This window comes from Palaemon carinicauda, chromosome 12 (genome assembly GCF_036898095.1).
Source record: "Palaemon carinicauda isolate YSFRI2023 chromosome 12, ASM3689809v2, whole genome shotgun sequence".
Lineage (NCBI taxonomy): Eukaryota > Metazoa > Arthropoda > Malacostraca > Decapoda > Palaemonidae > Palaemon > Palaemon carinicauda.
The window spans coordinates 15,490,468-15,562,556 of NC_090736.1; the positions used below are offsets into that span (position 1 = coordinate 15,490,468).

Sequence of the window (72,089 nt, forward strand, 5' to 3'; positions counted from 1 at the left end):
CATAACAGAACCGACGACCTAACTACGCCATGACTCCTCACTGCTGGGAGGAATGGCGATGGTGGCTGATACAAAACAAACATACACTACCGGGGTCTAGCGATGGTAGGTAGGGCAGCCGGTCGGAACCACGGACCACCCCAAAGCTAAAGCAAAGTCCTTCAAAAAGGAGGCAACCGTGTTACCCCACACGAATGGGAAAAAGGCACGCTAATAGAGTTCAATGTGGACGACGATTCATTGTATAGTGTTCGACGTCCATAAGGTTATAAAAGTCAAAATAATGATATGAAAATTACAACAAAATCCGCACGCACTCTTGAATGTTCTAAGCTAGACAGTGATCTAAAATGAAAAAAAAAAAATAATTTAAGGGGGAATGTGACCATATATTAACACACCTTTGACTCGCGTGTTATAGATCTCAATGGCTGAGTGTGCTTCAAATTGGGTACTTGCTGAGGTCAGTTGTGGCATTTTGGGCTCGCCCTCAAGATTTACCTTATAACCACCGTCATTGAGATAAAGTGAGACCTGTCACTGCAACAGGTGAGGATCTTCCTCTTTGGGATGCAGGAGACAAGTAGACGGGAAGCTGTTCACAGAGAACGGGCCATGTGGGTCTCCGAGAGCGTAACTTAGTTTAACGTTCCCCACAGTACTAAATTTGTAGAGTGGTGTTTGCAAGGATAGATAGATGGAGGGATATAGATTAGCTTTCCTTGTAAGGGGACCATGGGCTCTTGTCCTTTCGGCAGCCCATAAGTGGGGTATGGTTGTGAAAGTGAAAAAATATATCGGATGATGATGGGATGAGAGTTACATGACGACCGAGGCTGGAGTCCAAAGCTCAGCAAACAAGGCCTTCCTAAACCCAATTCCTCTTCGTTCCTGGATAAATTGATCTTTTCCTATGGCAACCCGAAAAGGGAATGCGCAAGGGAGAGGTTATTCACCTGTTTCCCCAAACAGCAGATAAAATGTGATGCATTCTTCTACGCTTACCCAGTCTTGAGGTGCCATGTTAGGATAAAGATAGTGATTAATCTAAATGTAGAAGTAGAGGTCTTGTAGCGTCTATACAGAATACAAGGATTAATCTTGCATCTCCAGGGGAATATACCCGAGAATAAAACCAAACTGTCTGGCATATACAATTATTGATTTAATGGAAAAAATGGCAAAGGCAGTGCATGGCGGGCAATAAATTTCTTATGCAAATAAACTTGAAGGCTGTACAGAGAGATGTAAATAAAATACACATAAATTCTAATGTATAATTTGCAACCAAGATCAGTAAAATAAATTATCCTAGAATACGCTGCTCAAGGTAATGAGACCAATTTCATGCAGACAGCTAATTACTACCGAAGAAGTCTAAGCCTACCTGCGAACAGAGATCTTGATAGATAGGATAAAAAACAGAGAGGGTAGCTGAATTAACCAAAATAAGAACAAAGAAAAGGGTAGCTGGACTGCATCATGCGTGAGCTAAATTAAAAAAAGAAAATGTATATAGAATAAAAAGTGAAGGTAATTTTTCACATAGAAGTAGGTTTGATGTTTTATAAGTTTTGGCCTCAATGCTTTCCAGCTTGCATTCGAGTCTAAACTGCTAAAGACTTCCCCAACTGCATATGAAACTAGAGGGGGCACTAGGTAGAGATCCCTCTTGCGACGCCACGCCAGGCAGTCTTATTTTGCTCTTTACTCCACTGCGTACTTGTATTTCGATATATTTTCGTCTCTGAGTCATATCCAACATGTCTGACGTAGGGAGACTTTCCTGGACTAACTAAGTTCCCACTCAAATATTTAAATAAAATTATCCTCCACAACCCTTGTGTGTGTGTGTGTGTGTGTGTGTGTGTGTGTGTGTGTGTGTGTGTGTTTTAGGGGGGTTGGCAAACACAAGAATAACAGCCACATTAGATTCTACGTTATAGGAAGAATAAGCTATTCTGTGATTTGCCATGACTTTGCAGGTTGGGACGAGTAAGTGTTTAGGATGGGAACGCTTTGGAAAAGGTTTAGCGGCATTTTAAAAATTATTGTCAATATATTAAATGAAATAATCAACAGATGATTGAAAGAATGGCCTAAAATAATTATTTATATATATATATATATATATATATATATATATATATATATATATATATATATATATATATATGTATATATATATATAGCCTGAGCAAGAACGTTAATTTTTGCACGTTATTTCGTAAATTTATCAGCATATACAACAGTACTATATTTTTCCCCTCAAATATTCAAATATGGATATCCAAGTACTTAATGCCATTTTTTCGAAATGATAAAAGTATTAGCAAAAGTAGGAGGGACTAAATTAAACTTTCATGTAAATGAATAGTATCAGCTATGGAAATTTTTTATAGTTTAGTGTACCTTAAAATTTCGTTTTCTGTATCATTCAAGTTTTCTGTTACTTGTTAATGTAGACTACACCTTTTAGACAACCATGAATAAATTAATCATAAAGCCAAGTTGTCCAACGAAATTTAATGTTTATTAGCCAAACAAATTATTATAGTTTTACAACTTATTAGTTCAAAGTTTAACTGTCCGTTGGTTTTTCTGTATCTGTTCGGTAAGGTTAAAGAGTCATCTTTAAATAAATTTGTTTGTTGTAATTCAAGAAGGAAATATAATTTCCATTTGTATTTCTTGAAATTAGCATACTTGAATTGGCCAGCCATCCCCGTCTGTATTTTTACTACAAAAACAAAATCGTGAATATTTCAAGGTGATTATCAACAATATTTGTATTGCCATTTGTTATTCAGGAGCCTAATTGATGTGGCCAAATAAATAACGATACAGAAAATGATTTATAGAGAAATCACGACTATTTTAACGATAAGGAGTCCCCCAAAATGAACTTTGCGCATTAAGTGCTTCTGTTTATAGCCAGTATTACCAGACACCTCGAAATATCCCTAGATTCGAAAAATATGGATATATCCTGCCAACTGGAGGACTTTCGGCGAATACAACGATCCATAATTATATATATATATATATATATATATATATATATATATATATATATATATATATATATATATATATATATATATATATATATATATATATATATATATATATATACTTTCTTATTTTTACGGGTTTATTGTTCGCGTGCATAAATAAATAGATGACACGTGGATATGCATAGATAGATATATGAACTGTATTCAGAACAGATTATATGTTAAGTATATAAATGGAATTTATCTTAAAATCAGAGCCATTCGTGAAAATTTCTTCAATAATGTATCACCTCGTTATGGAAATAAAATAAATTCATTTAATTATCTTGACAATATTTGTCCAACTAGGATACTGTCTTAAAATGAGACTTTTAGAAATTCCGAAAGACATATTTTGTTATTCAGGGTTGAATAATAGAAACTAAATACCGTATTCCTTAATAAAAAGGAAGTTATTACGCCTGTTTTTCAACCTTCCTGTGTGCACTGCACATGTAAAGAAAACATTACTGGTTATTATATAGTGTTAGTGTCACTAGACTTGCTACTTTACATCAAATCAATTACAGTATCTGGGGGAAATTTTGAATGAATAGGGGAAGTACACAACTATTTTGTAGGGAATTATGGACAGACTTGCCTGGCAACACTACAACGGCTGTTGCCTGCGAGTTATCATTCCTCATTTCGTTTTCCTTGTGAACCAGTGTTTACTGTTTACCCATTTATTTTAAATTTGAAAAAAAAGAAAACATTAACATCTGTGTAGCTTCCGTGATTTTGGCATCAACTGTAAGTATTTTTCATTTATACAATGTCATTTGGGTGTGGAAATCAAAATGTAGGCTATTCCAAAGCTTCTTTGTCCATAGGAAATAACAGTGCTGGTTTAGTATGTGGCCTACTTTTTTTTTATTCTGGCTTAGTATGTGGCCTACCTTATTTATTCTGGTTTAGTATGTGGCCTACCTTATTTATTCTGGTTTAGTATGTGGCCTACCTTATTTATTCTGGTTTAGTATGTGGCCTACCTTATTTATTCTGGTTTAGTATGTGGCCTACCTGGCTTGTTAGGTTAGGTTAGGCCACATACTAAAATAGATAGAATTTTGTAGGCCATATTCGAAAGGTAGGTCACATACTAAACCGGCACCAAAATAACTCTAATTAGGCTAATGGGGGCTTTTAGTTGACCTACAGTAGGTAGATATGCTCATATATTTACGAAGTCTACATTTTGGTACATGAATTGTGGGTAAATCTGAACTCTAGTACAGGACTAGATTTCAGCCAACGAAGTTAATTTTTTTTACAAATTAACACTACACTGCCTGACTGCATATACAGTGTTAGGCCTACGTGAAATCATATCCTCTCGGTACCCTTTTTCCCGTCTTTCCAAATCACTATAGGAGTGTATTTAGTTGGTTGGGTCAGGTGTAAACTTATTACTTGTCAAATCGATGTTGTTTATCCTGGTCTGAAATACAATATTATGAAGCTAGTTTTGCAATTTAAGGAATATAATGATTGTGTTACTTGCAATAAATGAAGCCATTTGAGAAGTAAATACAAGGAAGAGACTTAGTCTCAGGTTAAGCCAAGGATACAGCAGTTTACGGGGATGTAGCAGGTGGGTGTAACCTCCCCTGGTAGGTAAGGATACGGCTCCTAGTTTAGGTTAGGTGGGGAACCTGAGGTTAGGTGGTGTGTATTTTTGTTTGTTTCCCTTTTAACCTGTGCTTTTAAACATTAAACTTACCCGCTGGTTATATAACAATGGCTTTAGTCCCTGACGTCCGGTAGAAATTAAAATAACTCACGGCCCCCGCAGATAGAGTTACCAGGTGTACACTAGCACCACCAGGTGTACACTAGCACCACCACGGGAGCTAGGCCGAACTATTCCATCCACCACCAGATTTTCTCCTGCCGCCATTTTGGCAACATCGTTAGGAATTCTCTCGCTAACTACCTTGAATTTGACAGTGATCTTGGTGATGTACTTTGATTTTTAGTTATTGGCTTTCGCATTATTGGACTCGCTTTCGGATTCTCTTGAATACTTGTTGGATTTGGATTATTTGGATTATTTTTTTACCCTTGCTTGTTTTTTATCTCTCTCTGTAATTTTCAATATGGCCAACCCATCTCCTTCATATAGGAAGTGTGTGAAAGAGTGTAAGACTCGGCTTCCAAAAGCCTCTGTTGATCCCCATTCTATTTGTGCTAAATGTAGGGGTAAAATTTGTGTATATAAAGACCGACGTCAAGAATGTATTTCATTGTCCGAGAGTGAGTGGTTAGCTTTTGAACGCTACTCTCGCAAATTAGAGAGGAATAGAGTTAGGCATAGTTCTTCTCGATCTAGAGATTTATCTACTTCTAATATCATTGAACCTAATTCTTCCTCAGTAGTGGTAGATCCAGACCCTAATACTGTTTCATCTGAACCTACGATGAAAGATATGATGACAGCGATTCAAGTTCTTGTCGTAAGAGGAGAATCGCTCGCGGCTGACAGAAACCAACTCATGTCCGACGTTAACCAACTTAAAAGTGTTAGTGTTAAAAGTGCTAATAATGTGTTCTGTGATGTGGAGGGTGCGTCTGCGTGAACCTGTCGTTCACCTAGCCTTAGACCTCTTTCAAGCTCCCGAACCCATGGGAGAAGTAATGTCGATCGGCGAAAGGGAACGAGAGGCATCATCGCTCACGCAGACGTCCCCTTGAGCGTTCCTGTTGTTGCATCGCAGATCGCTCACCCTCACCATGGGAAAGGTGAGGCTAGTTTTTTGTCTTCATCTTCGAATGACGCTACGCATGGCAAGGTCTGGCGTCATGCTTCCAGACCTCTTAAGAGAAAAGCGTATGTAGTGGCGCAGCGGCGCGATCCGTCACCGCATGCGCCTGGCTGCAGCCATTGGGATTCGCCAGAGCGTTTTCATTCGTCTGTTGAAGGTTCTCCTCCGAAACGTCCTGACAGGATGTCGGAGGTTGACAAGAGTTTACTTCAGACTGAGTCGGAGCTTGTTCCTGAGCCTAGTGTTATGGTACATGCACCGCCACTTCCACCAGACTGGGTTCCATCTCCTGATAATGTGGAACGTTATGCAAGCGATGAGGAAGGCGAGTTTGCAATAGAAGTTTCTACACCTGTGTCGCCTAAGGTTGATCCTAATTGGGCTATGCTGCTAGACAAGAAGCAGCAGCTCTCATCTTTTATGCAGTCATATCAGCAAAGCGGTGGTTCGTCATGATTCCGATCATGACGCGTTGTCGCACAGGCGGCCTACCAACGTACGCGATGTTGAACAGCGTGATAAGGCTGCTATTTTTCATAGAGTTTCTGCTTCTCTTGATAACAAATGTCAAGCGGCCAAGCGTGACACCGAGCGTCATCCTTCCAGGCGCGGCGACAAGTACCAGGCAGCTGAGCGTGACGTCGCGCGCCAAGCTAAACATACCATGACGCCCAACGTCAGTCAGATACGGGTCGACATGCGCAAGGACGTGACGTCGAGCGCAATATTAGCTATTGTCAGGTGGACAAACATACCGAACGACTTGATCACGCGCACCGCGCTGCTGGCGCTTATGCTCACAAGCGACACCTTTTGGAACAAAACGCTGTTACAGCGGCTGGAATTCGTACGGAAGAAGAACCGGATGATCAGTCCTCTCTGGATGAGCCTTTGGATGTTGTCTCGGAAGATGAAGAGAATTAAACACCTCAACACACTGTAGATCTCAAAAAGATTGTTGGTTTTTACAAAATTATTTCCTGATCACTTTGCTCCTGTAGCTCCACGTTCACCTCCACTGGAGTTTACCTTGGGAATAACAGCAAGAGCATAGATTTTTCACTAAGATGATTCTCTCTCGCTCTTTAGAGAGAGCATTAAAGTTAATGGGTGTGTGGATGCAATCTAAAAAAGTTCTAGGCAAAACAGGCTTCGCTTTCCCCCCTGCCAGATTAGCTTCCAATTCTAGCATATGGTACGAGACAGGAGAGGTCCTAGGCTTGGGAGTTCCTGCTTCTGCCCAAGGCGACTTCTCGAGTTTAGTGGACTCTTCTCGTCACTTGGCTATGAGAAGGACAAAGATCCTATGGTCTATGTCTGAGTTTGATCATCTCCTCAAAGGCATCTATAGGACATTTGAAGTGTTCAACTTGTTTGATTGGTCTCTGGGCACCTTGGGGAAGAAAGTTTCTGCAATGAAGGATTCTGAAACTGCTAACTTTATACATGTAATGTCTTGCATGGATAAAGCTGTTAGAGATGGCTCGCATGAGTTAGCAGCCCTTTTTACAGCCGGGGTCGTTAAGAAGAGAGCAACTATGTGCTCTTTTTCTCTCCATGGGAGTCACTCCTTTCCAGAGGTCAGAATTGCTTTATGCACCTCTTTCTCCTTCTCTATTCCCTCAGGAGCTAGTAAAGGAGGTTGCTGCTGCCCTAACACAAAAAGCTACTCACGACTTAGTCTCCAAAACAGCTAGGAAGGTTCTTCCAACTTCATTCTCCGCCCATAGACCGAAAGAGGATTCTTCTTTCCCTCAAGCATCACAGCTTTTTCATGCAAGGTCGGTCGGTAGGGGTAGCTTCAGACCTAACGGTAGAAGGGCTAGAAGTAGAGGTTCTAGGTCGGGCCGAAGCAGTCTGACTGCCTTCGCCTTCAGACAGCAGTGGGGGCCAGGCTAAACAACTTTGGTAAGCCTGGGAGAGAAGGGGAGCGGACCCTTGGTCCGCTCTAGTTTTAAAGGAGGGTCACAAGATCCTGTTTATCTCGAAACCTCCGTTAGTTATAGACCCTGTGGATCTCTCTCCCAAATACAAGGAGGAATCGAAGAAGCAGGCCATGCAGCTTCAAATGTTTCTCTTGCTAGAGAAGAAGGAATAGAGAGGGTACGGAACTTAAAATCACCAGGTTTTTACAACAGATTGTTCCTGGTTCCCAAGAACTCGGGAGAATGGAGACCGGTCCTGGACGTAAGTGCCCTCAACAGCTATGTCCAGAAGACAAAGTTTTCTATGGAATCTCAGAGGACTGTGCTTGCAGCTGTAAGGAAGGGCGACTGGATGGTCTCATTAGACCTCCAGGATGCTTATTTTCATATCCCGATCCACCCAAGTTGCAAACGTTACCTGAGGTTCGTGTACAGGAAGGAGCTCTTCCAGTTTCGGGCCTTGTGTTTCGGCCTCAGCACCGCCCCTCTAGTCTTCACAAAGATAATGTTGAATGTGGTGAGCATGCTCCATTCGAGAGGCATCAGAGCCTCCTTGTACTTGGACGATTGGCTAATAAGAGCTCCCTCCCTCAATCGCTGTCTGAAGGATCTGCGTCTGACAATGAGTCTGTCAGAAGAACTAGGACTTCTGATGAATTCAGAGAAGTCCCAATTGATTCCATCCCAGAAGATTCTATATTTAGGGATGGAGATTCAGAGTCTGGCTTTTCAGGTTTTTCCATCACCTGCAAGGATACAGCTAGCTCTCCTAAAACTTTGTGCCTTTCTAAAGAAGGAGTTTTGTTCAGTAAGAGAGTGGATGAGCCTCCTGGGAACCCTCTCTTCACTGGAGCAGTTTGTGTCTCTAGGGAAACTGAACCTACGACCTCTTCAGTTCCATCTCAATTACCATTGGAACAAAGAGAACAGCCTCGACAAGGAAAAAATTCCCCTTACAGAACCAATAAAAGAGTGCCTTCAGTGGTGGAACTACATAAACAGACTTCAGGAAGGTCTTTCGTTGGAGCAAAAGAACCCAGACCTTGTGTTGTTTTCCGACGCCTCGGACTCGGGTTGGGGAGCAACACTGGGAAAGTCGGAGATCTCAGGTCTGTGGACAAGGGAACAAGGAAGCCTCCACATCAATCAAAAGGAGCTGTTGGCAATCCTGTTGGCTCTCAAAGGTTTCAAGAAGTTAGTACTAAACAAAGAAGTAAAAGTCAATGCCGATAACACCACAGCATTGGCTTACATAGCAAAGCAAGGCAGGACGCACTCGAGGCCACTTTACGAAATAACAAGAACTCTTCTCGTATAGGCACAGCAAAGGAAGATATCCCTGTTGACAAGATTCATACAGGGAGAGTAGAACGTGATGGTAGACGTCCTCAGCAGGAGGAATCAGGTTCTTCCCACAGAGTGGACATTGCATCTGGATGTATCCAAGAAACTTTGGCGGATTTGGGGTCGCCCCCTTATAGATCTATTCGCGACCTCAAAAATTAAAAGGCTAGAGACTTATTGCTCTCCAGTTCCGGACCTTGAAGCGACACACATAGACACATTCCTGATGGATTGGTCTCACCTGGATGTGTTTGCGTTTCCTCCATTCAAAGTGCTGTACAAGGTATTACAGAAGTTCGTGTCTCACGAGGGGACCAGGTTGACTCTAGTAGCTCCCTTCTGGCTGTCAAGAGGTTGGTTTACAGAGGTACTGGAATGGATGGTGGACGTTCCAAGAAGCCTGCCATTGAGAATAGATCTTCTCAAACAACCCCACTTGGCAAGAAACCATCTAAACCTCCAAGCTCTACATCTGACTGCCTTCAGACTATCGAAAAACTCGCAAGATCTAGAGGATTTTCGAAGGAGGCAGCCAAGGCTATTGCTAGAGCAAGGAGAACTTATACCATCAAGGTTTATCAGTCCAAGTGGGAGGTTTTTAGAGGATGGTGTAGAGCTATCTCAGTTTCTTCATCCAGTACCTCTGTAACTCAAATTGCCGATTTCTTTTTAGAGCTTAGAAGAAAGCACAATTTTTCCTCCTCAACCATCAAGGGGTACAGGAGTATGCTGGTGGCTGTCTTCAGGCACAGGGATTTAGATCTCTCTAATAACAAGGACCTTCAGGATCTTCTCAGATCTTTTGAAACCTCTAAGAAGCATCAACAGGAATCACCAGCCTGGAATTTAGATGTGGTTTTAAAATTCCTCATGAGTGACAGATTCGAACCTTTGCTCTCGGATTCCTTTAAAGATCTGACTTTAAAGACACTATTTTTAGTAAGCCTAGCAACAGCTAAGAGTGTCAGTGAAGTTCACTCTTTTAGCAAGAACATTGGCTTCGGAAACGGGAAAGCCATATGCTCCTTGCAACTTGAATTTCTGGGCAAAAACGAACGTCCTTCTCAACCATGGCCAAAGTCTTTCGAGATTGCTAATCTCTCTGATATAGTGAGTGAAGAATTGGAGAAGGTTCTGTGTCCGGTAGAGCACTAAAGTTCTATCTGGACAGAACTAAAGAGTTAAGAGGCAATTCTGAAGCCCTTTGGTGTGCAGTCAAAAAGCCTACATTACCTATGTCTAAAAACGCTTTATCATATTTCATAAGACTTTTAATTAGAGAAGCTCACACACACTGTGGTGAGGCAGACCTTAAGCTGCTTAAAGTTAAGACTTATGAAGTTAGAGCTGTAGCAACTTACTGTAGCTTTTAAACAAAATCGTTCTCTGCTAAGCATCATGGATACAACCTTTTTTAGGAGTAAATGTGTATTCGCATCACAGTACTTAAAACGTGTCCAGAATCTTTATGAAGACTGCTACACTTTGGGACCATTCGTAGCAGCGAATGCAGTAGTAGGTGAAGGATCTACCACTACACTCCCCTAATCCCTAGTACCCTTTTCTCCTCTTGGAACTTGTATATAATTTTATGGTTGTATGTGGAGATTGTTCGACATTTTTCCGCAATCTTTGATTTAGTCAGGTGGTCATTTTGTTCCTTGAGAGTGCTCGGAACAAGGGTATTAGTTAAGGTCCTGTCAGCATATAGGTTTTTCACTGTTTGATAGCTCCTAGAGATCTTCAGTCCCCTGGGTGGACGGCTGGATCTCAATAGGATAGCAGACATAATGAGGCAGAGAATCATTGAAGTCAGCTTCCTTAATAGGTACGAACCCTTAAGCTTGTTTTATTTTAACTCTTAAGTGATATTCCAACACTGTTGCTGTCTCTGACCCTCCACCAAGGGTGTCAGTCAGCCATTGTTATATAACCAGCAGGTAAGTTTAATGTTTAAAAATTATTTGTTCCGTAACCGAAATACAAACCACGCTATTTACATGGGGTTTTACTTTCGGCGTAGCTGAAATGACGAGCCATTAGAATTTTAACGAGGGTTAATTACTCCCGCCCTAGTTAGCAAGGGGGTAGGGGAGTGGTAGCTAGCTACCCTCCCCCCCTCACACACCGGTGAACTACTTCACTTCACTTTTGGCTCGGGCGATGAGCAGACGTCTCTGCTTCGCCCTCGCATTGTTGACAGCCTTAATTTTGTTTTGCTTTTTCTTTCAGTTTGTGTGCTTGAAGTTGGCCTCTTCCTTCCTTCCATCATGCGGAAGTGCTCTGGACTCCCCGACCGCCCTTGTGGAACGTTCATGTCGGCGGTCGAGACGGACCCTCACTCCTTATGCCCGCTGTGTCGAGGTCAACGGTGTGAAAGGGATAATACCTGTAGTGAGTGCAGGGAGTGGCCTACCTCCCAGTGGGAGAGGTTTGCCCGGCGGCGTAAGAAGAAGCCTAAGCGTGACCGTTCTCCTTCAAGGGTTGCCTTGAAGAAGGAAGGTTCCGGGGACTCTTCTTCCGCCGCCCGAACCTCCTCCGAAGCTCCCACTCGATCGGTCTCTCGCGAGAGGCCGGCGAGTGGTAGCGCAGGCCCTTCTTTTGTTTCCCAATCTCGGGGTTCGGGAGAGGGCGTTGCCTCCCATAGCGAGGCAGCTCCCCCTCCTACTCCGGGGGAGGGCATTGATTCTGTTGATGACCATGTGACTAACGATAATCTTTTACAGCTTTGGGCTTCCTTGGGGCTTAAGGGCTCGCCCTCCAAGGAAGCCCTGTTTGACCTGATCCAGTTGGGTGCAGCTGTCAAACAGTCGCCGGTAATAGCAGAGGTAGATCCTCTGTCTATTGTCGACGTTGTTGTGGCAGAGGCTTCCGACGTGTCGGGTCAGACCCCTGCTGCGGTTGCGGTTGTTGCTGAAGGCTCAGTTCCCCCCTCCGAACATCCTTCGAGGGAGGAGCTGGGTCCAACGGTCTCTCCTGCGGGTGACTCTCCCCCTCGGGGGAGTGCACTGACAGAGACTCCTCTTCGGAGGACAGACGATGGTGTTGCTGTGCCTCGAGGTCGTCTTCATCGTAAGGCTCGCCCTCCTCTTCGCCGGAGAGGCCTTCCTTCTCCTTACAAGGGAGTTAGGAGGCGCCTCTTCAGGTCTTCGCTTTCGACTTCCCCCGCAGAGGATCCTCCACGTCGAGAGCAGACTGTTGCAGCTGCTTCCTTGGACCTCTCCGCAGATCGTTCGTGATCTCCGACGCCTGCCAGACTTTCCAGTCTTCCATCTCCGTTCCTGGACGCAGATGCGCAGTGGGCGCCCACGCATCCCGTTATCCAATGGGCACCGGTCCCTTCGGGGCAAGAGGGCTCTTCTCACAATGTGGGTGAGTCTCTCGAGCGCCAGGTCTTACTGCGCACGCGCGCAGTCCTAGAGGTTCCTTAGATAGCGCACAGGCGCTCACAGGTTCCTCTGGCCTTGCTGCGCCCAGACGATCTCCTGAGACTCGCCGTAGATCTCCTGCTCGCCAGCGCCCTCCTGCACGCCAACGCTCACCTACGCGCTAGCAATCTCCTGTGCCACAGAGACCTCCTGTGCACCAGCGGTCTCCAGCTCGCCTGCGCACTTCTGTTCCTGATGCGCGCCATGCGCGCCAACGTTCGCCCGCTCACCCACGATCTCCGGATCTGGGTGCAGGCAGGAACACTGTCCCTCCACCTCCTCGCCGACGTTTGCCTACACGCCAGCCATCGTCTACTCGCTATCGCGCGCACTCTCCTGTGCGCACTTCTAGGACAGCCTGAGTTCCTGCGCGGCGCGCCCACGAGATGTCTCTTAAGCCCGCCCACGAGCGTTCGCCTTTGCGCACTTCCTCGCCCTCTGGTCCTGTGCCCCAGTTGGTTCCTTCTGACCGCGCAACTGCGCGCCAACTGTCTCCTGCGCGCCAGCGACCTCCTACGTGCCCGCGCGATCCTTCGCCTGCGCGCAAGCGCTCTCCTACGCGCAAGCGCTCTCCTACGCGCAAGCGCTCTCCTACGCGCCCCCGCGCCAGACCGCCACAGGTCTCCGACACGCCCACGCGCTAACTCGCCTGTGCGTAGTCGTTCGCCTGTTCACGCTACGCGCCATCACTCGCCAACGCGCCATCATTCGCCAATGCGCCGTCACTCACCAACGCGCCATAGCTCACCATCGCTCGCCAACGCTCCACCGATCGCCTACACGCCATCGTTCTCCCGATCGCCTACACGCCATCGTTCTCCCGATCGCCAGCGCTCGCCCTTGCAGCCACGCGCACCCTCACCTGCGCGCCCACGCGCACCTTCGCCAGCGCGCCCACGTGCCCCCTCGCCAGCGCGCCCACTCGCCCAGGCGCCCTCACGCTCGTGCGCGCCAACGTTCGCCCGCGCGCGAACCAGCGGTTCTACCATCGCGTGAGTGCCAGCGCGACCTCGCCAGCGATTCCCACCGGGTTTCGCAGCGCGCTCAACCGTGCGAGTTTTCGGGGACGCGTACTTCCAGATCCTCGTCCTCGCGATCACCACCCTGCAAGCGCAGAGCTGCGCACGTCCAGGAGCAGGAATAATCTTCGGAGAGGTCTATGCAACATTCTTCTTTTCAGGCAGGCCCCGTAGTATCCACTCCTAAGGATCGGCCAATCCCCTTCCCTTCAGCGGGTGTTGCTGACACTGCGTCGGTCAGCCGCCAGCCCTGGTTTGGGTCCCTGATCAAAGCGGTCGTGCTGGTGATGAAGCCAGCCCTCGCTGATCTGGGTCTGAAACTAACGGTACCCGCGTCCCCGCTGAAGAGAAGGAGAGGAGTGGACTTCATGGTAACTTCTCCTAGGGTTAAGTTGGCTCCCAAGAAGTCCGTTGGGAAGGCCCCTTCCCCTTCGCAGGCGTTTTCTCCTTCCCCTGTGGACGAAGCCTTTCTGTCCTCAGGAGAATCCAGCGAGGTGAGGCGATCTCCCACGGCACCAATGGGAGGAACCCCACCTCGGGGAAGAGAACCATATCGTGTGGAGAGGAGCCCCCAGACTTCTTTGCTTGAGTCCTGTATCCCTCCCAGAAGGGAGCCTAAGGACTCGAAGACTCTTCCTAAGTCTTCTACCCGGATTCGACCAGAGCTACCGAGACCCCAGGAGAACGTCCACGTATCTCCCCAAGTAGAGCTACTGGGGACAGGAGACCTTGCTGCCAGTCCATAAGGAGGAGAGCAGCACGAGTCGGAGCATGCCTTCTGGCAGGTCCTTAGTCTGATGAGGCAACTCAATGGATTCAAGGACCCCGAGACCGGCCCCCACGAAGGCAAGGATACGGTCCTGGACCAAGTCTACGGTACCCAGAAGCTCCCAAAGGCCAGTGCGGCTCTGCCCTGGTCCCAGGGAGTGAAGAGTGCCAGAGACAAGGTTGAGGGCCAGCTCACTGAACTCGCCGCCTCTAGCCGTTCCTCTGCCGGGAACAAACTCCTCCCACCTCCTCGCGTACAGCAGAGGAGGTACTTCGAGATCATGGGGGAGTCTTGTTTAGCTCTTCCCCTCCACCACTCTATGGAAGAGCTCTCTAGGGGGATTTCTCTCGAGAAACTCTCCGCCCGGCAGGTGACATTCTCGGCTACGGAGATCCTAAGCCAGGAGAAAGTCGCGATGTGTGCCATGCAGACCACTTCGTGGCTGGACATCTGGCTGGGGTCTCTGGATATCCTGTTGCGATCCGAGGACTTGTCCAAGGAGAGCACCAGGAAGGCCCTCGAGACTTTCCTCCTCTCGGGCACGCGCTCCATCGAGTTTTTAGCTCACCAAGTTTCGAACTTGTGGGCAAACTCGATCCTAAAATGTCGGGATGCCGTGACCGAGAGATTCCACTCGAAAGTCCCAGCCGTAGATGTCAGAAAACTCAGACACTCCTCCATCCTTGGAGAGAATTTGTTCGAGCCCAAGGACGTGGAACAAACAGCTGAGAGATGGAGGAAGTCGAATCAAGATTCACTCCTCCAAAGGGCCCTTACATCTCGGCCCTACAAGCCTCCAGCTCTTCAACAACAACAACATCAGCAGCCTCGTCAGCCTAGGACATCGAGACAGGCTCCGGCAGCAAAGGCTAAAGTGTCTAAGCAGCAGCCCTTTCCTGTCAAGGACAAGAAAGGTGGAAAGCCCTCCAGGGGAGGTAAGAATCCTAGGGGGAGCGGCCAAGGCCGTAAACGCTAGGATTGGCAATCCCCCTGCATGTCCACCAGTGGGGGGATGCCTACAAAGTTGCGCGGACAGGTGGCAGCAACTCGGGGCTTATTCCTGGATGATCTCTGTGATCAGCCAAGGATATTGCATCCCATTCATAACATCTCTTCCTCCCCTGACAGCGAATCCAGTGTCGTTGAGTTCCTATGCCATGGGATCGGTAAAGGGGCTAGCCCTTCGGGCAGAAGTCGAGACCATGCTCAAGAAGGATGCTCTCCAGGAGGTCGTCGACGGCTCCCCAGGCTGCTTCAGTCGACTCTTTTTTGTAAAGAAGGCGTCTGGAGGCTGGAGACCTGTCATCGACCTCTCAGCTCTGAACAAGTTTGTCAAGCAAATTCCGTTCAGCATGGAGACAGCGGACACGGTCAGACTTGCAGTGAGACTGCAAGACTTCATGTGCACTCTGGATTTGAAGGATGCGTACTTCCAGATCCCAGTCCATCCGTCTTCCAGGAAGTACTTGAGATTCAGCCTAGACAACAAGACCTACCAGTTCAAGGTGCTGTGTTTTGGTCTCTCCACAGCACCTCAGGTGTTCACCAAGGTGTTCACCCAGATTTCTTCGTGGGCACACAGGATCGGCATCCGTCTCCTCCGCTATCTGGACGATTGGCTGATCCTGGCAGACTTGGAGTCGACCCTTCTTCGACACCGAGACAAGCTTCTGGGACTTTGCCAAGATCTAGGGATCATGGTAAATCTCGAGAAGTCTTCTCTGCTCCCAACTCAACGACTGGTTTATCTAGGCGTGATATTAGACACCAATCTCCACAAAGCCTTTCCATCAGACGACAGGATAGCAAGGCTGAGGGGGGTCGCAAGACCTTTCCTCGGACGGGAAGTCCTTCCAGCCCAATCTTGGTTATGTCTCCTAGGTCACCTGGCCTCCCTGGCCCGTCTAGTTCCGAACGGCTGCCTCAGGATGAGATCCCTACAATGGCGGCTCAAGTCCCGGTGGAATCAAGGCAACGATTCCCCAGACACTCTGGTCCCTATGGGACCCGCGGAACGGGCGGACCTGCAGTGGTGGCTGACCGACGAAAACCTTCGAAAGGGAGTGGATCTTCTCGTCCTCCCCCGGATTTGATGCTGTTGTCGGACGCATCAAAAGAAGGGTGGGGGGCCCACGTTCTGAACCAGAGGATCTCAAGCCTATGGTCAGAATCAGAAAGGTGCCTCCACATCAACCTGCTAGAAATGAAGGCATCTATCTGGCCCTTCAACAGGTCCTGGCGGGCCACTCCGTGGTGGTGATGAGCGACAACACCACAGTAGTGGCTTATATCAACAAGCAGGGAGGTACCTTTTCACAACAGCTATCCCATCTTGCAGTAGAGATACTGAGGTGGACCGAAGTCCACTCGATTCCACTATCAGCTCGCTTCATTCCAGGCAAAAGGAATGTGCTCGCCGACAGTCTGAGCAGAGCATCGCAGATAGTGAGTACCGAGTGGTCTTTGGATCCTCAAGTAGCCAACAAAGTCCTGACTTTGTGGGGTTCCCTGACAGTGGACCTGTTCGCGACAGCTTTGAACTTCAAGCTGCCGCTGTACTGCTCCCCAGTCCCGGACCCCAACGCACTCTGGCAAGATGCCTTCCAACAACGGTGGGACAACATCGATGCCTGCGCCTTTCCACCGTTCTGTCTGATGAGAAGGGTGCTCAACAAGACCAGACTATCGGTCAATCTGTCAATGACCTTAATAGCTCTGCTATGGCATCACGCAGAGTGGTTCCCGGACCTTCTGCGGCTCCTGACGGAACTCCTGAGAGAGCTTCCCCCACGACACGAGCTACTCAAGCAACCACATTGCAATATCTCCCACAAGGCCGTAGCTTCGCTTCGGCTTCACGCCTGGAGACTATCCAGCGTCTCCTCACTGAGAGAGGCTATTCGCAACAAGTTGCGGAGAGGATGTCTCGACACCTGCGAAAGTCATCCGCAGGGGTCTACCAGGCGAAGTGGAGAGTCTTCTGTGGTTGGTGTCGTGGGAGGGGTATCTCTCCCCTCGATGCCACTATTCCAGCAATAGCGGAGTTTCTCGTGTATTTGCGGGAGGAAATGCGCCTTTCAGTCTCGGCGGTGAAAGGCTATCGCTCAGCCTTAAGCTTAGCCTTCAGGCTGAAAGGAATAGACATTTCTTCCTCGCTGGAACTTTCTTTACTCAACGAAGCTACGAACTTACCTGCCCTCAGTCGGAAGTGAGACCTACATGGAACGTGGTTCGCGTCCTCAGGGCTCTTAAGAGACCTCCGTTCGAACCATTACGCCAGGCCTCTGATCGACACCTGACTTGGAAGACGGCATTCCTGCTCGCTTTGGCCTCAGCCAAGCGGGTCAGTGAACTTCATGGTCTCTCGTACGACGTCGCCCATTCAAGGGGATGGCGGGAGGTAACGTTCGGGTTCGTCCCTGAGTTTGTAGCTAAGACTCAGAACCCTGGAGTGCCGGACCCACGGTTTGACTCCTTCAGGGTCTCGAGTCTCCGTTCTGTAACAAGTGACCCAGACCATCTGTTATTATTTCCAGTGAGAAGTCTGAGGCGTTATCTGAAGAGAACGGCTGCAGTCCATCCTCGCGTGCAAGCCCTGTTTGTGAGCACGGGAAGGACGAAGAGGAGGGTCACCAAGAATACTATCTCTGCCTGGATCCGAAGGGTCATCCACCACGCCTTGAATCCAGATCCTCCTCCGTCACGTCGTCCCAGAGCACACGATGTCAGAGGCATCGCTACGTCTCTGGCTTTTAAGAGAAATTTCTCGGTGATGCAGGTGCTACAAGCTGGGGTCTGGAAGCGTCAAACGACCTTCACAGCCCACTACCTGAAGGACGTGACCCACAGGAGCCTTGATATATTCTCGATCGGCCCTGTGGTGGCTGCACAACAGCTGATCTAACCTCAGGCTCCTTAATGGACAGGTAGTAGAAGGTTGAGGGCATTGTTACCTGGTTTTAGACTGCATGAATGAAAGAGTATGTCTGGCCCTTACTTCTTTCTTCATCCTCCCCTCTCTTGGGGAAAGCAGCATCCTGGGTTCTCTGCATAACTGACCTCGAACCTCTGCAGGTGAACCATGCTTCCTTGTGTTCCTAGTATTAAGATAATACTGTCGCGTCCCCCAGTCGCGTCCCCCATACCCTGACGAGGTGGTATTGGGAACGTCCTAGCCAAGAATTCCATCTAAAGGACTTCAGGTCAACTTCCTAGGACGAGTCACACTTCAACCCTCCACACACAAGCTTATGTAGGCCGCCCGTTCCTTGCGGAGCAAGGAACTGCCGAGGTGCAGGGACTCTTTTTCTCGAGTGCTGCTCACTCGGATTCTGAGTCCCCGGGTAAAAGCCAAAGCCAGTAAGGCCGGGACTTTCCTCCCTACCTAAGGGGTAAGTCACCCCATGTAAATAGGGTGGTTTGTATTTCGGTTACGGAACAAATGACAAATTCGGAGATAATTTGTATTTTTCCTAACCATACAAACCTTAGCTACTTACACATATTTGCCCGCCAGCCTTGTCCCCCAAGGCAAGTCCTACCTCTAAGTGAAGTGAAGCAGTTCACCGGTGTGTGAGGGGGGAAGGGGTAGCTAGCTACCACTCCTCTACCCCCTTGCTAACTAGCGCGGGGGTAACTAACCCTCGTTAAAATTCTAATGGCTCGTCATTTCAGCTACGCCGAAAGTAGAACCCCATGTAAATAGCTAAGGTTTGTATGGTTAGGAAAAATGCAAATCACCTCCGAATTTGTCATATTTTCATAATAAAATAAATTTTTGAACATACTTACCCGCTGGTTATATAACTTATAATCCCACCCTCATCCCCTCTAGAGACCTATGGGCATGGAAAATCTAGTGGTGGATGGACTAGTTCGGCCTACCTCCCATGGTGGCGCTAGTGTACACCTGGCATTTCTATCTGCAATTGCCGGAAGTTTTTTGAATTTCTGCCGGACGTCAGGGACTAAAGCCATTGTTATATAACCAGCGGGTAAGTATGTTAAAAAAATTTATTTTATTATGAAAATATCATTTGTTCCTACTCTAAATACAAACCCTCATTCTTTACTATAGGAGATATTCTAGCGCGAGCTGGAAGATATGGCAGAAAAACCTTAACAAGGTCGTTAACGACTGGACAGGTAATTACCCACCTGTCAGTGGCGGGCTACCGCCGGTCGGCAGCTGCTGTTTACCCTCAATCGAATTCTAGCCGTCGCAGTGGTAACACCACTGCTCCTGCTTTATTTGCCTGGCAGACTAGCCTTTGTTTTTTTTAGTTTTGATTAATCCTTTTTCTTTTCCTTTGTTAGATGATGTCCTCTATTTTGAGGAAGTGTTCATGGCGCCTTTATATCACAGCTGGATGTGGATCCTCTTACCTTATGCCCCGTTACGGAGGTCATGGGTGTTCTGCTACCCTGCGGAGGATGGGTTCCCCTGCCAAGTATGTAGAAGTGGTCTTCGCAGTACCCGCTCTTCCTCCTCCACTTCATTGTCTTTTCCTCTTCGGAGGCTAGGAGGGAGAGAGAGATGAGGAAAAGGAGAGCTCGCACTCCTTTGCCCAGTCGTTCTCTACGGAGTCTCAGGCGACATAGTAAGAGACATAATGGTTCTTGCTCTTCCTTGCCTTCTGTCTCTTCACGAGATGTCTCGCCGCAAGACTAGCGCTCTCGTTACAAACTTAAGAGCGCTTCCTCCTTACCCTATCATAGGGCATCAAGCGCATATGCGCCAACATGCGCATACACATGAGGGTACACACAGGCACACTATTCTATCTTTATTTCTCTTCCACTTTTTTGTTAAAGTATTTATAGTGTATACAGTATAGGAAGTATTTATTTTAATGTTACTGTTCTTAAAATATTTTATTTTTTCTTGTTTCCTTTCCTCACTGGGCTATTTTCCCTGTTGGAGCCCCTGGGCTTATAGCATCCTGCTTTTCCAACTAGGGTTATAGCTTAGCAAGTAATAATAATAATAATAATGATAATAATACGCTCCAACAAGAGCATAGCTCAATCACGTGCCATGCACTCACCTGCGCACAAACTCTTGCGCGCCACCAATCTTCTGCGTAATGGTGCTCTCCTATGTGCTCCCGCGCGCCAACATTCTCCTGCACGTGCACATACGTGCCCAACACCTCACTCTCCTGCCCGCTATACTGCGCACCATCCTACGCGCCAGGTAAAACCTGCGCATTAGCTTTCTACTGTTAAAAGGACTTCTGATAAGTCAGCCATGCTGCCCTCTTCGGCGCGCCAGCGCTTACCGGCGCGCCAGCGCTTAACCGCGCCAGCGCTTACCAGCATCGGCAAGGATATGCGCGCCAGCCTTCTCCCGCATCGGCAAGGATATGCGCGCACGCACGCGCGCCCCATATGATTCTATTATGCAGGGAATTTTCTCCTGCGCGCGCCCGACGGCTAGCACAGACGTGCGAGATCACTCTCCCGCATGCCCGTTTACGCCTGCACCTAGATATTCTCACCGAAGAGACAGGCAAAATAGGAAGAGACGTTATCATTCTCGCTCTTTCTCGCCTTTTATCTCTCCCCGAGACTTCTTGCCTTGAGATTATATACACTCATGCCACAAACCTGAGAAGAACGATCCCTCTCGTCATCATTCTGCCTCGCTGTCGTCGTCGTGCGAGGGATCATTTAAGAAACCAGGAGCGTGGCCAAGGGCAAAGCACGTCCTAACCTCGAACCCTCTTCTTCGCATAATAGTTTGAGGGTCTCCGTCCGCTCTAGAAAAAGTCGGATAGAGCGCTTCTCCTTGCTTTACTCTCTATCTTCACAGAGATCGCTCTCGCCTTTGAATTCTCCATCTCTGACCCTTTGGGGTCTCGTGACAAGAAAACTTCGGTTTCCCGGTGCGCTATCCCTTCGTTTTCTCACAGCAAGTTGCTGAAACCTCGGGCTCTCATGCATTTAGTCTCGCTGACACTTCTGTGTCTCGTGACAAGGGAGACTTCTGTTGTCCCGTTGCTCTAGCCCTTCTGGTTCTCGCAACATAACCTCTAGGGGCACGCACGATCACGCTGAACCTTCGGGTTCTCGCAACACAACCTCCAGGGGCACGCACGATCACGCTGAACCTTCGGGTTCTTGTGACACAAGTCATCAAGAGTGTTACCCTTAGGTCAGAGTGTCTTCGGACTCTTGTCGCGCAGAGTGTTCGCGTACGCCCATCCAACACTACGCCCATGACATTAAGAGTTTTACTCTTATGGCAGAGTCTTCAGACCCCAGTCACGCAGGTGTTCACACACAATTAGCGCTACACACTCAATTCTCCGGTCATACACTCGCGGGGTCAATCCCTCGCTCCCGTGTTTCAGACAGGACAACCTCCCTAATTCCTTTGCTCCCTATTGAGTTAACGATTTTGAGTCTCTCGGAAACCTTGAAAGAAGATGCAGGGGTTCAGCCCTTCTTCTCTTCGGTTGAGAGCAGAAGGGAAAGGGGAAACATGTTAGAGAGGCTAAAAGAAAACACCCAGATAGCAGCGACATAGAACGCGATGCCGAGGACTTTGGCCGCTCCATTCGTTATCCTGCAATTCATGTGGCAGCTCATAAGCTGCCCATGTTACGAGGTAACACTTGATGTCAACCTGCAACTTGATCAACTTATTGGGAAACTTAGATTGCTGACAGGAGGTTCGCCTCCAGGGATTAGGGATCCTTCCCTTACGAGGGAGGGATAACCTTCCTCGGAATTGGACTGCATGAGAGATCCATCCCCCTTCCGAGGAAAAGCTTCCCCACTTCAACCAGTCGTAAGGAGTTGCGAACAGCTCAATGAGTTTTACTTCTGTTTTTTTGTCCCCGAAGACTGTGCTTTCTCCCCTGGAGCTGGGGAAAAGTAAGTCTACGGGTTGTTCCTCCTTCGGGGGGAACTTCTCCCTGGGAGTATGCTTGGCTCAGCCAATGTCCTTCATCGGGAGGACTTCTCTCTCGCCCACGAGAGGAGATTATTACGCCTACGTTTTTTCTGTAAAGCTGAGAGAAAACTTGCCTTAGGCGATGCCCTCCTTCAGAAGATCTCTCTCGTTCGCTAAAGAGAGATTATTACGCCTCTGCTTTTTTCCCCATAGGACTGGGGGAAAGCTTGTCTTGGGCAATGTTCTCCTTCGGGAGAACTTCTCTCTCGTCCGCGAGAGAGATTATTAAGCCTCTGCTTTTTTCCCATAGAACTGGGAGAAAGCTTGTCTTAAGCCAGGTCCCCCTTCGGGGGGACTCCTTTCTCGTTCACGAGAGGGAGATTTTTATGCCTACGTTTTTTCCCTAGAACTAGGAGAAAACTTGTCTTAGACGATGTCCTCCTTCGGGAGAACTTCTCTCTCGTTCGCGAAAGAGAGATTATTACGCCTATGCTTTTTTCCCATAGAACTGGGAGAAAGTTTGCCTTAGGCGATGTCCTCCTTCGGGAGGACTTCTCCCTCGTTCGCGAGAGAGAAATTATTATACCTACGCTTTTCCCCATAGAAAGGGGAGAAATCATGCCTTTGGCAATATCCTCCTTCGGGAGGACTTCTCCCTCGTTATAGAGAGAGAAGTTACTATGCCTACGCTTTTCCCCATAGAGTAGGGAGAAAGCTGGTTTTAGGCATTCTCCTTCAGGAGAGCCTTCCTACCACTCACGAGAAGGAAACTTGTAGGAGTTTGCTGATCCACGCTCCTACCTCTTACGCTTTTGAATGAAAGCGACATTCTCCTTCAGGAGAACGATCTACCCTGTGGAGGAGTTATTTTCATCCCTGACATTCTCCCCCTCGTGCTGTAAGGAGACGTCTTTTTGAACCTACTGGTTTGCCTCACATTGGCCCCTCGGGGTCTTGTGACGATCACCCTTTTGGCGGGCGTGATCGGGAACCTTTAAACTTTCGTCATGTTTATCCTACAGGCCCTCATGACCTTAGGAGTCCTTCGGGCCTCTGTCGCGTTGGACTTTCAAGTTCACACGACTTGGAACCTTCGGGATTCAGTTATGCTGAGTAGTCAGGCTCTTGTAACAATTAGCACAGAGTGTCCGTGCACTCAAGCAATTAGCGCTCTGCACGCGACCATCGTCATTAAGAGTTTTACTCTTATGACAGAGCCTTCCGACTCTCGTCAACAGTCTTTGCATTTACCTTCAGACACTCCGACTTCTACCATTCTTGCCCTTTCGATAAGAAAGTACGAGGGGTAAGATATAAAGTTTGTCTGCTACTCGCGTCTCCACTTTTTCCTGTAATAACACGCGAGGAATTATCGCAGCCTGAGGATTCCTTGGGAGAGCTGCTGTCGAGGGACTTAGAATCCTCCTAAGAACTATGGGTTATATCTCATGCCTCGGCGATTTACTTATGTCTGCTCGACCCTTTGACTCTCCAGCCTTTGACAGGCTATGTAGTGACAGTCTGGGGTTCGAGTCCCGCCCAGACTCGTTAGTGCCATCAGTGCCTACAACCTTACCATCCTTGTAAGCTATGGTTGGGGGGTTTTGGGGGGAGCCTATAGATCTATCTGCTGAATCTTCAGCAGCCACTGCCTGGCCTTCCTAGTCCTAGCTGGGATGGGGAGGAGGCTTGGTCATTGACCTTATATGGTCAGTCTCTAGGATATTGTCCTAACGGCTAGTGCTATGTCACTGTCCCTCGCCTCTGCTTTTCTTGAGCGACCTTTAAACCTGGTCGGTTCTCCGAGATCAGAGACGTCAACCTTCTCCTCTGATCTTGGATCCCCTCACGGCAAGGCTCACACCAGGCTAATCCTCGAAGACACACTCTACTTTTCCAGGCTCTTCTCAGTCACAGAAGCCTAGGCAAGGGAAGCGACTTCAATATCCCTTCTGGCTTGACACGCAGTCTGATACAGTCGGCTACCTTACGAGCCACGAGAACTTGTCAAACCTAAACTCTAGGCAGTCCCTACAAGAAGTCCTAACTGCTGGGGCTAAGACAATGAATTTCTTAACTGCTACAACAGCGACAATGTGGAGCGATTAGGTTCTCAAAAGGAAGGATCAGTAATTCACAGACTTCCTTTTGTACCTCAGTGTGGAAAGCTTCCCTCAGTCTCGGTGATTAAGGGCTATCGCGTAGCCAGAGCCTCATCTGTAGACGGAGAAGGGGTTGACCTCTCCGCCTCAAAGTCATCACCTTGGTTGTTTCGGGGTTTGGAGTGATCTTGCCCCCCAGTTGAGATTAGACCATCTCCTTGAGATGTGTCTTAGGTTCGCTGAAGGGGCTGCCCTATGAGCCCTTAAGGGCCTCAGGCTACTCTCTGAACCTTAAGACCGTCTTCCTCGTACCTCTGTCCTCCGCTAAAGGGTCAGTGAGCTACATGGTCTGTCTCACGTCACCCATTCTAAGAGATGGGGGGGGGCAGTGTCTCGCAACTTTGTACCGGGCTTGGTGGCTAGACTCCTAATCCTTCATCTTCCGATGAGAGATTTCGAGAATCTCCACACTCAATAAGGTAACACAGGATGTAGTCCAGTCATTACTATACCCAGTCAGGGCGTTGAAGAAATATCTGAAGCGCACCAGACTTTTCAGACCATGTCTCCGTCATCTCTTCCTTGTACCAACAGGGTAAAGAAGAGAATCTCTCGCAACACCATATCTTTCTGGCTCAAGAAAGTTATTGCGAGGTCTTTTCACGGAGACCCAGAGGCAGCGCAACCCAGACAAACCTTCAGTCGTACTGAGATCCTGGGGATCTACAAAGAAAAAAGATTAACGGAAGATTGTTGCTTCAAAAGAGTCTAGTCTGAGGACTATCTTCCCTAGGGATAGGGAACTCCTTGGCCACTCTGGCCTCAAGACTAAGTCTCCTATAGTAAAGAATGAGGGTTTGTATTTAATGTAGGAACAAATGACAAACTTATAACAGAGTTTGTATTTTTCCTAACATACAAACCCGAATTCTTTAAACAAATCTTTCCTTCATCACCGCCCCCCTAGGATAGTCCTAGCTAGAATCCGATTGAAGGTAAACAGCAGCTACCGACCGGCGGTCCCCCACCACTGACAGGTGGGTAATTACCTGTCAGGTCGTTAACGACCTTGTTAAGGTTTTTCTGCCGTATTTTCCAGCTCGCTCTAGAATATCTCCTATAGTAAAGAATTCGGGTTTGTATGTTAAGAAAAATACACTCTCTCTTATAAGTTTGTCATTTTTCCATTCATAACTTAGAATCTTAAAACATCTAAATTTAAGATATGGGATTCCCCATTTATTTGCATCAGAACAGTTCAAAGTAGGCCTACCTCTAAATGCACCAGTATCACCTATTTTCTTCATTAAGGATATTGTGCTGTAGTAGATGTATATTTATCCACATAATAATGACTGACCTGGTAAGACTCAACTGATTACAAAGGCTCCACACTATATAATGAGTAACTTTTGTTTCAAGCGAATAGTTTTGCTTTTAAAATATTTATTTTTAGTTTCCAATTGTCCTTTCGCATTAGAATCTAGCCGAAATTTTCAACTCGACGTATTTTCAAACCCGAAAAATCATATTTCACCAGGAGCACAAACACAGGAGTATGGCCCAACTAAATTTAGGATCGTTTTCCACTCTTGAGTCCCTCGGTACTGTGACGTGTTACTATTATTATTATTATTATCATTATTATTATTATTATTGCTGTTGTTATTATCAATAATAATAATAATAATAATAATAATAATAATAATAATGATGATGATGATAATTTATGATTGTTATTATTATTATTATTATTATTATTATTATTATTATTTTTATCATTATTATTTTTATTATTATTATTATTATTATTATTATCTATTGTTTATTTATTGTTTATTTGTTTATTGTTTATAATTATTATTATTATTATTATTATTATTTATTGTTTATTATTTATTTATTTATTATTTATTTATTTATTATTTGTTTATTATTTATCATTTATTGTTTACTTATTCATTATTTATTGTTTATTATTTATTATTATTATTATTACTATTATTACTAATTATTATTATTATTATTATTATTATTATTATTATTATTTATTATTTATTAGTTAAATGGCAACCTTATTTGGAAGAGAAGAATGCCTCAAACCAAAGGACCTAAACAAGGAAAGCAGGCCAGTGCATAAAGTAGACAGCAATGCAATGAACAAACTATGAAAAAAAATATACATATACTGTAAACTACTCTATATTAGGATAGCAAATTTAATCATATATTTTTCATATAAACTATAAAACAAAGTCCGAAGTCAAGCATTTGTCCCACGTTTCAGCTGAAGTTCTATTATCCAACTTTTGTATTGGGAAGATCATTCAACAATTTAATCCCAGCCAAGATAAAGCTTCTAAATTACATTTACTCCTTGACGCTATTAGTACAGATACAGCAGAGATTACTGTAGTTCAATAACAAAGAGGGTGCTCACTTGTATTATGACATAAAACTACTTTTGCTGCAGCTGCCATCACAGATGGATATACTGTGCAAAAGCCATGCCTAGGCTTAACTGATGGATGATCTTTCCTTGCATCATCATATGTTTAGTTTGTTTGTTGATACACTTTTCGATATGGAATTAAAAGGTCAATAAACGGAAGTGCCAGGGAAGGTATACTCCAGACAGACGACAAGCGTGTAGCCGTAAGCTCTTAAAGTCACTTGACTATCATGCCTACAGAGGAAGGTTGCCCATCAACCTCTGCCTGACCCCTCATCACCTGCTAATGAAGATCCCAGATCTGCCTCTTCTAGACAGGCCTCACTCAGATGCTCTTCACCCAACTGTGCTTTCACCCAGACGCATTTCACCCAGATGTGCCTCAACCAGATGTACCTCAACCAAATGTACCTCAACCAGATGCGCCTTAACCAGATGCTTCTCACCCACACGTCTCCTCCACACATCCCTCAGCCAGGCATGCCTCACCCAGGCATGCCTCACCCACATGTGCCTCAATGAGACATGCCTTTCCCACACACGCCTAACCCATACACGACCGCATCCAGATGTACATTGCTCAGACGTGCATCACCCAGATGCACATCACTTAGACGGTCTCACCAAAGAACACTTATTCCAGATATGCTACCATATATCACACACTGGTTGGGAGTCCTCTGCCAGTTCATAGGATACCTCTAGATGAGACACAGGTTCCTAGACTAGGACAAATGCATCTCATGGCAATAGTCAGGAAGAAACTCCTATTGTAGGGGGATCTTTCACCAAAGAGAACTAAGGCATACACACTCCCTCAGTTCCTCAGAATTGCTGACAAGGTCAGTTCACAGGTCTCTGCAAGAGAAGATTCCCTAACGGCCCGAGATCTTACAGGATAGGATAATTCCTCCTGGAGTTTCGCATCGGAGGAAGTACTAGCGTGCACAAGAGGCTTCTCTATCCCTCTTATCTCTTGATCCTATAGCGTCCACACTAACCCCATGTATCACTGCGGACCACCTAACGACAGGCCACTTCCACTTCTGGTCAGGCATGATCTTTGACTCTAGCTAGGCAGGAACATAGGCTTGCACTGAGAAACAACCCTTTTCCCACGCCTTCCATCTTAATGTGGGGAACGAACTACCCTTTTCCGAGCAGACATGGTCAAGGACGAGGCCGACGCAGGGGGAAAAGTCGAGGACAGCATCCTCACTAGGGAGGCCATTCCTACTACGATGTCACCTGTCGGAAGATGCCTGCAACCCAGATGGAGGAGGAAGTGGTATCACTGGGGGAAAAGATGCACGGTAGACTGTCTTCGTTCTGGATACCTCCTCCCATTCATTAGCTTTTACCCTCCTCTAATTCCACCATCAGCAACATTATCATCCAGTCACCAGGGATCTGTGAAGGGTTCTTGGTTTGGGCTCTCAAGAGTCTTTACACATTGGCAGGTCAGTGAAATTATGAATCTGATAGTAATAAATTAAAAGAAATAAAGCCAGTTGTTTCTTTGAGAATCATCATTGCAGAGAGAAAGGAAGACCGAAGTAATCTTAGCCAGATTGCGCAAAGGTCACATAAAACTTACACATGGGTATTTGATGTTAACACCTCATGAAGCAGTGCCCAGGTTTAATGAGTGAAACTGTATTTTAACCATAAAATACATTCTTAGCAATTGTAAGTTTTTAAAAGAAAACAAGACGTATTTTGGTGGAAAAACTTTATTGAACTTTTATCAGACTGAAAATTTCTTTGATTTCAGGATTTTAACTTTTTTGAGAAACATAGGTTTTATAGATAAGGTTTAGATTCTATTTATCACAGATTTTTACCTCATGATTTATTTACTTTTTATCCATTGTTTGATATGTTTTATCCATTATATTTAATATATATTTTATATATATTTTATTTTATTCATTTATTCAACATTACTTTAAAAAGAAATTATTTTCTTCCTGATGTTAATCAGGCCTTCTCTGTAAGATTCGAAGTTGATTCATTGGGCTGGTTAATATCCCCCCTTAATAATAATAATGATAATGATGATAATACACATGTGCATACCAACGGCATTAGTTTCTTACAATATCTGGATGATTGGTTGATCTAGGCGGACTCAAAGGAAGCTCTTCTATGAGGCAGATTTCTTTCTTTTTGACATGATCTAGAAAAACTATGCTCAGTATCACCAGTGAAAGGTTATCGCTCAGCCTTAAGCCAGGTCTTTAGGCTGAAAGGAATTGATGCTTCCTCTTCATTAGAACTGTCCATGCTCGTACAGAGGTTTAAACTGGCCTGTCCTCCATCAGAAGTGAGGCCATCACCCTGGAACTTTGTCAAGGTCCTATATTCCCTGAAAAGGGCACCTTATGAACCATTGAAATTTGCTTCAGATAAAAGCCTCACTCTCAAAACGGTCTTTTCTTGCTTGCCCATGTCTCTGCTAAGTGGATAAGGGAGCTGCATGGTCTTTCCTTTAATGTATCGTTCTCTATCGTCCCTGAGTTCATTGCCAAAACCTTGAATCCATCAGTTCATAGTTCCAGCTTTTTATCTAATGGATTTTAAGCCTTAGAGAGGTAATTGACAATCCTGATCAGTTGATTTTGTGACCTGTGAGTACACTAAGGTGCTACCTTAAAGGTACGCTTGCAATCCAACCATACCTGCAACACTTTATATAATCTCTTGGCTAAGGGAGATCATTGACCATACTCTTTCACCACCACCCTCTTCCACCCCAGGTAGAGCTAGAGTTAAAGGACACGATGTCTTAAAGGGATTAGTAAGACCCTGGCATTTAGGAAGAATTTCCCTGTAATGCAGGTACTACAGGCAGGTGTGTGTAAACATCAAACTAAGTTCACTGCCCATTACATTACCTGCAGGAATTAACCCGCAGATCTCCTGACACCTTTTTTCTAGGGCCTGTAGTAGCTGCACAGCAGGTGGTATAGCTACCTCAACTCCTCTCACAGGACCATTAGCATCCATTAGAGATTACAGGGTATGTGCTACTCTTAGATGGAACTGAAGAATGACTGGCCTTTTTTTTTTTTTTTTTTTTTTTTTTTTTTTTTTTTTTTTTTTTTTTTTTTTTTTTTTTAATCTCACCTTCTCTTGGGGCACAGCATAAAAAACCTTGGCAAGCTGGAATCCATTCGACTGTAGATAAGCTCCACTTAGCCTGCAGCTGTCATTCTCTGCACTCCTTAATGAGGGGGGGGGTGTGTAGTAGCCACGCAAACCCGTTAGTAGACAAATACTACAAGGTGTGAAACAGGCAAACTCATTAGGATACATAAGCTACTAGGTTGTGACACCGAGACTTTCTACCCAGTGTCCTTTATTGCGCGGGCCGTGGACCTGATGGTATAATCACACCACTGGTACAGGAAGTGCAAGGAACCTGAACTCTCACTCCTTACAGGGTCTGAGTTTAGGAATCCTGCGATAAGTTTCCAGCCAGTTGAAACAGGAACTTCCTGCCCCCTAAGGACGAATGTTTGTATTTGTACTGAAACAAATGATGAATATGGAGATAATTCATATTTTTCCCAACCATACAAACGTGAGTCTTTTACTCATACTTTCCCGTCATCATCAACCCACTAGAAAGTCCCAGCTTCAATCAAAGACCAAGTGACCAAGCAGGGTCCGGGTCTTCCCTGCTCTTAGTCTGTAGCTACCAACCACATGTTTACATCTCGTTATAGAATTTTAACTGCTGTGTATTCTATCTTCATTATTATCTCCTGTGTAAAGGACTCGGGTTTGTATATTTAGGAAAAATGCAAAATTATCTCCAAATTCGCCATATTCTATTTCATTCCTTCATTGACTCTACCCTCTTGCCCAGATTTTTTTTTCAGTCTTATCAGTATACTGGGAATTTTTATGACGAATACAGTAATACCCTACCATAAGTCATCAACTAGTTTGAGTGGATTTTCGATGCAGGTCTGATTTTCACCTTATAAAGTTACTAATGTATTCTCTATACACATACTGAACATTAAGAAAACATCCAAATGGTAGGTCAGCTAACTATCGTAGGCATTTTGCAAAAAGAATATTATTCCAAATACATGGCTGTGTTTTATTGATCTCATTCTACTACCCAATTACCAAATCTCCCTCACCCCTTTCCCCCAATTAAAGCACAAGAGATTACTATCACTTCATGTTTTTTGTTTTTTTAAATCTTTCGTGAAAAAATTCTAAATTTGGTGTAGATGTGTTTAGCTAGGCTGACAAAGTTTGATGGTATTAACAATTCCTTCTTCCCCTAGAAAAAGGTTAATAATCTTTTTGGTTCTTTTGAAAAAGCCATTTAGTGTAAGCAGGACAAGATGTTCCAAAATTCATGCATTAAGAATATTAGTACAGTATAGATTTACCAATAATTTGCAACTTTTGTTTCAGAATGTCCTTGAGCTGTGATCAATATGGCTGATGTTTTATGAGACCAAAAGAAGACTGGTCGCTGTCTACTGACTAAGTACCAGTTTTAAGCAATGGATGAACAAGATGTTCAAGATCCCGACAAATTTTAGTGGCATTTATACCAAGTAAGTATAATATGTTAACATATTTAGGCCTACAAGGCAATGAATTTGAAAGTATTGCACTGTGTATATATATATATATATATATATATATATATATATATATATATATATATATATATATATATATATATATATATATATATATATAAAAAGCTGCATTACACTTGTTACTTTGTGTGTTTTCTCCATTCTTCATCCACCAAGCTATCTAGCTTCTTAAAGAATACGTTATTTCAATTCTATTCCTTCTAGAATCAAATTCTTTTGGCCGTCTTTTTGGGCTCAAGCCATGGCGTCCTGATGGAAGGTTCCTTTTTGGTAGCTTCCTTGGGTAAATAACTACTAGATATTCCCAGAGAATTTAACCACAGGTTATCACAGAATTCTAACTTCTGGAGCGAGTATCCTAAAGGTTTCCCTTTAAGACATCGTATATTAACAGGGGACGCATGTATTAACGCGCCACATAGCTATCTGCACCCCACATAGAGTTAACACTTCGATGTGTAGGGGCGGAGAATAGCTGGGGAGCCGTTCCACAGCTAATCTCGTCCGTGGCTACTTTTGGTACTCGAAACGTAAACAAACGGGTGCCATTGCTAAATGACGTCACGTCCGTCCTCATCCTTCGCATAGTAGCTTGCCTTACTAAGACGGATTTTCCCTGTGCTTATTTCATCGACTTGCATCTTAGCTATGTCTCTACCCTCGGCCTCGCCTTCTTCTGAAAAGTTGAGTACCAGGTTCCAGTATTGTTTAAATAAGCTCTGACCGTAAAGTAACTTTTACTTTTCGAGATATTTTATGTTTTTTGGCAGAGCTGTGCTGCTACCGGACACGCCATTTTATGGCGTCGCTGTTGTCTTGCATGCCTTATTTAGCTAGCCTCAACAGCTTATTCCGGCCTTATTAACTAATCGATACTATTAGTTATTTAGTCTTCATAGCTAGGAACTTCATATATCGTGTTTTGACGCTCTTTTATCGGTCATCGCCTGACCCCACACTAGATCGCTAGCCTAGCCCCTAGGCCAGAGTGCCTATCATCAGTGTTCATGCATGATATATTACAGTGATCCTAGGTTAAGTTATGAAGATAGTGGTATTATTTTATGATACTGTTTACTGTGATGCAAGTGTTTTCGCCTTCAGGGACCATATAGGGGATAGGTTTGATAGTGTGCCTTTCTAAACTAACCTAAATGTAGGACCCCTATATGCTCCCTTCACCCCCTGCCTTAGGGCATTCCCTCTGTGTAGCCTTGCTCCCCCTACCACGTAAGGGGATCAAGCTCATACCAGAGTACCTATCGCTTCTCTGTCCTCCCTAAGGGAATGATCCCCCCTTAGGGTTGCGTCCGAGAATGAGGAACGGCCTGCCCTTCCTCAATTGCTGAGGCTAGGTTACCTGACCTTCCCTGCAATTGCGATACGTCTTCCAACCTTCCTGGTTCAGGGTGTAACATCCCTGCTCTAGGTTAGGCTTGGGGGGAGCTAGTTCTGTGCCTTGCTTGAAACGGTACCCATGCACCGTTCTCAGCCAGGCTGCCTACCTTAGGCTAGGGAGCGTCCTCCCTTCCTTGGTGGCCGCTTTGGTACAGAGCCTCCCCTATGGAAGACCCTTCTTCTTCTCCCCTCCCCACCTATCACTTGTATGGCCTAGCCTATACTTAGGTTAGCCTATACCCATCTGTCCCCTGTCCTACAACTCCTCCTTAGGGTGGGCTGATAGGGCTACCTTGAGTCCCTGTGTGCAGTCCGCTCTAGTACATATACCCTTCATAGTGTCCTATGGGGTTAGCCACTGGATGCGTTTTGTCCGCAGGGGTTCTCCCCCCTCTTGGGTGTTCCCTAACCCTCCCTTGGGCTACTCTGGCATCCCACCATTCAGGTGGGATGCCTTGGGGTTCGTGTCCGTACCCCTACATCCCTCCTTCTGTCTCTTTCACTGTCCTGGTGCCGGTCCCTTGCCGCCTCTACTGTCGGCGATACCGCCCTCCCCCCTTGGTGACACTTTCCTTGCCCCCCCCTGGCCGACAGCCCTCCGTGTGCCGGAGGGCTGCCGCCTCCCGTCGGCGTACAGCCGATGGCCTACCCTCATACCTCCTAGCTTCGGTCGTCCGTCCATCGGGCCGGCCCCGGCGTGCCGGCATCCATTGCCGGTGGTCCGGTTCTGCTATAGCTCATCCTTGTCCCTGTCACCAAGCCGGCAACCTTCGGCTGCCGGAGCCGCCGCCTCCTGCCGTCGTGCCGCCGTTGTACCGGCGGCCGCCATCCTGGCATTACTCCTGACTTCTCTATTTGTCTTCCTTAATGCCAGAAACTCTGCTGGAGCGGCCTCCGGCGTGCCTCCGGTCTGCCGGCGCATTCCGGAGGCGCCAAGAGACTTGCACCCCTTCTCCTAGCTATCAACACATGCTGATAGCCCTACCTTGCAACCAGATGGTTTGACTACATAAATAGATAGGTATTGTCTTACCGTTCTATTAGTAGCCGTGCTGTCTTCTTGCATATCACAATTTTCCAGCATGCTGTGTGTATCTTAGCACGGCTGGTTGCCGGAAACCGTTATCCTATGGGGTCTTCTACACCCCCAATTCAATGGTCTGAGTGGTCTCAGTCCCACATTTATATCTTTGGCAATTCCTATTAGAATTCCCTTTGCCTCCCTGGCAATCTATGAAGAATTCTGCCTTGTGTCCTCGGTCACTAACAAATTGCCTATGGATAAGGTTACGGTAACCAGCCGGGCGGGTTACACGGAGTATGTGTCTATCTACTTCATTTCCCGCTCCACTCTCAAACATCACAATGTTTATATCACTTAAGATTAAGTTAAAAATTAACCTTTTAATATTTAACTTTAGAATATAAGTCATTAATATGACTTCCCCATACTCATGTTCTCTTTCTCTTACAGGAGGAGTACGTGAAATGTGACCACGGCTTCTGTGGAGTGAAGCGCCCGCACTTCTACGGGCACACGGCGTGTAGGACCCACGCCCCTTGCGCCAACAAGAAAGGCGATCTGAAGTTTTGGGACCCGCAGAACTGTACAGTCTGCAAGGACCGCCTGGTCGAGGCGTTCAACAATCCTCCCTCAGCGGAGGTTAGGGACGCTTCTCGAGAGAAGCTACGCAAGTGGGTGCGTGGCTTCCAAAAGAACGCCACCGGACCATACCTTGCCACCGAAGACTTGAGGGCCTTGCTTTTCCTGAAGGCATCCCCAAACTCTGTGGTCCCCAAGGATCAGAGCCCCACCGTCCAGATAACGGTGGAACCTAACGTAGTCATGGCTCAGTCCATGCACGAGTGCCGTTTGGATGCCGACAACACGGAACGTATGTCGGAAGTGTCGGAGAACACGGAAAGGAACCTCATGGGCGACGAACTGGACTATGAGGAAGACCAGGTGGAATACACTGAGTCGGAGCAGGAGGTCGCTCCACCTTCCACCCCCACACCGACTCCTACACTGACGGACGTATCACTCCCGTCTACCTCCGCTACCCCGGATCCCACCCTATCCAACGCCCAGGAGATGTTCCGAATGCTCGAGGCTCTCATGGATAAGGAACTCTGTGAGACACACGAGTTCTTCAGGTCCAACATGGGAAGTTCGAAGCAGCCGAAAAGGATTTCGGTTAAGGACCTCCCAGCATGCTCAGATACCAACCCCTGGAGGTATGCCGAGCACATGCCAATTACAACGGGCAAGATCTTCATCAGTGAGAAGATCGGCTCGATTGTACTGGAAGAAGTGGAATTCGTCCCGAACTTTGAGGCTTATCCGGACTGTTACGTCCGACTTCGATCCGAACCTGCCTCTAAAGAAGAGACCGAACCGAAGGAGGTGATTGTGTTCGATCTCGCGAAGGCCCAGGCTATGCTGGCCAATACAGTAAAAAGTAGGGGCTTTACCTGCTCGAAACTTCCGGCGCTTAGCAAGAAGCACCCTACCTACGTCGCACCAGACGATGCGACCCTCCCCTTCTTGGAAAAGGCCTTCACTGCGGTACATAAAGCAGTGGAAGAAGGAAAACCTTGCCCTGCACTGGAGGAGTGCAGACCCTTCTCCCTGACTACTCCCCCCGATGTTAGACACTGGAAAGATGTCCAGCATACATTCGTGGTAGGAAAACTAGAACCTGACGTCGCTGGCCGTCAGTTTAACGAAGACTTCCCGAAACTTAATGACCATCTCCTTCGTCGGGAACATGACACGAAGGAGAGGCTCGCCGCATCCATGTCCCTCCAGGTACAGCTCGACATCATGGCCGGTGACACTAGGGTCCCTGACTACTACATGGTTCTCGCCAAAACACATTTGGCGACCGTAGCAAAAGACCTGTACAGCTTCACGAAGGCTCGTAGAGCCTGTCGTGAATTCGTGTTCTCCAGTGCCACAGTGAGACACGAACCCCGGAGGCTGATTTCCTCCAACATCTGGGGTAAGCACCTCTTTCCCTCCTCCCTTGTGAAAGAGATCACCGATAAGGCCGCCACGGAGAACAGGAACCTTCTCCACAAGTGGGGCATGTCGAAGAAAAGGAAATCCTCTCGGCACGACGGCCCTCAGCCTCAGAGGAAATCCACCAAGCCGAAACCCCAGCAATGTCAACAGAGACGGCAGTTTCCGGGATCCGCTACTCCCCAAGTGGCAGCTCAGCCACAACAGACCTTTCAGCTGGTCACCCAACCGGTCTTGTCAGTCGCCGGTTTTCACCCCTGCTTTCGAGCAACAGTCAACTACCTTTCGTCCCAAAGGTAGAGGCTCAAACAGAGGTGCAGGCAGAGACGCATCTCGCCGTCCCTCCAGAGGCAGAGGAGGAAGGGGGGCTAGCGGCCAAGGTAGTAAACCCTCAGGACACCAGAAGCAATGAAGTGCTTCCGGTGGGAGGAAGACTCCGCCAATTCCAGGATCGTTGGACCTTCGATCCCTGGGCACACAGCATCGTCAAGAAGGGTCTAGGCTGGAGTTGGACTCAACCACCCCCAACCTTCCAGCAGTTCTTCCAACAGTTCTTCCAACAATCAACCCCCCTTCTAGAAGAATATGTCCTAGATCTCTTGAACAAGAAGGTGATAAAGAGGGTAAAGTCAACCAGGTTCCAAGGGAGACTGTTTTGCGTCCCCAAGAAGGACTCCGACAAACTCAGAGTCATTCTAGACTTATCCCCCCTCAACAAGTTCATAGCGAACAACAAATTCAAGATGCTGACTCTCCAACAGATAAGGACCCTTCTGCCTCAAGGTTCCTACACGGTCTCCATAGACCTGGCGGATGCCTACTGGCACGTTCCAATGAACCACCACGCTTCCTCCTACCTAGGATTTCGACTCCAAAGGAAAAGCTACGCCTTCAGGGCCATGCCCTTCGGCCTCAACGTGGCCCCTCGGATCTTCACAAAGCTGGCAGATGCCATCGTTCAACAGCTTCGCCTCCGCGGCGTCCAGGTGATGGCCTACCTCGACGACTGGCTGGTCTGGGCTCCATCGCCCGAAGATTGTCTAAGATCCTGCAACAAAGTTACCCAGTTCCTAGAACACCTGGGATTCAAGATAAACACCAAGAAATCTCGCCTCTCTCCGGCTCAGAAGTTCCAATGGTTAGGAATCCAGTGGAACCTTCAGTCACACCGCCTTTCCATCCCCCAGAAGAAAAGGAAGGAAATAGCAGGGTCTGTCAAGAGACTCCTGAAATCCAAACGGATCTCAAGACGTCAGCAGGAATGAGTTCTAGGCTCTCTACAGTTCGCCTCAGTGACAAACCCAGTGCTACGTGCACAGCTAAAGGATGCCGCGGGAGTCTGGAGACGTTCCGCATCCATCGCTCGAAGAGATCTCAAGAGACGGCTCCCAAACAGACTTCGGTTACTCCTAAAGCCGTGGTCGGAGCAAAGGCCCTGAAAAGGTCCATCCCTCTTCAACACCCACCTCCATCACTCAACATCCACACGGACGCTTCGCTGGAGGGTTGGGGAGGTCACTCCCACCAAAAACAGGTTCAAGGAACATGGTCTCCCCTATTCAAGATGTTTCACATCAACATCTTGGAGGCCATGGCGGTCCTTCTAACTCTGAAGAAACTCTCCCCGCCTCCCTCGATCCATATTCGTCTGACCCTGGACAACTCGGTGGTAGTTCGATGTCTCAATCGCCTAGGCTCAAGATCGCCCCAGATAAATCAGGTGCTTCTACTAATCTTCCGTCTGGCAGAGAATAAGAAATGGCACCTGTCTGCAGTTCATCTACAAGGATTCCGCAACGTGACGGCGGACGCTCTATCTCGAACAAGCCCGATAGAGTCGGAATGGTCTCTAGACGCAAGATCCTTCTCCTTCATCTCTCACCAAGTCCTAGAACTTCAGATCGATCTCCTCGCAACGAGCGACAACAATCAACTTCCTCGATATGTGGCCCCGTACGAGGACCCCAAGGCAGAAGCAGTGGACGCCATGTCACTGGATTGGAACAGATGGTCCAGGATCTACCTGTTCCCTCCCACTAACCTTCTGCTAAAAGTCCTCTCCAAACTGAGAACCTTCAAAGGAACAGCGGCCCTAGTGGCTCCCAAGTGGCCCCGGAGCAACTGGTACCCCCTAGTCCTGGAGCTACAACCCACGCTGATCCCTCTCCCGGGCCCAGTTCTCTCCCAGCAAGTACAGAAGTCGACTGTCTTCGCTTCATCATCGAAAGTCAGGGACCTTCATCTCATGATTTTCTCTCCCTAGCCGCGAAGAAAAGGTTTGGGATCTCGAAGAAAAGTCTAGACTTCCTCGAGGAATACAAGACCGAATCCACACGACGGCAATACGAATCATCCTGGAGAAAATGGGTCTCATTCGTCAAGGCGAAAAATCCTAGGGAAATCACCATCGATTTTTGCATGTCCTTCTTCATTCACCTTCATGGACAGGGCTTAGCAGCCAACACGATTTCTACTTGCAAATCGGCCTTGACTAGACCACTACTGTACGCCTTCCAGATTGATCTGTCCAGCGACATCTTCAATAAACTACCGAAGGCATGCGCTCGTCTACGCCCAGCACCCCCACCAAAACCTATCTCCTGGTCCCTGGACAAGGTGCTCCATTTTGCCTCCAATTTAGACAACGATTCGTGCCCTCTCAAGGATCTGACTCAAAAGGTTATATTTCTTTTTGCTCTTGCTTCAGGAGCCCGAGTCAGCGAAATAGTGGCATTATCAAGGGACGAGGGTCACATTCTGTTTACAGACTCAGGAGACCTTACCCTCTTCCCGGATCCGACGTTTCTCGCTAAAAACGAACTACCAACCAAAAGATGGGGCCCTTGGAGAATCTGCCCCCTGAAAGAAGATGCCTCTCTATGTCCAGTAGAGCGCCTCAAGGTCTATCTTCGTAGAACTTCTGACTTTGGTGGAGGCCAACTCTTCAAAGGAGAAACATCGGGTAGCGACCTGTCACTGAAACAACTAAGAGCGAAAATCACCTACTTCATTCGCAGAGCGGATCCTGACAGTACACCCGCAGGTCATGATCCTAGAAAATTCGCATCGTCCCTGAATTTCTTACAGAGCATGAATTTCGAAAGCCTCAAGAGTTTCACGGGCTTGAAATCCTCGCGTGTTTTCTTCAAGCATTACGCGAAACAAGTGCATAAAGTCAAACATTTTGTGGTAGCCGCAGGTAGTGTTATGAAACCTGCACCTAACTCTGCATAGAACAGTGAGTTGCTTGGGACTCTAACTCCTCGGGTGCCTATGTTGACCCTCGCGTGATACGTAGTGAATTCAGAGACACTTAGTGTTTTTCATAGACTGTTCTTCTCTCAGGTGAAATGTCATAGTCGTCACATGAGTGCCGTATGCCTAGTGCATGATGTGTTTTTTCTTTTAAAGACTAATGTTCCTCTGGAACCTGTGCTTTCTAATAATTTGAAATTTTCTTTCAGATTCAAGAGCGAAATCTTTCATTACTATGTACATTATAATTTATTGTAAATTACCTTTACATCCTTTATTGCATTTATTTACCATATTCTGCAATTGTGAAATAAAATTTCTATTTTATTTACTTGTGCGTCTCAATCCGCTCCTACTTATACTATTAAATACATGGTTGTCATAGTTTCATTATCCCCTCCCCTTTTTCTTTATAAAAACGATGAAGATAATTGGTTCAATCCATATTATATACTCACCTATGCTATGTAATATTCCTAACTGAATACTTACTTACACTATACCTTCGAGACCAGACCGTTCTCCTTTACAATATACAGTGCCTAACCACCACTTGTCTGTTTTTGAGAATGTTCCTATATGAATAGCAACCATTCTGTCTTGTCTCCGAGTTCTTCACGTTCTCCCCGCAAGGTGGGTAGCCCTTCAAGAACCACTTTGATCCTCAGCATGGTCCGTTGGGACTTCTCTGCCAAGGGGGGCAGGAAGTTTCAGCCCCACGGAACCTCTATCAAGATTACCATGCTTACTCTATTCAAAGCCCTCGGCACTTACATTAAAAGGGGAAAATCTACCACGATACATTGATTCTCTGGTATTCTTCCATCAGGACGCCATGGCTTGAGCCCAAAAAACGGATTTTGAGCGAAGCGAAAAATCTATTTTTGGGTGAGATAGCCATGGCGTCCTGATGGACCCTCCCTGCTATTCTAGTCCAGCCTTTCAGGTCCCACCCTGTCCTGCTGTATCATGGCGATCGGCAAGCAACTGGCTTCAGGATGAGGACGGACGTGACGTCATTTAGCAATGGCGCCCGTTTGTTTACGTTTCGAGTACCAAAAGTAGCCACGGACGAGATTAGCTGTGGAACGGCTCCCCAGCTATTCTCCGCCCCTACACATCGAAGTGTTAACTCTATGTGGGGTGCAGATAGCTATGTGGCGCGTTAATACATGCGTCCCCTGTTGATATACGATGTCTTAAAGGGAAACCTTTAGGATACTCGCTCCAGAAGTTAGAATTCTGTGATAACCTGTGGTTAAATTCTCTGGGAATATCTAGTAGTTATTTACCCAAGGAAGCTACCAAAAAGGAACCTTCCATCAGGACGCCATGGCTATCTCACCCAAAAATAGATTTTTCGCTTCGCTCAAAATCTGTTTTTTGAGTCTGGAAATTACTGGTTGTAGGAAGGTTCAACTGGGTACTTTTGGCAATTCATTACTGGCAGTAGGTTCTGTTATGTGCATTCATTTATTCTCTGACTTTCTTTTCCTTTGTTTACTATGTTCTTTCCCCCCTTATGCCTTTCAGTAACTATTGTTTTCTGCTCCTGTCTCTTCCTATCAGTTAAGAACCTATCATTTTGGGTTGGTACAGTGTAAAAATTTAGCTTGATGTCCTTTTTGTAATTGAGTTTTCTTAGTATAGTGGCATATGTATACAGGCTTTTAACATTTTATACAGTTAACTCTTACTGACCCCGTGTTTGGTATTTGCAAATTTCTTATAACGAGAAAACTCTAAGTTTGACACCATCTTCCTTAACCCCCCCCCCCCCCCACAAAAAAAAAATCTTAACATGAGTCAAAACAAGAATTTTAGAGTTAAAAATCGCCTAATAAAGTATGTTAAAAAGCTCAAGTCAGAACATGTAATTTATCTAGACGAATAGTCTCATGGTCATATGGTTTCAATTTATAAGATCTTGAAGAATAGCAGGAATGAATTGGATATCTAAACGACTTTGAAAGCAGTTTTAAACTCATGAGTCTTTAGATTTACAATATATCAATGGAGGCTGTTTTCGAACGTTGAGAAATCGGTAACTAATATTGTACATTATTACAAATGAACACCCCCCCCCCCAAAAAAAAAAAGACACGTCAAAACGAAACTTTGTCACGAAAATTCAAACAGCGTTAAATTAAAATGCGCTAGTCAAAACGAAAAAATTTTGCATTAGCAATTGAAAAATAATACTGTACAGTATTAAAACTTAGTAACTAATACTGTACAGTATTTGAAAAACTACAAATAATACTCTACATCATTAAAATTTGCCAAAGAACACGAGTCAAAACATTAAATTTAGAGTTACAAGTCGCCTAAACGTGAAATTTAGCCCTAGAATTTGGTAAATAGTTCTATTAGTTAAAAAATTAACGGATTTTGAGCGAAGCGAAAAATCTATTTTTGGGTGAGATAGCCATGACGTCCTGATGGAAGGTTCCTTTTGGTAGCTTCCTTGGGTATATTAACTACAAGGATATTCCTAGAGAATTAAACCACAGGTTATCACAGAATTCTTACTTCTGGTGCGAGTATCCTAAAGGTTTCCCTTTAAGACATCGTATATCAACAGGGGACGCATGTATTAACACGCCACATAGCTATCTGCACCCCATATAGAGTTAACACTTCGATATGGAAAGGTGGAGAATAACTGGGGAGCCGTTCCACAGTTACACTCGTCCGTGGCTACTTTTGGTACTCGAAACGTAAACAAACGGGCGCCATTGTTAAATGACGTCACGTCCGTCCTCATCCTGATGCCAGCTCCTTGCTAATCTCCATGATACAGCAGGACAGGGCGGGGCCTGAAAGGCTGGACTAGAATAGCAGGGAGGGTCCATCAGGACGTCATGGCTATCTCACCCAAAAATAGATTTTTCGCTTCGCTCAAAATCCGTTTTTTGGGCTCAAGCCATGACATCCTGATGGAAGAGTACCAGAGAATCAATGTACCGTGGAAAATTTCCCCTTATTACAGTAAGTGCCAAGGGCTTTGAATAGAGGTATGCACTGTGACCTCGGTAGAGGTTCCGTGGGGATACAGCTTCCTGCCCCCCTTGGCAGAGAAGTCCCAACGGGTTATACCAAAATTCAAAGTGGTCATCGAAGGGCTACTCACCCTGCGGAGAGTTCGTGAAGGACTCGGAGACAAGACAGAATGGTCAATATTCGTGTAGGAACATTCTCAACAGTAGATAAGTGATGGTTAGTCACTATATTTCATGGTTAGAGAACAATCTGGTCTCGAAGGTATGGCGTAAGTAAGTATTCAATTAGGAATATTACACAGCATATGTGAGTATATAATACAGACAAAACATATTATTCTTCTCATTTCAAAAGAAAGGGGTAAATGAAACTATGACATTCATGTATTTCATTGTGTAAATAGGAGCGAATAGAGACGCACAAGTAATAAAATAGACATTTTATTTCACAATTGAAGGTTATAGTAGTAATAAATGCAATAAGGGATGTAAAGTTAATTTACAATAATAAATAATGTACATAGAAATTAGAAGACTTCAATCTTGAATCTGAAAGAAATTTCAAATTATTAGAAAGCACAAGTTCCAGAGGAACGTCAGTCTTTAAAAAAGGAAAAAACACATCATGCCCTAGGCATGTGGCACTCATGTGAAGTCTATGACATTTCACCTTGTAAAGAACAGTCTATTAGAAACACTAAGTGTCCATGAAATCACTATGTATCACACGAGGGTCAACACAGGCACCCGTAGAGTTAGTCCCAAGTAACTCGATATTCTATGCAGAGTTAAACTGCAGGTTTCATAACACTACCTGCGGGTACCACGAAATGTTTGACTTCATGCACTTGCTTCGCGTAGTGCTTGAAGAAAACGCGCGAAGATTTCCATCCTGTGGAGCTCTTGAGGCTTTCGAAATCCATACACTGGAAGAAATTCAGAGAAGATGCGACTTTTCTAGGATCGTGACCTGCGGGTGTACTGTCAGGATCCGCTCTGCGAATGAAGTAGGTGATTTTCGCTCTTAGTTGTTTCAGTGACAAGTCGCTACCCGATGTTTCTCCTTTGAAGAGTTGGCCTCCACCAAAGTCTGAAGTTCTTCAAAGATAGACCTTGAGACTCTCTACTGGACATAGAGAGACATCTTCCTTCAGGGGGGCAGATTCTCCAGGGGCCCCATCTCTTGGTGGGTAATTCGTTTTTCGCGACAAACGTCGGATCAGGGAAGAGGGTAAGTTCTCCTGAGTCTGTGAACAGGATATGACCCTCGTCTCTTGATAATGCCACTATTTCACTGACTCGGGCTCCCGAGGCGAGAGCAAAAAGGAATATAACTTTTTGAGTCAGATCCTTGAGAGGGCACGAATCGTTGTCCAAGTTAGAGGCAAAATGGAGCACCTTGTCCAGGGACCAGAAGATAGGTTTCGGCGGAGGTGCTGGGCGTAGTCGAGCGCATGCCTTTGGTAGTTTATTGAAGATATCGCTGGACAGATCAATCTGGAAGGCGTACAGTAGTGGTCTAGTCAAAGCCGATTTGCAGGTAGAAATCGTGTTGGCTGCTAAGCCTTGTCCATAAAGGTGAATGAAGGACATGCAAAAATCAATGGTGATTTCCGTAGGGTATTTTGCTTTGACGAACGAGACCCACTTTCTCCAGGATGATTCGTATTGCCGTCGTGTGGATTCGGTCTTGTATTCCTCGAGGAAGTCTAGACTTTTCTTCGAGATCCCAAACCTTTTCTTCGCGGCTAGGGAGAGAAAATCATGAGATGAAGGTCCCTGACTTTCAGTGATGAAGCGAAGACAGTTGACTTCTGTACTTGCTGAGAGAGAACTGGGCCCGGGAGGGGGATCAGCTTGGGCTGCAGCTCCAGGACCAGGGGGTACCAATTGCTCCGGGGCCACTTGGGAGCCACTAGGGCCGCTGTCCCTTTGAAGGTTCTCAGTTTGGAGAGGACTTTTAGCAGAAGGTTGGTGGGAGGGAACAGGTAGATCCTGGACCATCTGTTCCAATCCAGTGACATGGCATCCACTGCTTCTGCCTTGGGGTCCTCGTACGGGGCCACATAACGAGGAAGTTGATTGTTGTCGCTCGTTGCGAAGAGATCGATCTGAAGTTCCGGGACTTGGCGAGAGATGAAGGAGAATGATCTTGCGTCTAGAGACCATTTCGACTCTATCGGGCTTGTCCGTGATAGAGCGTCCGCCGTCACGTTGCAGAATCCTTGTAGGTAAACTGCAGACAGGTGCCATTTCTTCTTTTCTGCCAGGCGGAAGATCGGAAGAAGCACCTGATTTATCTGGGGCGATCTCGAGCCCTGACGATTGAGACATCTGACTACCACCGAGTTGTCCAGAGTCAGACGGATGTGGATCGAGGGAGGCGGAGAGAGTTTCTTCAGAGTGAGAAGGACCGCCATGGCCTCCAAGATGTTGATGTGAAACATCTTGAATGGGGGAGACCATGTCCCTTGAGCCTGTTGTTGGTGGGAGTGACCTCCCCAACCCTCCAGCGAAGCGTCCGTGTGGATGTTGAGTGATGGAGGTGGGTGTTGAAGAGGAATGGACCTTTTCAGGGCCTTTGCTTCCGACCACGGCATTAAGAGTAACCGAAGTCTGTTTGGGAGCCGTCTCTTGAGTTCTCTTCGAGCGATGGATGCAGAACGTCTCCAGACTCCCGCGGCATCCTTTAGCTGTGCACGAAGCACTGGGTTTGTCACAGAGGCGAACTGTAGAGAGCCTAGAACTTGTTCCTGCTGTCGTCTTGAGATCCTTTTGGATTTCAGCAGTTTTTTGACAGACCCTGCTATTTCCTTCCTTTTCTTCTGTGGGATGGAAAGGTGGTGTGACTGAAGATCCCAATGGATTCCTAACCATTGGAACTTCTGAGCTGGAGAGAGGCGAGATTTCTTGGTGTTTATCTTGAATCCCAGGTGTTCTAGGAACTGGGTGACTTTGTTGCAGGATCGTACACAATCTTCGGGCGATGTCGCCCAGACCAGCCAGTCGTCTAGATAGGCCATCACTTGGACGCCGCGGAGGCGGAGCTGTTGAACGATGGCATCTGCCAGCTTGGTGAAGATCCGTGGGGCCACGTTCAGCCCGAAGGGCATGGCCCTGAAAGCGTAGCTTTTCCTTTGGAGTCGAAATCCTAGGTAGGAGGAAGCGTGGTGGTTTATTGGAACGTGCCAGTAGGCATCCGCCAGGTCTATCGAGACCGTGTAGGACCCTTGAGGCAGAAGGGTCTGTATTTGTTGAAGAGTCAGTATCTTGAACTTGTTGTTCGCGATGAACTTGTTGAGGGGGGATAAGTCTAGAATTACTCTGAGTTTGTCGGAGTCCTTCTTGGGGACGCAAAACAGTCTCCCTTGGAACCTGGTTGACTTTACCCTCTTTATCACCTTCTTGTTCAAGAGTTCTAGGACATATTCTTCCAGGAAGGGGGTTGACTGTTGGAAGAATTGCTGGAAGGTTGGGGGTGGTTGAGTCCAGCTCCAGCCTAGTCCCTTCTTGACGATACTGTGTGCCCAGGGATCGAAGGTCCAACGATCCTGGAATTGGCAGAGTCTTCCTCCCACCGGAAGCACTTCATTGCTTCTGGCTTCCCGAGGGTTTGCTACCTCGGCCGCTAGCTCCCCTTCCTCCTCTGCCTCTGGAGGGACGGCGAGACGCATCTCTGCCTGAGCCTCTGCTTGAGCCTCTACCTTTGGGACGAAAGGTAGTGGATTGCTGCTCAAATGCAGGGGTGAAGACCGGTGACTGTGACAGGACCGGTTGGGTGACCAGCTGAAAGGTCTGTTGTGGCTGAGCTGCCACTTGGGGAGTAGCGGAACCCGGAAACTGCCGTCTCTGTTGACGTTGCTGGGGTTTTGGCTTCGTGGGTTTCCTCTTAGGTTGAGGGCCGTCGTCCTGAGAGGATTTCCTTTTCTTCGACATGCCCCACTTATGGAGAAGGTTCCTGTTCTCCGTGGCGGCTTTGTCGGTGATCTCTTTCCCTAGGGAGGAGGGAAAGAGGTGTTTACCCCAGATGTTGGAGGAAATCAGCCTCCGGGGTTCGTGTCTCACTGTAGCGCTCGCGAACACGAATTCACGACAGGCTCTACGAGCCCTAGTGAAGCTCTACAGATCCTTCATGACCGTTGTCAGATGCGTTTTGGCAAGGACCATGTAGAAGTCATGGACCCTAGTGTCACCGGCCATGACTTCAAGCTGTACCTGGAGGGACATAGATGCGGCAAGCCTTTCCTTCGTATCATGTTCCCTACGAAGGAGGTGATCGTTGAGTTTTGGGAGGTCCTCGTTAAACTGACGACCAGCAACGTCAGGCTCTAGCTTCCCCACTATGAATGTCGACTGGACGTCTTTCCAGTGCCTATCATCAGGGGGAGTAGTCAGGGAGAAGGGCCTGCACTCCTCCAGTACAGGGCAAGGTTTCCCTTCTTCCATTGCTTTCTGTACCACAGTGAAGGCCTTTTCAAGAAAAGGAAAGGTCGCATTGTCCGGTGCGACGAAGGTCGGGTGCTTTTTACTAAGCGCCGGCATTTTTGAATTGGTGAAGCCCCTACTTTTCACCGCGTTGGCTAGCATAGCCTGGGCCTTCGAGAGATCGAACACAATAACCTCCTTCGGTTCGGTCTCTTCTTTAGAGGCGGGTTCGGACCTGAGTCGGACGTAACAGTCCGGGTAAGCCTCAAAGTTCGGGAAGAACTCCACTTCTTCCAACGCAATCGAGCCGACCTTCTCGCTGATGAAGATCTTGCCCGTGGTGATCGGCATGTGCTCGGCATACCTCCATGGGTTAGTATCCGAGCAGGCAGGGAGGTCCTTAACCGAAATCCTTTTCGGTTGCTTAGAACTTCCGAGGTTGGACTTGAAAAACTCGTGAGTCTCGCGAAGTTTCTTATCCATGAGAGCTTCAAGCATCTTGAACATCTCCTGAGTGCCTGATGGGATGGGGTCCGGGGTAGCGGATGTTGAAGGAATTGATTCCTCAGTCGGTGTAGGAGTTGGTGCAGGGGTACAAGCGGGAGCGACCTCATGCTCCGAATCAGGGTATTCCACCTGATCTTCCTCATAGTCGAGCTCCTCGCCCATGAGGTTCCTCTCCGTAGTCTCCGACACTAACGACATACGTTCCACGTTGTCGGAATCCAGACGGCACTCATGCATGGACTGGGCCATGACCACATAGGTTCCACCACTATCTGGACGGTAGGAATCTGATCACTAGGGACCATTGAGTCTTTCGATGCCTTCGGGAATAGCAAGGCCCTCAAATCTTCGGTAGCAAGATACGGTCCGGTGGCGTTCTTCTGGAAGCCACGCACCGACTTGCGTAGCTTCTCTCGAGCGTTGTCCCTTACCTCCGCTGAAGGAGGATCGTCGAACGCTTCGACCAGACGACTCTTGCAGACTGTACAGTGCTGCGGGTCCCAATATTTCAGGTCGCCTTTCTTGGCGGCGCAGGGGGCGTGGGTCCGACACGCCTTGTGCCCGTAGAAGTCCGGGCACTTCACTCCACAGAAGTTGTGGTCACACTTCATATACTCCTCCTGTAAGGACAGTGAGACAAGCGTCACCAAGATCAACTGATACTTTATTTGAATGCGCACGGAAATACATAACAAGGTGCGGACGGAAACGTAGGATTACATTGGCGCCAAGTCAGATTGAAGTGCCCGCCAAAATATGTGTGTTTTCTTACACTTACAAATATATGAATTATGGGTTAACAAAAACATGTCATGAAACGATACATACATCAAAATGTAGCTCTGGTAGAGCGGAATATATGTACATAGGACACCACAGTGTGGCGAAGAGAGAATTTAAATAAATAAGTAGTTTGTCGATTTTCTGGACGACGAAGGGATCGGTGTCCTTACAAGTACTCCCCCCCCCCCCAAGACATCGGGCGGCGTAGAGGGCTGATGATCAATCTTCGTATCTCTTCGGGCATCAGAGGGTTCCTCTTGTTTTTGAACGGAGGGGCGCACTGGCGGTCGGTGTAAGGATCTCTTCCTCTTGACGTCGTTTGATGATTTTTCCTTCGTTGGGCGGCTTGTTTTGTGGCGGAACTCTGGGTCTGCCAGGTCCAGCGGAGGCGGTGTCGCTTCCTTCGAGAAACGCTGGTTTCATGCGGTCTATAGAGACCCAGTCCTCTTGGCCATGGACGTCGAGAAGGAAGGCTTTCGTTGTCTTTTTAATAACCCGGTAGGGACCTCGATAAGGTCTAGTCAGTGGTTGTCGATGAGCGTCGACACGGACGAAAACGTACTTGCAGTCATCCAGGCTTTTTGGCTTGAAGTGCTTGGTTCTGTCCTGGTAAGTTTTGAGACACGACCTGAACTTCCTGGCGATATCCCTTAGGTGATCCAGCTGCGTGTCGTCGGTTGATGAGGGAAAGAATTCGCCAGGAACTGCGAGCGCTTCCCCGTAAACTTTTTCGGCAGGCGAAGGCTCGCCGTCTGCGCGAGGGGCGGTGCGAAGGCCGAGGAGTACCCAAGGAAGTCGTGATTTCCAGTCCCCGTCGGTGCAGCTCGCCATCAGGGACGCCTTGAGGGCGCGGTGTGTTCGTTCGACCATGCCGTTTGCCGCGGGGTTGTATGCCGTGGTGCTGTGGAGCGTCGTCCCCATCAGGTTCGCCAAAGGCAGCCATATTTCTGAGAGGAAAGCGGGGCCTCTGTCAGTCGTGATGTCGTCAGGAACGCCGAACCTGCTCTCCCAGCTTGACAGGAGGGCTTTGGCACATGCTTGAGTCGTAGCTTCGGTCATCGGCGATGCCTCCAACCACCTCGTGGAGCGATCGATGATCGTAAGTAGGTAGCGAGCGGATCCAGAAGGGGGCAATGGTCCCACGACGTCGATGTGTATATGTCCGAAACGTCTTTTTGGCTGGGGAAAATCGCCCACCCCCGATTCGGTGTGACGGCTGACCTTGCTTGACTGGCAGTTGATGCATGACCTCGCCCATTCCCGGGCGTCCTTTTTTATCCCTGGCCAGACAAACTTTTCAGACAGAAGGCGAGCAGTGGTGCGTCCTGAGGGGTGCGAAAGTCCGTGGATGATATCGAATATTTTCCTTCTGCAGGAGGCTGGTACCCAGGGACGAGGGCGGCCCGTGCTGGTGTCGCAAAGAATAGTTACTCCTGCTGGTCCGAGGGGAACCGCACTTATCTTGAGCGCGGATGGCTCCGTCAGGTGAACCTGTGCTTCTCGGTCGGTGCGTTGTTCGGTTGCGAGATTGGCGTAGTCGATTCCCAGGTGGATCGCGTCAATTTCAATCCTTGAAAGGGCGTCCGCGACTGGGTTTTTCTTTCCTAGGACGTAACGTATGGTGCACCCGAATTCGGCGATTGATGCGAGATAACGTTGTTGTCGGGATGACCATGCGTCCGTTGATTTCGTGAAGGCGTGGACGAGGGGTTGATGATCCGTTGCGATTGTGAAGGGGGTACCCTCCAAGATGTGCCTGAAGTGGCGGACGGCGAGGTAGACGGCGAGGAGTTCCCTATCGAAGGTGCTGTATCTTGTTTCGGCGGGTTTCAATTTCTTGCTGAAGAATGCCAGCGGTCGAGGAGAACCATCGACGAGTTGCTCAAGCACAGCCCCGCAGGCGACGTTGCTGGCGTCGGTCGTTAGTCGTAGGGGCGCGTTGTCGTCGAAATGAGCCAGGGTGGTGGCATTCGCAAGGGCATCCTTCGTCCGGGCGAATGCCTGTTGCTGGGGCAAGCCCCACTCGAGTTTTTTTGCTTTTCCTTTCAGGACGTCGTCGAGGGGTGACAGGGTTTGTGCGATGTTGGGGATGAAGCGCCTGTAGTAATTGACCATTCCCAAGAACTCCTGAAGTTGGCGAATGGTCGTAGGTATTGGGAACTTCCTGATGGCGTCGACTTTGGTTGTCATGGGTTTTACCCCGCGCGAGGATACACGGTGACCAAGGAAATCCACTCCCTCCGCACCGAACGTACATTTGTCGAAGCGTACGACTAGGCCGTTCTCCTGTAGGCGCTTTAGGACGGTGCGGACGTGTCCCCGGTGTTCCTCCTTGGTTTTCGAGAATATCAGGATGTCGTCGACGTAGCAGACGCAGAAAGGTAGGTCACCCAGAATGCTATCCATTAGTCGTTGGAAGGTTGCCCCGGCGTTGCGTAGACCGAAGGTTGAGTATGCGAAGGTGTAGGATCCGAACGGCGTTACAATGGCAGTTTTTGGGATATCTTCCGGGAATACGGGGACCTGGAAGTAAGACTTGAGAAGGTCCATCTTGGTAAAAAACCTTGCGCCGTGCAACGCGTTCGTTAGGTCCTGCATGTTGGGCAGTGGGTAGTGATCGGGCGTTGTGATGAGGTTGAGGCGCCTGTAGTCGCCGCATGGTCTCCAGGACCCGTCCGGCTTTTTAACCATGTGCAGGGGTGATGCCCAGGGGCTCGATGCTTTCTTACAGATACCCATGCGTTCCATGTCCTCGAAGGCGCGTTTGGCATCCTTCAGTTTCTGAGGTGGGAGGCGGCGGAATTTGGCGTGAGTGGGAGGTCCTGTCGTTGTGATGTGGTGGTAGATGCCATGCTTGGACGGGGAACCTGGCGAGTGTCGGAGCTCGGGCTTAAAAACCTCGGGAAACTCTCGTAGGAGGTCGGCGTAGGGGTGCGTTGTTACGGCGGATACGGACATTGTTGCAGGGGCATGTTCTAGGGCGCGAGACTGGCAGGTCCCCGTGTCGATGAGACGTCTGTTAGCGACATCGACGAGGAGTCCATGGTGGGCGAGGAAATCCGCACCGAGGAGGGGGCGATTGACGTCGGCGATAGCGAAGGGCCAAGAATACGAACGGCCCATGATAGATATCTTGAGGGTCTTGATTCCATAGCACCTTATGGGAGATCCGTTGGCGGCGATGAGTGAGGGAGCGTTTTTGTCGGGACCACGGTCTAGGTCGGACTTCGAAGGAGGGAACGTTGACTGCATTGCGCCGGTGTCCACCATGAGTCTACGGTTGGAAATGGTATCGAGGATACAGAAGCCAATCTTGTTATGGTTAACTGCGGCCGCGATGGTGGCAGGTGGATGCTTCTGGCGTCTACTTCTAGGGAAACTGCATGGTGCTCTACATTTCTTGGCGTCACTGCCGAACTGTTGGTGGTAGAAGCACCATGCTGGGTTAGGCCTAGGGTTTGGTCGCGTCGGTTGCAGTGGTTTCTTTCTTGATAGAATGTTGATCTCGTCGTCCTCGAGGGCCATTGCCGAGGAGTCTATGGAAGAGCAGCTGCTGAAGGAGGAGAACGGAGGCGGTGTTGACGATGATGCTCCGAGGCGAGATGCTTTGGAGGCCTCGTGGAGCTTCTGAGACTTCGACAGGAGTTCGTTCATCGGGAGCGTGTCATCGTCTGTCAATTGGGCCCGTACGTCCTGTGGTAGGCGTCGAAGAAAGATCTCGCGAGATAAGCTAAGCTCACGTTGTCGGCCGTTGCTGTCTGTTTCGGGGAGCATGAGCAGGCCGGTTAGCTCGTCCCACGCCTCGACAGGAGAGGTGTCACCCATGGGCTTGCCGGCGAGGTCCAGTACTTTCTGTGCCCTTGCTGAGACGGAGAGGGAGTAGATACCGATGAGTTTCGTTCTCAGGTCGTCGTATGAAACTTGGCCGGACTGGGTGTCGAGCCATGGGGAAATCTTGTCGAATACTTCTTCAGGTATGGAGGTGAGAACGATGTCAGCCTTGGCGCAGGAGTCGCTGAGTCTAGCGACGCGGAAGAGTACGTCCGTTCTCAGGAACCAGGAAGCGGTGTTGTGTTGAGAATAGGGCGGCAGTTTGACTTTGGGCGTGGAGGCGAGGCCGTTGGGTGCGATGGGCGTGTTGCTTCCTACATCGTGGCCAGACGACGAGTCGGCGAAGAGGTGAGAGGTTGATATGTCGGTTAAGCTCATCCTACTGCCTTACGTTCACCGAAGTGTGGGAAAACCAAAGGCAGGTTCTTGCCTAAGGTAACGGAGTATGTAGAAGGTAGCACGGCCGTAATAAGTCCGTTAATGGCAAAGCCAAAACCGCTGATGCTACTTTCAACTCCGGGGTCACCAGTTGTAAGGACAGTGAGACAAGCGTCACCAAGATCAACTGATACTTTATTTGAATGCGCACGGAAATACATAACAAGGTGCGGACGGAAACGTAGGATTACATTGGCGCCAAGTCAGATTGAAGTGCCCGCCAAAATATGTGTGTTTTCTTACACTTACAAATATATGAATTATGGGTTAACAAAAACATGTCATGAAACGATACATACATCAAAATGTAGCTCTGGTAGAGCGGAATATATGTACATAGGACACCACAGTGTGGCGAAGAGAGAATTTAAATAAATAAGTAGTTTGTCGATTTTCTGGACGACGAAGGGATCGGTGTCCTTACACTCCTGTAAAAGAAAGAGATCATGAGTATATGGAAGGCATAAGAATGACTTACATTACTCTAAGGTTAAATTTTAAGTAGTTAAACTTTCACTTAACAGTAAATAATTCATGAATATTGTAATGTTTGAGAAGAGGAGCGGGAAAAGGAAGTAGATAGACACATACTTGTGAATCCCGCCCAGTCGGTTACAGTAACCTTATCAATAGGCAATTTCATTTGTGACCGAGGGACACAAAACGGAAATCCTAATGGATCACCGTGGTGGGTAGAAGCTAAGTTCTAGCAGAGATTGCCTGCGAGGTGTATCAGGAACTGAGACCACTCAGATCCTTGGGTTAAAGGGGTAGTAGGAGACCCCGTATAGATCTAGGTTCCGGCAACCGACCGTGCTAAGACACACAGAGTATGCTGGAAATTGTAATGTGCAAGAAGACAGCACAGCCACTAGTAGAATGGTAAGATAATACCTATCTATCGAAGTGGCTAAGCCATCTGGCTGCAGTGTAGGGCTGTCGGCATGTTGTCGACAGGTAGTAGAAGGGGTGCAAGTCCCTTGGTGCTTCCGGAGGGCGTCGGCAGACCGGCGGAACGCCGGAGGCCGCTCCAGCAGGGTGTAAGGCATTAAGGCAGACACATTGAGGATCTAAGCATAATACCAACTTGGCGGCCGCCGGCACAGCAGCGGCACTCCGGCGGGATGTGACGGCTCCAGCAGCCGAAGGCTGACGGCTTGGTGATCAGTTCATAAGATAAAGCAGAATTTGGTAGAATACCCAGACCGCCGGCAATCAATGCCGGCACGCCGGAGGCCGGCCCGAAGGGGTGGGCCATCAGCTGTATGCCGACGGAAGGCGGCAGCCCTCCGGCACACGGAAGGCTGGCGACTTAGAGGAGGGAGGGTATCTCATGAGTGTGTCACCAAAGGGTAGGGCGGTATCGTCGGCAGTAGAGGCGGCAAGGGACCGGCACCAGGGTAGATAGAGAGACAGATAAGGAGGGATTGGAGGGGTAAGACCACATACCCCTCTGATAGCCCTCCTGAGAGAGTGTACCCATGATAGGAGTAGGTCCTAACATCCAATGCCAGGGGGCCGGCAGTCGGCCGGGTGCCAGGGTAACCCAAGGGAGGGTTAGGGTACACTCAAGAGGGGGGAACCCCTGTTGGACAAATCGCTGCCAGTGGCTAACCCCATAGGAAGCTATGAAGGGTATATGTATCAGAGCGGCCTGCTCAACAGGAGATCAAGATAGCCCTATCACTCCACCCAAGGGAGGAGTTGTAGGACTAGGGACAGATGTGTATAGGCTAGCCTACACCAAGGGATAGGTGGGGAGGGAGAAGAAGAGGGGTCTTCCATAGGGGAGGCTCTGTACAAGAACGGCCACCAAGGAAGGGAGGACACTCCCTAGCCTAGGGTAGGTAACCAGAAGGAGAACGGTGCAAGAGTACCGTCTCAAACTATAACAGTACAGAACTAGCCCCCCCCCCCCAAGGCCTAACCCAGATAAGGAGTGTTAAATCCCAAGCTAGGTAGGCTGAAAGACACATCGCAAGTTGCATGGAAGGGTAAGTAACCTAACCATAAGCAACTGAGGAAGGACAGAGCCGTTCCTCTTTCTCGGTCGCAACCCTAAGGGGGGATCATTCCCTTAAGGTAGACAGAGAAGCGATAATTACTCTGATTGTGGACACGATTCCCCTATATAGAAGGGGGAGCATGGCCACACAGAGGGAATGCCCGTAGGCAGGGGATGAAGGGAGCATATAGGGGTTCCTACATTTAGGTTAGGGTAGAAAGGTACGCAATCAAACCGGTCCCCTATATGGTCCCTGAAGGCGAAAAACACTTGCATCACAGTTAACAGTATGATAAATAATGCCACTATCTTCATAACTTAACCTAGGATCACTGGAATATATCATGCATGAACACAAGAGCTAGGCAATCTAGCCTAGAGGCTAAGCTAGCAATCTAGTATGGGGTCAGGCGATGACCGGATAATAGAGCGTTAAAACACGATATATGAAGTTCCTAGCTATGAAGACTAAATAACTAACAATATCAATTAGTTAAGAGGCCGGAAAAGGCTGTTCTGACTAGCTAAATAAGGCATGCAAGAGAACAGCGACGCCATAAAATGGCGTGTCCGGTAGCAGCACAGCTCCGCCACAAAACACGAAATATTACGAAAAGTATAAGTTACTTTACGGCCAGTGCTTATTTAAACAATACTGGGACCTGGTACTCAACTTTCCAGAAGAAGGCGAGGCAGAAGGTAGCACATAATGGAGATGCAAGTCGATAAAAATCGCACAAGGGGGAAATCCGTCTAAGCAAGGGAGCTACAAGCAGAAGGATGAGGACGGACGTGACGTCATTTAGCAATGGCGCCCGTTTGTTTACGTTTCGAGTACCAAAAGTAGCCACGGAGGAGTGTAACTGTGGAACGGCTCCCCAGTTATTCTCCACCTTTCCATATCGAAGTGTTAACTCTATATGGGGTGCAGATAGCTATGTGGCGTGTTAATACATGCGTCCCCTGTTGATATACGATGTCTTAAAGGGAAACCTTTAGGATACTCGCACCAGAAGTAAGAATTCTGTGATAACCTGTGGTTTAATTCTCTGGGAATATCCTTGTAGTTAATATACCCAAGAAAGCTACCAAAAGGAACCTTCCATCAGGACGTCATGGCTTGAGCCCAAAAATATCAATAATAATCTGCTAATTATATGTGAGCGTATTCTTAATACCGTCACCTTAAGATCAGCTGACTGCTAACTAAAGGAAAAAAGAAAAAGATAATTGCTGTTGCTAAAATGCATCTTAAATTAATAATACAAAAAAAAAACTTAAAGCTCAGTTAACATCGAGAACCTTGATTGTTAAACTACTTCCAGTACATATACCTGTACGTTATGTTGTTTGCCAGAAGTAGAGATCAGCATAGTATACAGTTATATATGTATAAATATGGAAGAGAGAGAGAGAGAGAGAGAGAGAGAGAGAGAGAGAGAGAGAGAGAGAGAGAGAGAGAGAGAGACCTAACCTACCGTCGGACTTAGATATAAACTTAGTACACATCCATATTGTATGTACTATTTAATTTATATGTGTATAAGTATGGCAGAGAGAGAGAGAGAGAGAGAGAGAGAGAGAGAGAGAGAGAGAGAGAGAGAGAGAGAGAGAGAGAGAGAGGCCTATGCATATGTCCAAGTAATGACTAATAATAAAAGCTAATGTATAAACGAAATGTATGAAAAGTGTGATAGGTTATAGCATATTAGTTCTGATATAATATTCATTTTGGAGATATTTTGAATAAAATGAGAAATTATATAAACGATACCCATTGTTATTTCTATTTGCTCTATTCTCGGTAGCGACAAATAGAGATTATTATTATTATTATTATTATTATTATTATTATTATTATTATTATTATTATTATTATTATTTGCTAAGCTACAGCCCTAGTTGGAGAAGCAGGATGCTATGACCACAAGGGATCCAACAGGGAAAATAGCTTAGTGAAAAAAGAAAAAAAAAGGAAATAAGGTAACAAAGAAGTCAGTAATTAACAATTGTTAAAATGTATCCGAAATCGAAAACAAAGGTACAAAAATGTTTTAATAAAGAACAATCAACTTTTCTTAAAACATGATTTTGTTAAGAATGCGATAATGTTGTCTGCTAAAACTAATAGTCGGCTGACGAAATTGAATGCCGGGTATTAAATTACGATAAAAAGTAAACTTATACAGTATGAATTTATTTTGTGTTGTATTTAATTGACACTTTTTAAGGAAACAAAGAATTTTGTTTTTTTCTGCTATGCGTATGTATTGTATGGAACCTGAGAGAGAGAGAGAGAGAGAGAGAGAGAGAGAGAGAGAGAGAGAGAGAGAGAGAGAGAGAGAGAGAGAGAGAGAGAGAGAGAAAGAGAGAATATCAGCTGATGAAATCGTATGTTTTATTGTTTCTTTCACCAACATTAATCCAGGACTACTAACCATAATTCACGATATATTGATCTCAATTTCATTCTTAAACTCAGGGTTATTAAATGTCATAATATATAGTTAATACAGTTATTTATTTCAGGTAAAATACATTTGATTTACTCGCAATATGAAAAAAATTGGGGGACTTAGTGTCCACATTAGACAAACATTATATATAAAACACCATTTATTTTTATTGGAACAAATTTTTTCGTATTCACAAATTGACAACGGCCGTTTTCATAAACTACTTAATCGCTGATAGGAGAGAATTGGCTGCAACAAGTATCCTATCATACTTATGATTACGTGTACACAATATGAATTAAGATAATTTACTAGTATCTAGATTATTAAGTGATTGTTTATTTTTACTTGGAGGTTGTTCGTTAATAGAAGTAGATCTAGTTGTGTTTAACGTTTCATTTATGAGAACAAAGGTATTATGTTGAATTAGTAAATTTTAATGCCCTTAAAATCTTTCAACTTTCAATTGGGTTAAAATGTTATTGGTAAACTGTTATTGTAATCTCCATAAATTTAACATCTTGTGGTTAAGAGTAAACCATCTAGACTGTTAATTAAAGCTTATATTGCATAATGAATACTATACTAGAGACATTTTTTTTTTATTTAAATTTTTCTTTCAGGTTTCTCATGTCATTGACAACGCTCTTCAGCAAGTAATCTAATGTTAGATCCTGGGAGAAAGTTGCAAGTGTTGGAATATGACCCCAAGTATCTAAAACAACTTATGGAGCCTGGAAGGTGCAGAAGTCTTGTGGAAGATGGAAAAAAACAACTCTGATATTGAACATTGAAGATGTAAAAACTTATCAACAGCATTAAGCATTAAGCACGTAATCCTTGGTAACCAGGAAAGCTCATTTCATAATGTTAATTGTACCAGAACTTCTTTAGTTATGTTGAAAGTGGAGCGTACGGTTGTGCACTGTAATTAATCTGGTAAATCTCTTTTTAAATAGTATCAAGGTTGGGAATTAGATGTTGAATGTTAAATTAATTTTGGTGAGCTGAATAATTCAGATTAAGGTTGTATACTGTAGTTAGAAATTTATTTTGAAAGCTTTGGAACAGGGAAGATGAACTTCATCATCAGTTGGAAAACTGAGTCATATACTTAGCATTTATTGGAACATTAATCCCTTACTTTCTATTTGTCGTTAATAGTCGCTTCATGGTTTGAAAAGCACATGAAATAACTACTACATTTCCAGTGTTGTCAATTATGCCTAATTGAGTTGTATTCCGTTAAAATTGAAATGAATATCACTAATATATTACAATTTAAATGTCAGGTGAGACTTGGTGTTATATTTTACTCAATTTGATTTAGACAATTTCTTGCACTTGTGAGTTGTAGGTCTTCCATAGGGTACTCTTAAAACAATACTGTACTATAATGCAAGCAACCATAGCTAGATTTCCCATATTGTTACTACACTATTGTTAGAATCTGAAATTTTACTCATGTGCTGGATATGATACTGCTTTTGGGAGAGTTGGTGATAATTCTGTATTTTTCAATATTTAACTTAGCCGGTGATTATAATAGCTGCAACTCTGTTGCTCGACAGAAAACTCTAAGGTAAAACTCGCCAGCGATCGCTACACATGTAGCGGGTGTGCCCAACAGCGCCATCTGTCGTCCAGATACCCAGTACTCAATGTAAACAAAGACACTATTTTCTCTCTGTCGTGCTAACGACAAGACGTACTTACTCGCTGTTGCTAAACTGGAGTTTTTTCACAACTAATTGGTGAAGTACATTATTCTAGTTTTGAGCTTTCGCTGTGCAAGGTTTCTCTTCACAAATCCTTGAACTCTTTTTGATAACGGATTCTTTGTTGATGACTTTTTGATAGTTTTTTGAATTCCCCTTTGACCAATTCAAAATGGCTGACCCTTCACAAGTCCCAAAATTTAGGAAGTGCAATGCTAGGGACTGTTCAAGGCGTCTTCCGAAGGCTTCTATCGACCCTCACACTGTTTGTTCCAATTGTCGGGATAAAACCTGTCAATTGGAAGATCGGTGTGAGGAGTGCGTTGGGCTTTCGGAATTCGATTTTATCGAATTCCAAAAGTATACACGTAGGCTAGAGAGAGATAGAGTTAGGAGAAGTTCCTCTCGTTCTATCGATATTTCCTCTCCTCATGCCCCACAACCTATTCCTTCCCCTGTAGTGGTTGCTCCTAATCCCCCTCCTGGCACTCAGGAACCTTCGATGGCTGATATGATGCGTGCCATCCAAGCTCTGGGTGAGAGAGTTGAGTCCCTTGCTAGTGACCGTAATCAACTTATGGCGGATGTGAAGGAGCTGAAGTGCAAAAGTGCAGTGGGAAGTGTTAAAGTGAGTGATAGTGTTGTGGATAGTGTTGCGCTTGAGGGTTCGTCTGTTCGTGCCTGTCGTCCTCCTAGTCCGGGACCTCTTGCAAGCTCCCAAGTCCAGGGGAGAAGCAATGTCGTACGACAAATGGGTTCGAGAGGCTTTAATCAGCGAACAGACGTTCCCTCCGTGGTATCGGGCGTATCTACCCAAGATCGCCCCTGCCTAACTAAGACGAGAGAGCCCATATATACCTCGTCTTCGGAAGGTGTTTCTCGCAAGAAACCCTGAACCAAGGTCTCACGACCGTTAAGGCGCAAGTCGGTCCCTTCCGCACAAGTCCAACGGCCCAGTTGTAGCCACTGGGTCAGTTCGGACTCGATGCAGTCATCCGATGACTGCTCACCTCCTAAGAGAGGCAAAGCGGTACCGCTTCAGACAGTTACACCGTCTGTCGCCGCACCTGCTCCTGTAGACCCTAAGTGGTCTCTACTGCAAGACATGCAGTCTCAGCTAACGTCTCTTATGCAGGACTTTCGTGCGGAGAAGGTTGCTGCCGCACCAGCTAGTGCAGCTCCTTGCCTACAACCGCCCACACGATCGGTTGTGCGTCCGGTGGACGCTGAGGTAACCTTCTCACGCACACCAGTTGAGAGAGTTCCGCCACCCATGCGTTCCAGTGTGATCTGCCAGCCGCATGTTGACGTTCAGCGACGCACGGAGGTCTCCGTTGACGTTCGTGAGGTTCAACAACGTCAGAGTTGTTTTGTTTTGACGCGGTGCGTCAACCTCCGCAACCCAGTGTGGTTGCCACTGCTCACCCACATCAGTCCAGACAGTCTGGAGTAGACGCTGTGCGTCCCCGCGCTGCTATGGTTGTTGCCAGCTCACAGACTGGGCAACAGTTCCATGACGTTGCGTCCGGCTCAGTCACGCATGCACCCGTGCGACCGGACTCAGCTTACCAGCCGTTACCCACTCCGTTGCCGTTCCCTCATCAGTTATCGGATGAGGGACTCTCTGATGATGATGTTGCTGCACACGTAGATGAACCGCATTCAGAACTGGACGAGCCTAAGTCTACGCAACCCTCTTTGGACTTTAGGAAAGTTTTGGCCCTGTTCAAAGAGATGTTTCCGGACCAGTTTGTTTCTGTGGCTCCGCGTTCTCCTCCGTCAGAGTTTGTGTTAGGCATGCCGTCAACCACTCCTGCCTTTACTAGACTCGTCCTCGCACGCTCGTCCAAGAGAGCTTTGCGTGTGATAGGAGAATGGCTGCAGTCCAAGAAGAGTTTAGGGAAGACAGCTTTTACGTTTCCCCCTGCTAGACTCTCTTCTAGATCGAGCGTCTGGTATGCCACGGGAGAAGTTCTCGGCTTGGGAGTTCCTGCCTCTGCACAGGGCGACTTCTCAAGCCTAGTAGACTCTCCCCGCCGCCTTGCCATGAGACGCTCAAAGATATGTTGGTCATCTTCGGACCTGGACCACCTGCTGAAAGGTATCTTTAGAGCCTTCGAAGTTTTTAACTTCTTAGACTGGTGTCTAGGAGCTCTTAAGCAGAAAGATCTCTCCGACAGAGAAGGAGACTTCCTTGCTCATTATGTCCTGCATGGACAAGGCCGTACGTGATGGGTCTAATGAGCTTGCTGCATCATTTGTGTCCGGAGTCCTTAAGAAGCGTGAAAACCTATGCTCATTCCTTTCAGCTGGAGTTACACCATGCCAGAGATCCGAACTTCTGTTTGCTCCTCTTTCCAAGTGCCTTTTTCCAGAAGACCTGATTAAGGAAATTGCCGCTTCTTTGATACAGAAGGACACTCACGATCTTGTTGCGTCCTCCGCTTGCAAAGCCACCCCTTTGCCTACCTTGTCAGCTAGACCAAGGATGGACACTCCAGCGTCCCGTTTTATTCCGCCCTTTCGTGGCAGAGCCTCCAGCAGAGGAGGTGCTCGTGCCGAAGGGAAACGAGGAAAGAAGAAAGGAACCAAGTCCTTTAAGGGCAGAGTCTGACTGCCAGCTTCTTCAGACAGCAGTGGGAGCCAGACTCAAGAACTTCTGGCAGACCTGGGAAAAGAGAGGCGCAGATGCACAATCTGTGAAGTTGCTCAGAGAGGGGTACAAGATCCCGTTTGTACGGAAACCCCCTCTAGGAACGTCTCCCATCGATCTCTCTCCCAGGTACAGAGAGGAAGACAAGAGACGAGCCTTGAAACAGGAAGTGTCTCTTTTACTAGAGAAGGGAGCGGTGGTCAAAGTCTCGGACCATCAAACCCCGGGATTCTACAACCGACTCTTCTTGGTGTCAAAGAAGACAGGAGGGTGGAGGCCGGTGCTAGACGTCAGTGCTCTGAATGTCTTTGTCACAAAGCAGACGTTTTCCATGGAGACCACAAAGTCGGTTCTAGCAGCGGTCAGAAGGGAAGACTGGATGGTCTCTTTAGACCTAAGGGACGCCTACTTCCACGTCCCCATCCACCCGGACTCCCAACCTTTTCTGAGATTCGTTTTCGAAAAGGTTGTCTACCAGTTTCAAGCCCTGTGCTTTGGCCTAAGCACAGCTCCTCTTGTGTTTACGAGGCTGATGAGGAATGTAGCCAAATTCCTTCATTTAGCGGACATCCGAGCCTCCCTCTATTTGGACGACTGGCTTCTCAGAGCTTCTTCCAGTCGTCGCTGTCTGAAGGATCTAAAGTGGACTCTAGATCTGACCAAGGAATTGGGTCTCCTTGTCAATATGGAAAAGTCACAAGTGGTCCCATCCCAAACTATCGTGTATTTAGGGATGGAGATTCACAGTCTAGCTTTTCGGGCTTTTCCGTCGGCCCCCAGAACAAGCCAAGCCCAGTTATGCATCCAGAACATGCTGAAGAAGGAACGATGTTCAGTCAGGAAGTGGATGAGTCTGATAGGGACGCTATCATCCCTGGAACAGTTTGTGTCATTAGGAAGACTACACCTCCGTCCTCTTCAATATCACCTAGCATTTCACTGGAAAAAGGACAAGACGCTAGAAGTGGTCTCGATCCCCATTTCCGAGAAGATGAAGTCTTGCCTGACTTGGTGGAAGGACAGTATCAGCCTCAGAGAGGGTCTGCCCCTGGCTGTTCAGACTCCCAACCACGTTCTCTTCTCGGACGCATCGGACGTAGGCTGGGGCGCGACATTAGACGGTCGGGAATGTTCGGGATTATGGAACTCGAGTCAAAGGACAATGCATATCAACTGCAAGGAGCTACTGGCAGTACATCTGGCCTTGAAAAGCTTCAAGTCTCTCCTTCAAGGCAAAGTGGTGGAGGTGAACTCGGACAACACCACGGCTTTGGCGTACATATCCAAGCAAGGAGGGACCCACTCACTGACGTTGTACGAGATAGCAAGGGACCTGCTCATCTGGTCAAAAGGTCAAAACATATCGCTAGTAACGAGGTTCATCCAAGGCAACTTGAATGTCATGGCAGATTGTCTCAGTCGGAAGGGACAAGTAATTCCAACAGAATGGACCCTCCACAAGGATGTATGCAAGAGACTTTGGGCCACTTGGGGCCAACCAACCATAGATCTCTTTGCAACCTCGATGACCAAGAGGCTCCCAATATATTGCTCACCAATCCCGGACCCAGCAGCAGTTCATATAGATGCCTTTCTCCTAGATTGGTCACATCTAGATCTATATGCATTCCCACCGTTCAAGATTGTCAACAAGGTACTGCAGAAGTTCGCCTCTCACGAAGGGACAAGGTTGACGCTAGTTGCTCCCCTCTGGCCCGCGAGAGAATGGTTCACCGAGGTACTTCGATGGCTAGTAGACGTTCCCAGAACTCTTCCTCTAAGGGTGGACCTTCTACGTCAGCCACACGTAAAGAAGGTACACCAAAGCCTCCACGCTCTTCGTCTGACTGCCTTCAGACTATCGAAAGACTCTCGAGAGCTAGAGGCTTTTCGAAGGAGGCAGCCAGTGCGATTGCAAGAGCAAGGAGAACATCCACCCTTAGAGTCTACCAATCGAAGTGGGAGATCTTCCGAAACTGGTGCAAGTCAGTATCTATATCCTCGACCAGTACCTCTGTAACTCAAATAGCTGACTTCCTCTTATACCTGAGGAAAGAACGATCACTTTCAGCTCCCACTATCAAGGGTTACAGAAGCATGTTGGCATCAGTCTTCCGTCACAGAGGCTTAGATCTTTCCAACAATAAAGATCTACAGGACCTCCTTAAGTCTTTTGAGACCACGAAGGAGCGTCGTTTGGTTACACCTGGTTGGAATTTAGACGTGGTACTAAGATTCCTTATGTCAGACAGGTTCGAGCCACTACAATCAGCCTCCCTGAAAGATCTCACCTTAAAGACTCTTTTCCTGGTATGTTTAGCCACAGCTAAAAGAGTCAGTGAGATTCATGCCTTCAGCAAGAACATCGGATTTTCATCAGAAAAGGCTACATGTTCACTACAACTTGGTTTTCTAGCCAAAAACGAGCTGCCTTCTCGACCTTGGCCGAAATCGTTCGATATTCCCAGCTTATCGAATATGGTAGGCAATGAACTGGAAAGAGTCTTATGCCCTGTGAGAGCTCTTAAGTTCTATCTAAAACGAACTAAACCTTTACGAGGCCTTTCTGAAGCTTTATGGTGTTCTGTTAAGAAACCATCTTTGCCTATGTCAAAGAATGCTTTATCCTATTTTGTCAGACTGTTAATACGAGAAGCTCATTCCCATCTGAGTGAGGAAGACCAAGCTTTGCTGAAGGTAAGGACACACGAAGTTAGAGCTGTCGCAACTTCCGTGGCCTTTAAACAAAATAGATCTCTGCGAAGTATAATGGACGCAACCTATTGGAGAAGCAAGTCAGTGTTCGCGTCTTTTTATCTTAAGGATGTCCAGTCTCTTTACGAGGACTGCTACACACTGGGACCATTCGTAGCAGCGAGTGCAGTAGTGGGTGAGGGCTCAACCACTACAATTCCCTAATTCCATAACCTTTTAATCTTTCTCTTGAAATGTTTTTATTGTTGTTTTTTGGGTTGTCCGGAAGGCTAAGAAGCCTTTCGCATCCTGGTCGATTTGGCGGGTGGTCAAAGTCATTTCTTGAGAGCGCCTAGATTAGGGGTTTTGATGAGGTCCTGTTGTATGGGTTGCAACCCTTGATACTTCAGATCCTAGGGGTCGATCAGCATCCTAAGAGGATCGCGAGGCTCCGTAAGGAAGGCGTACTTAAAAAGGCAGAGTAATTGTTCAAGTCGACTTCCTTACCAGGTACCTATTTATTTTGTTTTTGTTATTTTGATAACTTCTAAAATGAAATAAAAACTCTTAGCTCATAATAATGTAAACATATATTGCTGGTCTCTACCCACCCCCCTGGGTGTGAATCAGCTATTATAATCACCGGCTAAGTTAAATATTGAAAAATGTTATTTTGATAATAAAATAAATTTTTGAATATACTTACCCGGTGATTATAAATTAAAGGACCCTCCCTTCCTCCCCAATAGAGACGCAGTGGAACGAGGAGAAAATTGAGTCTTTGTTTACATTGAGTACTGGGTATCTGGACGACAGATGGCGCTGTTGGGCACACCCGCTACATGTGTAGCGATTGCTGGCGAGTTTTACCTTAGAGTTTTCTGTCGAGCAACAGAGTTGCAGCTATTATAATCACCGGGTAAGTATATTCAAAAATTTATTTTATTATCAAAATAACATTTTATTAAAGCTTTGGTTTAGAAGTTATACAATACAGTAGTTTATTAAATACACCACCTACATGCTAGTCCACTTTTTTCTGTTTATATCTTGGTGGCCCTCCTTAAGTTATTCTTCTGAGATTGCCGGGAGTGTTTCCTATCCAAATCAACTGAATTTTTGCGATTGTCTTTTTTTTCTGAAATAGTGACATGTACTCAGTGCTAGTATTGTCTGTCTTACATACACTTTTTTTTTCAGAAGCCTCATTTACTGTTTTCATAGTCTTTTATTTAATCTGCTTTCATATTACTCATTCAATAATTTTACGTTTTAATTTTTCACTGTCTCTTCCCTCCTCAATCCACATTTCTTTACTCTCTCCACTTCTTTCCAAAACTATTTATTTTCTACATACGAACGACCCAATCCTTGACCACACCTCCCATCAGCCTTCCTCTTTGCTGCCTCAACACCCTTCCATTTTACTTCCACATTTTTCTCTGTATATATTTCATACTACTCTATACTGTTACTCTGCAGCTCTCTCTCTCTCTCTCTCTCTCTCTCTCTCTCTCTCTCTCTCTCTCTCTCTCTCAATTCCACCACTCGCTACCCTTCCTCATACTAGAATACAAACCTTTCTCCACATATATAATAAATCTTTTACCACATATATCATTTGCATGCCCAACAAAATTTTCTTTTAGTAATTTCCACTCCTCCTCTAGATCACCAGCTTCTCGCGCTTTCACTCTGTCATGTGCCACTTCCAACCTTTTATGATATTCACTTTTTCCTCTTTTTTTCAACTCTTCCACCTTCACTACCTCCCTTTACATCCTCCTATTCTATTTCCTCATTCTTTTGCTACAACTAATTTTGCTTCAACGAAAGAATTACAAGACAAACTAGTAGCCATGCCCCTAAACATGTGCACATGTTTCAATCATCCAATCATCCTTCTTGTTATCAACACGCAATCCGTCAATACTCTTTCTACTACTATTCCATGTGCCACTCTTATCCAGGTGGGCTGGATATTGAGGTTGTTGAATGTTGAGGATGATAGGGAGGCAGATAGAATTATTGTTGCAGGTGTTTAGGTGCCAATGATAGGAGATGTGAATGAGAGAGAGAGAGAGAGAGAGAGAGAGAGAGAGAGAGAGAGAGAGAGAGAGAGAGAGAGAGAGAGAGAGAGAGAGAGAGAGAGGTAAAGAGAGCACTAGATGAAATGAGAGCAGGAAAACCACCTGGTATGGATGGTGTGAGGGCTGAGATGTTGAAAAAAAAGGGGGTGTGACTGCGCTGAAATGGTTGGTGAGATTGTTTAATGTGTTTTATGTTGTCAATGTTGCCACTGAACTGTGTGTGTATTGCTCCACTACACAAAGGTAAAGGAAACATCCATGAGTGTTAAAATTCTAGGGGTATTAGTTTATTGAAAGTGGTAGGAAAAGTGTATGGTAGTGCTAATTAATAGGATTAAGAATAAAATGGAGTATGTAATTTTAGAGGTACCGGGTGGCTTTAGAAGTAGTAGGGGATGTATAGCTCAGATTTTTATAGTTGGACAGATATGCAAGAAATATTTAGTAAAAGGTAAGGAATTATATTTTCCATTTATGGATCTGGAGAAAGCTTATGATAGAGTTGATAGGGATGTGGTTTGGAATGTAAATAGGTTATATGGAATTGGTGGAAGGTTGTAGCAAGTAGTGTAGAGTTTATACATAGGCAGTAAAGTGTATGTTAGGATATGGAATGAAGTGAATGAGTGGTTTCCAGTGAGAGTGGGGTAAGACAGGGATGTGTGAGATAGGGATGGTTGGTTTGTTGATGGAACTGTAAGAAAGGTGAATGCTCAAGTGCTTAGTCAGGGGTTGAAACTGATATATGAAAGTGATCATGAGTGGGCAGTGAATCAGTTGCTGCTTGTGGATGATACTGTATTTGTTGCAGACTTGGAGAAACTATGTCAATTAGTGAATGTTTGGAAGAATATGTGAGAGAGGGAAGTTGTAAGTAAATGTGAGTAAAAGTAAGGTTATGAGATGAGCAAGAAGGGAGGGTGGTGCTAGATTGAATGTCTTGTTGAATGGGGAGTTACTTGAAGTAGATTAGTTTAAGTACTTCGGTTCTGTTGTTGCTGCAAATGGTGGAGCGGAAGCAGAGAGTGGATGAAGGTTGTAAGTGTTGGGGTGGTGAAGGAAGTGGTAAAGAATATTGGGTTAGGAATTAATTTAAAGAGAGTTCTGCATGAGAAAGTGATTGTACAAACTGTGATGTATGGGTCATAGTTATGGGGAATGAAAGTGATGGAGAGACAGAAATTGAATGTGTTCAAGATGAAGTATCTGAAGAGTATGGTTGGTGTGTCTTGGTTGGATAGGGTTAAGAACAAAGGTAGTAAGAGAGAGAACAGGTGTGAAGTATGAATCATCAGCTAGTTTGGATATGAATGTGTTAAGGTGGTTTGGCCATGTAGAGGGAATGGAAAATGGTTGTCTGTTGAAGGCGGCGATGAATGCTAGAGTTGATGGGAGAAGTGCAAGAGGAAGGCAAAGGTTTGGGTGGATGGATGGAGTGAAGAAAGCCCTAAGTGACAGGAGGATAGATGTGAGCGAAGCAAAGGTGTGTGCTAGGAATAGAAATGAATGGCGAGAGATTGTGACGCAGTTCCAATAGGCTGTGCTATAGGTGACCACCGAGATAGTGGTAGTGAGGGAGTCTGCTTTATTTGTGGTGGATAACAAGGGAGAGTGAGCTGTGGCCCACCAGCTGTACCAACAAAACTTAGCTGAGTCCCTTGTCAGGCAAGATGGAACAAAGAAAAAAAATCCCCTTTTTTTTTTTTTTTTTTTTTTTTTTGTTGGCTACACCCCAAAATTATGGGAAATATTTTAGGAAGGGCCATGGTAGATAGATGAATATTACAATTTTCAAAGTTTTCTGTTCTGACTTCTGTATTGATGCTGCAGTTTTGTGCTCATGGTGTGTATGTGTGGAAGACATAATCTCGCCTTTGATAATTGCACTGTGAACAATTTTATTTACTTTTGATCTACATATTATGTAGTTCCTTTAGAATAGTGAGAGATGAATCAGAACCATGACTTATGTACTCGTTTACCTCTGTGAGATGCAAGGGGGAAAGATAATTGGTGACATATGAGCTATGTCTCATTTCTTTTTACTTTCCAGCTTTTAACTTTAGCCTGTTTCCTATTACACTGTTGCTTCTTTCATGTCATCCTTACCTCCATAAGCATGTAAATGGTACAATGTCAGATCTTCCATTTTTTGTCTGTTTATGAGACTTTGGTGTTTGCTTTCCTCTTACTTCCTTAATCACTCCACACTTTCAAATTGGTTTCCTTCCTGTGTATACTGTTAGAGTTCAAGCACATACAGTGTTAGGTTTTCATGAACATTTATTGCATAGGAATGTCCCCAACCACATGGGTCCACATAGGTCCACATGGGTTTTAGGGTTGAATGTGTCCATATTGAAAAGCTTTTTACTTTACCTCCACATCTGCTGACTTTCTTTCATTTTGCTATCTAGCCTGTAACTTTTACTTCATTGTGGAACTAGAGTTTTTCTCAAGTTTCACTTAAGATCTTTGCACTTCATTTCATTTACTTTCAGAATCCATCTTGCTATCCAGCTATTCTAAACTCCTTATCCTCACCACTGTGAGACAATACTGGATAACCTAGTGAATTCAGTGCCTGGTTGTCAGATTAAATTTTCATAAATCAAATCATATAGCATAGGATTTCTCTTTGATATCCACACTACTTGTGCAAGGTTTGCTAATACAACAACAGTCGGCTTACTGCTTGGTCTTGAGACAGTGGAAGATCTTCTGTTGTCAGTTATTCATTGTTGAGAATTTCCATACATGAAATATGTCTAACTGTAACTCTGCATATGTGTGGTAGGATCATTGCTTATCTAGGCAGATCCTTTTTAGTTCTTTTTGTTTTGGCTCTCCATATTCTTTATTCACATAACTTTAAATTTGTTGTAAGGCTGTTATCTAATACATTACAGATTTATAAACATTTTGCCTTTAATGTATTGATTAATAGATATGCATACTCTATATATATATATATATATATATATATATATATATATATATATATATATATATATATATATATGTGTGTGTGTTAGCGGCTAGAGTGGATATGAATGTGTTGAGGTGGTTTGGCCATGTTGAGAGAATGGAAAATGGTTGTCTGCTAAAGAAGGTGATGAATGCAAGAGTTGATGGGAGAAGTACAAGAGGAAGGCCAAGGTTTGGGTGGATGGATGGTGTGAAGAAAGCTCTGGGTGATAGGAGGATAGATGTGAGAGAGGCAAGAGAGCGTGCTAGAAATAGGAATGAATGGCGAGCGATTGTGACGCAGTTCCAGTAGGCCCTGCTGCTTCCTCCGGGGCCTTAGATGACCGCGGAGGTAGCAGCAGTAGGGGAGTCAGCATTATGAAGCTTCATCTGTGGTGGAAATGTGGGAGGTTGGGCTGTGGCACCCTAGCAGTACCAGCTGAACTCGGTTGGGTCCCTGATTAGGCTGAAGGAACATAGAGAGTAGAGGTCCCCTTTTTGTTTTGTTTCATTGTTGGTGTCGGCTACCCCCCAAAATTGGGGGAAGTGCCTTGGTATATAGATAGATAGATGTGTGTGTGTGTATATATATGTATATGTATATGTATATATATATATATATATATATATATATATATATATATATATATATATATATATATGGACTATAAAAAGATGTCATTAGATTTATTAGTATAGGCTCTTAACAGAAGGACAGATAGATTTGTTGTACTTGTGTACCTCCATATTCCCTTTATCATACATCTAGCTTTCTATCAGTGTTTTAGATAACATCATTTAACTATCTCTAGTGTTTCATTTAGAGCCACGCTTATCAGCAAAAAGCTTTTCCTTTCACTCCTATTTCTTCAGATATTTTCATTTGTCAACTTTCATGTGCTGTTCTCGGTCGTGTGGGGTTGAAATCATGACTTCACCATGCTTTGTACTTCAAGATGGACATTATCAGATACACAGTTTATTATTTACCACTTTCTTGCAAACACTTTTACTTTTGAAAGCCTGTCCCTTATACTTTCATTCACATTTTTGTAAAGACCTTTAAAATTTTCATACCCATATAATTTCATAATTGTATTCACAACCATTATTTTATAATATAGTTTGATTATATTTATTTATGAAGCAAATTTACTATATTTGTACTTTCTAGATAACTTGAAGAATCAGACTAATTAACGTATTGTGGCTACTAAAATTTTTACATTTTATTTACCCTTCACCAAAAGAATCATCCTTGAGCATGAGTGTTCTCTGACCAAAGTTTTGTGATATAGTTAAACGAGGTTTTTGTATTGTGAAGTTGGTTCTCTTAAGTTTTACATGTTTTTTTTTTTTTAATCTTGAATGAAAATATGTGAAATGATAATTTTTGACACTACTTTTATACAGTTTACCCTCTAAGATTCTCTGTGAGTAGGTTTGTTCATGAGTAATGCTTTCAGAATCTTTTCTGTTAAAACTAATATGATTATTATAATGCATGCATACTGTATTTTCATGCATCGATGAATGTCTTTTCTGGAAAGGGAAGCATATTTGGTTATATGCAGTGTATGTATTGTATGTGTTTTAAGTGGGAATTATTTTTGATGGTTCATTGGCAGTTGCCTGTTTCTAATGTGTGTAGAAATTCCTGAAGAGATGTTCTTGGTGAAAAGTTGTGGAGGTTGTGAAGACGAGCATTTAGACAATGAATAACAAAATTAAAAAGGTTTCAAATCCAATCAGAGACTTACTATTTTGTAGGAGTTTTGGTCCTAGGCTTTATTTGGTACATAATTTACACTTTATTGGGTAGTCTTGAAAACGTATGTCTTGGGGTAATATAAATTTGGTGTATCTCTATTGTCAGATATTTGTACTTGGATTGCTGTACTTTATGGTTTTCAGATTTCTCTTCTGTTTGTTTGTATTTTGGAACAAGTCATTCAGTAGAGGTATTTTCAGTTTTCCCTGTAGGCTACAATATGCAGTTATGGGCAGTATCTTGTGTTACCTTTAGCTTGTATTTTTTTTAGAATCTTTTGATTGTTTTCGGTGACATATTGACATTTTTGTTTCTTGAACTTTACTGGTGAATTGGGCCACATCCCCTTATCGTGATAGATAGAATGTTCTTTTCCAAGTTGTATATTTTTCCATAGATCTGGAATTATTTATTATATTTCTTAGCCAAATATACTGGCAACTGTTGTTCAATTGATTCTTCCCCTTTAATACTTATTGTCTCAATGCAGTCAACTCTCTCTCTCTCTCTCTCTCTCTCTCTCTCTCTCTCTCTCTCTCTCTCTCTCTCTCTCTCATTGACTATTAACGTGTTTACTTTGAATGTTTCACATGATTTTTGCTTTTATTAAGCTTATATCATAAGCATTGAAGGAGAATTACTTCTTATATCCATGTGCCTTTATGGTTCCAATCCCAAATGTAAGAATGAAAGTGATTCAGTATCTACAGTAAATTGAATCCATACCAAATGATAAATTAGTGCTGGTATGTGGTCCAGGTGCCAGTGAGAAGCAACCCTTTAGTCAAGTTCCTGTATGATTTTGCCATCATTTTATCCATGAATTTTATGAATGAAATCTATTTTTTATTTGGAGAATAGTAGAGTATCTTGGCTATCATATTCTTCTTTGTTTCATCATCTTGGTAGCCATGTGGTTATTTGCCTGGCAGTCTTCCTTCATCACAATTATGTCTTTTTGGCTTTTAAGGGTACTCCAGACTATGATCTGATAAAATAACAAGGTTTTGGCTGTCATCCTTACTCTTTCCTTCTTGAGACACCAAGATTATTTGAAAAACTTTCAACATTCCAGATGTCTTACTGAGGGAACTTAGTCCTCAATATTCAACTTCCTGTTTTGAAGGGGACATTATGGGACATGTGCTTGGAAGAAAACAATGATCTTTTCCTTGCAAAATTATAGTTTTTTCTCTCTGTTACTATTGTAACATGCTTCAAGAGCTCTTCACATTGACATTCATTCCTAAGTTTTCTTTCAAAATTAGTTCATCTTTCAACTGAGGTCATTATGGGCTGGAGATACGTTATTCATTGGTTAATGTACTCCATAGATTTTATTTAAAGAGATATTTTAAGCAAAGGACAGCTAGAAGTTATTGTAAAACTAGCCCTCTTCTAGTTACTGATCTCAATTCCCTTCTCTAGAATTTTTTTCTTTATAGTTTATTCATCTTTCACATGAGATTGCAAGTTTTCCTTGCAATGTGTACCATGCATGTATTTGAAAATGGCAGCCCTCTGAAAAATCGTGGAACAGAGGAATTGATTTTGTTTATATTTCCAAAAAAAATGTAGAAGATGCAATGAAAACAATCTTCATAACATGGATGAGCAACTTTTTTCAAGGAGAAATTTTTGTATGTATCCTAGTGCACTTGGATGTCACCATGTTCT

General features: G+C 45.7%; 1 long non-coding RNA gene across 1 annotated transcript; it reads left to right on the plus strand.

The window, feature by feature from the left end:
* The first annotated feature begins 3,665 nt into the window (after nt 1–3,665).
* LOC137650523 (uncharacterized) lies at nt 3,666–58,030 on the plus strand. The gene is made up of 3 exons (XR_011045976.1): nt 3,666–3,809; nt 31,201–31,346; nt 57,143–58,030. It is a non-coding gene; the product is annotated as an uncharacterized lncRNA (long non-coding RNA).
* Nucleotides 58,031–72,089: the final 14,059 nt, after the last annotated feature.